Here is a 72,089-nt window from a genome sequence, read left to right on the forward strand (position 1 = left end):
GAGATCCGTGGACCAAAAATCAACTCGAGATGAGAGGTTAGTCCCTGGCTTCGAATCCAGAGGAATACCACCTTACCACAAGCACCTCAAGAGGAGGCTTCTCTCAGCTCTAGGTATGTGAGAGGGACCCTGAGTTTGCGGCCTCAAGTGGAATGGACACCGCGATGCCCTGACTCGAAATAAGGCCGGATATCCCTGCAGTGACTTGAATGCAGGCTCGTCTTGCATCTCCCAAGATGAAAGGATGTCTGAATCCCCTTTGGAGACCACAGAGAAAGACCTAGTTCACCACCTCATCGCGACCGGAGGCCTGACATCCTTTGAAAACTCCAGAGGTACGCGGAGATCAGTGCCTCCAAAGGAGACGATGCCTGACTCCTCGTGAAACTTCTTAGGAGTCCCAGGATTCCTGTGGCACGTGGAAAAGGACACTTGGTCTCCCGCCTCAGCTTGAGAGGCGTCGCAATTGCCCTGCCAAGCCTCAAGGAGAATCCCGAGTTGTCCCTCGCAACTAGGCAGGAGTCCTGACGTCGGTGAACAAACACGTGGGTGAAAGGGCGATCCCTTCGGAACTCGAGAATATACCCCAGGTTCCCGCCGCAACTCGAGAAAAACCATGAGACTTCTCCCTCGCCGCAAGATGAGGCCCGATTCCCCTGCACTGCATTCAAAGCAATTCCGTGTTGCACATTAAACATGAAAGGAGCCTTTACTTCCTTGATGGAACTCCAGAGAAACCACAAGAACACTGTTTCAAGGCTAGAGGGATCCTGAGGTCACTGTAGCAACACGAAAGAGCTCTGCGGACCACAAATCAACTGGAGATTAGAGGTTAGTCCCTGGCTTCCACTCCAGAGGAATACCACCTTACCACAAGCACCTCAAGAGGAGGCTTCTCTCAGCTCTAGGTATGTGAGAGGGACCCTGAGTTTGCACCCTCAAGTGGAATGGACACTGCGATGCCCTGACGCGAAATAAGGCCGGATATCCCTGCAGTGACTTGAATGAAAGCTCGTCTTGCATCTCCCAAGACGAAAGGATGTCTGAATCCTCTGTGGAGACGGCAGAGAAAGACCTAGTTCCCCACCTCATCGCGACCGGAGGCCTCACATCCTTTGAAAACTCCAGACGTACGCGGAGATCAGTGCCTCCAAGGGAGACGATGCCTGACTCCTCGTGAAACTTGATAGGAGTCCCAGGATTCCTGTGGCACGTGGAAAGCGACCCTTGGTCTCCCGCCTCAGCTGAAGAGGCGTCCCAATTGCCCTGCGAAGCCTCGAGGAGAATCCCGAGTTGTCCCTGGCAACTAGGCAGAAGTCCTGACTTCGCTGAAGAAACACGAGGATGGAAGGGCCATCCCCGTCATAACTCGAGAATATACCCCAGGTTCCCGCCGCAACTCGAGAAATACCATGAGACTTCCCACTCGCCATGAGATGAGGCCCGATTCCCCTGTGCTGCATGCAGAGCAATTCCGTGTTGCACATCAAACATGAAAGGATCCTTGATTTCCTTGATGGCACTCCAGAGAAACCCCAAGAACACTGTTTCAAGGCTAGAGGGATCCTGAGGTCACTGTAGCAACACGAAAGAGCTCCGTGGACCACAATTCAACTCGAGATGAGAGGTTAGTCCCTGGCTTCGACTCCAGAGGAATACCACCTTACCACAAGCACCTCAAGAGGAGGCTTCTCTCAGCTCTAGGTATGTGAGAGGGACCCTGAGTTTGCGGCCACAAGTGGAATGGACACCACGAGGCCCTGACTCGAAATAAGGCCGGATATCCCTGCAGTGACTTGAATGCAGGCTCGTCTTGCATCTCCAAAGACAAAGGATGTCTGAATCCCCTGTGGAGACCACAGAGAAAGACCTAGTTCCCCACCTCATCGCGACCGGAGGCCTCACATCATTTGAAAACTCCAGAGGTACGCGGATGGGTGCCTCCAAAGGAGACGATGCCTGACTCCTCGTGAAACTTGATAGGAGTACCAGGATTCCTGTGGCAAGTGGAAAGGGACCCTTGGTCTCCCGCCTCAGCTGGAGAGGCGTCCCAATTGCCCTGCCAAGCCTCGAGAAGAATCCCGAGTTGTCCCTCGTAACTACGCACGAGTCCTGCCGTCACTGAACAAACATGTGGGTGGAAGGGCCATCTCCGTCGTAACTCGAGAATATACCCCACGTTCCCGCCGCAACTCGAGAAAAACCATGAGACTTCCCCCTCGTCGTGAGATGAGGCCCGATTCCCCTGCACTGCATGCAGAGCAATTCCGTGTTGCACATCAAACATGAAAGGAGCCTAGATTTCCTTGATGGCACTCCATAGAAACCCCAAGAACACTGTTTCAAGGCTAGAGGGATCCTGAGGTCACTGTAGCAACACGAAAGAGCTCCATGGACCAAAAATCAACTCGAGATGAGAGGTTAGTCCCTGGCTTCAACTCCAGAGGAATACCACCTTACCACAAGCACGTCAAGAAGAGGCTTCTCTCTGCTCTAGCTATGTGAGAGGGACCCTGAGTTTGCGGCCTCAAGTCGAATGGACACCGCGATGCCCTGACTCGAAATAAGGCCGGATATCCCTGCAGTGACTTGAATGCAGGCTCGTCTTGCATCTCCCAAGATGAAAGGATGTCTGAATCCCCTGTGGAGACCACAGAGAAAGACCTAGTTCCGCACATCATCGTGACCGGAGGCCTCACATCCTTTGAAAACTCCAGAGGTACCCGGAGATCAGTGCCTCCAAAGGAAACGATGCCTGACTCCTCGTGAAACTTGATAGGAGTCCCAGGATTCCTGTGCACGTGGAAAGGGACCCTTGGTCTCCCGCTTCAGCTGGAGAGGCATCCCAATTGCCCTGCCAAGCCTCGAGGAGAATCCCGAGTTGTCCCTCGCAACTCGGCAGGAGTACTGCCGTCACTGAACAAACACGTGGGTGGAAGGGCCATTCCCGTCGTAACTCCAGAATATTCCCCAGGTTCCCGCCGCAACTCGAGAAAAACCATGAGACTTCCCCCTCGCCGCGAGATGAGGCCCGATTCCTCTGCACTGCGTGCAGAGCAATTCCGTGTTGCACATCACACATGAAAGGAGCCTTGATTTCCTTGATGGCACTGCAGAGAAACCCCAGGAACACTGTTTCAAGGCTGGAGGGAATCTGAGGTCACTGTAGCAACAGGAAAGTGCTCCGTTGACCAAAAATCAACTCGAGATGAGAGGTTAGTCCCTGGCTTCGACTCCATAGGAATACCACCTTACCACAAGCACCTCAAGAGGAGGCTTCTCTCAGCTCTAGGTATGTGAGAGGGACCCTGAGTTTGCGGCCTCAAGTGGAATGGACACCGCGATGCCCTGACTCGAAATAAGGCTGGTCATCCCTGCAGTGAGTTGAATACAGGCTCGTCTTGCATCTCCCAAGACCAAAGGATGTCTGAATCCAATGTGGAGACCACAGAGAAAGACCTAGTTCCCCACCTCATCGCGACCGGATGCCTCACATGCTTTGAAAACTCCAGAGGTACACGGAGATCAGTGCCTCCAAAAGGGACGATGCCTGACTCCTCGGGAAACTTCATAGGAGTCCCAGGATTTCTGTGGCACGTGGAAAGGGACCCTTGGTCTCCCGCCTCAGCTGGAGAGGCGTCCCAATTGCCCTGCCAAACCTCGAGGAGAATTCCGAGTTGTCCCTCGCAACTAAGCAGGAGTCCTGCCGTCGCTGAACAAACTCGTGTGTGCAAGGGCCATCCCCATCGTAACTCGAGAATATACCCCAGGTTCCCGCCGAAACTGGAGAAAAACCATGAGACTTCCCCCTCGCCGCGAGATGAGGCCCGATTCCCCTGCACTGCGTGCAGAGCAATTCCGTGTTGCACATTACACATGAAAGGAGCCTTGATTTCCTTGATGGCACTCCAGAGAAACCCCAAGAACACTATTTCAAGGCTAGAGGGATCCTGAGGTCACTGTAGCAACACGAAAGAGCTCCGTGGACCAAAAATCAACTCGAGATGAGAGGTTAGTCCCTGGCTTCGACTCCAGAGGAATACCACCTTACCACAAGTACCTCAAGAGGAGGCTTCTCTCAGCTCTAAGTATGTGAGAGGGACCCTGAGTTTGCGGCCTCAAGTGGAATGGACACCGCGATGCCCTGACTCGAAATAAGGCCGGATATCCCTGCAGTGACTTGAATGCAGGCTCGTCTTGCATTTGCCAAGATGAAAGGATGTCTGAATCCCCTGTGGAGACCACAGTGAGAGACCTAGTTCACCACTTCATCGCGACCGGAGGCCTCACATCCTTTGAAAACTCCAGAGGTATGCGGAGATCAGTGCCTCCAAAGGAGACGATGCCTGACTTCTCGTGAAACTTGATAGGAGTCCCAGGATTACTGTGGCACGTGGAAAGGGACCCTTGGTCTCCCGCCTCAGCTGGAGAGGCGTCCCAATTGCCCTGCCAAGCCTCCAGGAGAATCCCGAGTTGTCCCTCGCAACTAGGCAGGAGTCCTGACGTCGCTGAACAAACACGTGGGTGGAAGGGCCATCCCCGTGGTAACTCGAGAATATACCCCAGGTTCCCGCCGCAACTCGAGAAAAACCATGAGATTTCACGCTCGTCGTGAGATGAGGCCCGATTCCCCTGCACTGCATGCAGAGCAATTCCGTGTTGCACATCACACATGAAAGGAGCCTTGATTTCCTTGATGGCACTCCATAGAAACCCCAAGAACACTGTTTCAAGGCTAGAGGGATCCTGAGGTCACTGTAGCAACACGAAAGAGCTCCATGGACCAAAAATCAACTCGAGATGAGAGGTTAGTCCCTGGCTTCGACTGCAGAGGAATACCACCTTACCACAAGCACCTCAAGAGGAGGCTTCTCTCAGCTCTAGCTATGTGAGAGGGACCCTGAGTTTGCGGCCTCAAGTGGAATGGACACCGCGATGCCCTGACTCGAAATAAGGCCGGATATCCCTGCAGTGACTTGAATGCAGGCTCGTCTTGCATCTGCCAAGATGAAAGGATGTCTGAATCCCCTGTGGAGACCACAGTGAAAGACCTAGTTCACCACTTCATCGCGACCGGAGGCCTCACATCCTTTGAAAACTCCAGAGGTATGCGGAGATCAGTGCCTCCAAAGGAGACGATGCCTGACTCTTCGTGAAACTTGATAGGAGTCCCAGGATTCCTGTGGCACGTGGAAAGGGACCCTTAGTCTCCTGCCTTAGCTGAAGAGGAGTCCCAATTGCCCTGCCAAGCCTCGAGGAGAATCCCGAGTTGTCCCTCGCAACTAGGCAGGAGTCCTGACGTCGCTGAACAAACACGTGGGTGGAAGGGCCATCCCCGTCTTAACTCGAGAATATACCCCAGGTTCCCGACGCAACTCGAGAAAAACCATGAGACTTCCCCCTCGCCGCGAGATGAGGCCCGATTCCCGTGCACTGCGTGCAGAGCAATTCCGTGTTGAACATCACACATGAAAGGAGCCTTGATTTCCTTGATGGCACTCCAGAGAAACCCCAAGAACACTGTTTCAAGGCTAGAGGGATCCTGAGGTCACTGTAGCAAAACGAAAGAGCTCCGTGGACTAAAAATCAAATCGAGATGAGAGGTTAGTCCCTGGCTTCGACTCCAGAGGAATACCACCTTACCACAAGCACCTCAAGAGGAGGCTTCTCTCAGATCTAGGTATGTGAGAGGGACCCTGATTATGCGGTCTCAAGTGGAATGGACACTGCGATGCCCTGACACGAAATAAGGCCGGATATCCCTGCAGTGACTTGAATGCAGGCTCGTCTTGCCTCTCCCAAGATGAAAGGATGTCTGAATCCCCTGTGCAGACCACAGAGAAAGACCTAGTTCCCCACCTCATCGCGACCGGAGGCCTCATATCCTTTGAAAACTCCAGAGGTACGCGGAGATCAGTGCCTCCAAAGGAGACGATGCCTGACTCCTCGTGAAACTTGATAGGAGTCCCAGGATTCCTGTGGCACGTGGAAAGGGACACTTGGTCTCTCGCCTCAGCTGGAGAGGCGTCCCAATTGCCCTGCCAAGCCTCGAGGAGAATCCCGAGTTGTCCCTAGCAATTAGGCAGGATTCCTGACTTTGCTGAAGAAACACGTGTGTGGAAGGGCCATCCCAGTCGTAACTCGAGAATATACCCCAGGTTACCGCCGCAACTCGAGAAAAACCATGAGACTTCCCCCTCGCCGCGAGATGAGGCCCGATTCCCCTGCACTGCGTGCAGAGCAATTCCGTGTTGCACATCACACATGAAAGGAGCCTTGATTTCCTTGATGGCACTCCAGAGAAACCCCAAGAACACTGTTTCAAGGCTAGAGGGATCCTGAGGTCACTGTAGCAACACGAAAGAGCTCCATGGACCAAAAATCAACTCGAGATGAGAGGTTAGTCCCTGGCTTCGACTGCAGAGGAATACCACCTTACCACAAGCACCTCAAGAGGAGGCTTCTCTCAGCTCTAGCTATGTGAGAGGGACCCTGAGTTTGCGGCCTCAAGTGGAATGGACACCGCGATGCCCTGACTCGAAATAAGGCCGGATATCCCTGCAGTGACTTGAATGCAGGCTCGTCTTGCATCTGCCAAGATGAAAGGATGTCTGAATCCCCTGTGGAGACCACAGTGAAAGACCTAGTTCACCACTTCATCGCGACCGGAGGCCTCACATCCTTTGAAAACTCCAGAGGTATGCGGAGATCAGTGCCTCCAAAGGAGACGATGCCTGACTCTTCGTGAAACTTGATAGGAGTCCCAGGATTCCTGTGGCACGTGGAAAGGGACCCTTAGTCTCCTGCCTTAGCTGAAGAGGAGTCCCAATTGCCCTGCCAAGCCTCGAGGAGAATCCCGAGTTGTCCCTCGCAACTAGGCAGGAGTCCTGACGTCGCTGAACAAACACGTGGGTGGAAGGGCCATCCCCGTCTTAACTCGAGAATATACCCCAGGTTCCCGACGCAACTCGAGAAAAACCATGAGACTTCCCCCTCGCCGCGAGATGAGGCCCGATTCCCGTGCACTGCGTGCAGAGCAATTCCGTGTTGAACATCACACATGAAAGGAGCCTTGATTTCCTTGATGGCACTCCAGAGAAACCCCAAGAACACTGTTTCAAGGCTAGAGGGATCCTGAGGTCACTGTAGCAAAACGAAAGAGCTCCGTGGACTAAAAATCAAATCGAGATGAGAGGTTAGTCCCTGGCTTCGACTCCAGAGGAATACCACCTTACCACAAGCACCTCAAGAGGAGGCTTCTCTCAGATCTAGGTATGTGAGAGGGACCCTGATTATGCGGTCTCAAGTGGAATGGACACTGCGATGCCCTGACACGAAATAAGGCCGGATATCCCTGCAGTGACTTGAATGCAGGCTCGTCTTGCCTCTCCCAAGATGAAAGGATGTCTGAATCCCCTGTGCAGACCACAGAGAAAGACCTAGTTCCCCACCTCATCGCGACCGGAGGCCTCATATCCTTTGAAAACTCCAGAGGTACGCGGAGATCAGTGCCTCCAAAGGAGACGATGCCTGACTCCTCGTGAAACTTGATAGGAGTCCCAGGATTCCTGTGGCACGTGGAAAGGGACACTTGGTCTCTCGCCTCAGCTGGAGAGGCGTCCCAATTGCCCTGCCAAGCCTCGAGGAGAATCCCGAGTTGTCCCTCGCAATTAGGCAGGATTCCTGACTTTGCTGAAGAAACACGTGTGTGGAAGGGCCATCCCAGTCGTAACTCGAGAATATACCCCAGGTTACCGCCGCAACTCGAGAAAAACCATGAGACTTCCCCCTCGCCGCGAGATGAGGCCCGATTCCCCTGCACTGCGTGCAGAGCAATTCCGTGATGCACATCACACATGAAAGGAGCCTTGATTTCCTTGATGGCACTCCAGAGAAACCCCAAAAACACTGTTTCAAGGCTAGAGGGATCCTGACGTCACTGTAGCAACACGAAAGAGCTCCGTGGACCAAATATCAACTCGAGATGAGAGGTTAGTCCCTGGCTTCGACTCCAGAGGAATACCACCTTACCACAAGCACCTCAAGAGGAGGCTTCTCTCAGCTCTAAGTATGTGAGAGGGACCCTGAGTTTGCGGCCTCAAGTGGAATGGACACCGCGATGCCCTGACTCGAAATAAGGCCGGATATCCCTGCAGTGATTTGAATGCAGGCTCGTCTTGCATCTCCCAAGCCGAAAGGATGTCTGAATCCCCTGTGGAGACCACAGAGAACGACCTAGTTCCCCACCTCATTGCGACCGGAGGCCTCACATCCTTTGAAAATTCCAGAGGTACGCGGAGATCAGTGCCTCCAAAGGAGACGATGCCTGGCTCCTCGTGAAACTTGATAGGAGTCCCAGGATTCCTGTGGCACGTGGAAAGGGACCCTTGGTCTCCCGCCTCAGCTGGAGAGGCGTCCCAATTGCCCTGCCAAGCCTCGAGGAGAATCCCGAGTTGTCCCTCGCAACTAGGCAGGAGTCCTGACGTCGCTGAACAAACTCGTGTGTGCAAGGGCCATCCCCATCGTAACTCGAGAATACACCCCAGGTTCCCGCCGCAACTCGAGAAAAACCATGAGACTTCCCCCTCGCCGCGAGAAGAGGCCCGATTCCCCTGCACTGCGTGCAGAGCAATTCCGTGTTGCACATTACACCTGAAAGGAGCCATGATTTCCTTGATGGCACTCCAGAGAAAGCCCAAGAACACTGTTTCAAGGCTAGAGGGACCTTGAGGTCACTGTAGCAACACGAAAGAGCTCCGTGGACCAAAAATCAACTCGAGATGAGAGGTTAGTCCCTGGCTTCTCTCCAGAGGAATACCACCTTACCACAAGCACCTCAAGAGGAGGCTTCTCTCAGCTCTAGGTATGTGGGAGGGACCCTGAGTTTGCGGCCTCAAGTGGAATGGACACCGCGATGCCCTGATTAGAAATAAGGCCGGATATCCCTGCAGTGACTTGAATGCAGGCTCGTCTTGCATCTCCCAAGATGAAAGGATGTCCGATTCCCCTGTGGAGACCACAGAGAAAGACCTAGTTCCCCACCTCATGGCGACCGGAGGCCTCACATCCTTTGAAAACTCCAGAGGTACGCGGAGATCAGTGCCTCCAAAAGAGACGATGCCTGACTCCTCGTGAAACTTTATAGGAGTCCCAGGATTCCTGTGGCACGTGGAAAGGGACCCTTGGTTTCCCTCTTCAGCTGCAGAGGCGTCCCAATTGCCCTGCCAAGCCTCGAGGAGAATCCCGAGTTGTCCCTCGCAACTAGGCAGGAGTCCTGACGTTGTTGAACAAACACGTGGGTGGAAGGGCCATCCCCGTCGTAACTCGAGAATATACCCCAGGTTCCCGCCGCAACTCGAGAAAAACCATGAGAGTTCCCCCTCGCCGCGAGATGAGGCCCGATTCCAATGCACTGCGTGCAGAGCAATTCCGTGTTGCACATCACACATGAAAGGAGCCTTGATTTCCTTGATGGCACTCCAGAGAAACCCCAAGAACACTGTTTCAAGGCTAGAGGGATCCTGAGGTCACTGTATCAACAAGAAAGAGATCCGTGGGCCAAAAATCAACTCGAGATGATATGTTAGTCCCTGGCTTCGACTCCAAAGGAATACCACCTTACCACAAGCACCTCAAGAGGAGGCTTCTCTCAGCTCTAGGTATGTGAGAGGGACCCTGAGTTTGCAGCCTCAAGTGGAATGGACACCGCGATGCCCTGACTCGAAATAAGGCCGAATATCCCTGCAGTGACTTGAATGCAGGCTCGTCTTGCATCTCCCAAGACGAAAGGATGTCTGAATCCCCTGTGCAGACCACAGAGAAAGACCTAGTTCCCCACCTCATCGCGACCAGAGGCCTCACATCCTTTGAAAACTCCAGACGTACGCGGAGATCAGTGCCTCCAAAGGAGACGATGCCTGACTCCTCGTGAAACTTGATAGGAGTCCCAGGATTCCTGTGGCACGTGGAAAGGGACCCTTGGTCTCCCGCCTCAGCTGGAGAGGCGTCCCAATTGCCCTGCCGAGCCTCGAGGAGAATCCCGAGTTGTCCCTTGCAACTAGGCAGGAGTCCTGACGTCGCTGAACAAACACGTGTGTGGAAGGGCCATCCCCGTCGTAACTCGAGAATATACCCCAGGTTCCCGACGCAACTCGAGAAAAACCATGAGACTTCCCCCTCGCCGCGAGATGAGGCCTGATTCCCCTGCACTGCGTGCAGAGCAATTCCGTGTTGCACATCAAACATGAAAGGAGCCTTGATTTCCTTGATGGCACTCCAGAGAAATCCCAAGAACACTGTTTCAAGGTTAGAGGGATCCTGAGGTCACTGTAGCAACACGAAAGTGCTCCGGGGACCAAAAATCAACTCGAGATGAGAGGTTAGTCCCTGGCTTCGACTCCAGAGGAATACCTCCTTACCACAAGCACCTCAAGAGGAGGCTTCTCTCAGCTCTAGGTATGTGAGAGGGACCCTGAGTTTGCAGCCTCAAGTGGAATGGACACCGCGATGCCCTGACTCGAAATAAGGCCGAATATCCCTGCAGTGACTTGAATGCAGGCTCGTCTTGCATCTCCCAAGACGAAAGGATGTCTGAATCCCCTGTGCAGACCACAGAGAAAGACCTAGTTCCCCACCTCATCGCGACCAGAGGCCTCACATCCTTTGAAAACTCCAGACGTACGCGGAGATCAGTGCCTCCAAAGGAGACGATGCCTGACTCCTCGTGAAACTTGATAGGAGTCCCAGGATTCCTGTGGCACGTGGAAAGGGACCCTTGGTCTCCCGCCTCAGCTGGAGAGGCGTCCCAATTGCCCTGCCGAGCCTCGAGGAGAATCCCGAGTTGTCCCTTGCAACTAGGCAGGAGTCCTGACGTCGCTGAACAAACACGTGTGTGGAAGGGCCATCCCCGTCGTAACTCGAGAATATACCCCAGGTTCCCGCCGCAACTCGAGAAAAACCATGAGACTTCCCCCTCGCCGCGAGATGAGGCCTGATTCCCCTGCACTGCGTGCAGAGCAATTCCGTGTTGCACATCAAACATGAAAGGAGCCTTGATTTCCTTGATGGCACTCCAGAGAAATCCCAAGAACACTGTTTCAAGGTTAGAGGGATCCTGAGGTCACTGTAGCAACACGAAAGTGCTCCGGGGACCAAAAATCAACTCGAGATGAGAGGTTAGTCCCTGGCTTCGACTCCAGAGGAATACCTCCTTACCACAAGCACGTCAAGAAGAGGCTTCTCTCTGCTCTAGCTATGTGAGAGGGACCCTGAGTTTGCGGCCTCAAATGGAATGGACACCGCGATGCCCTGACTCGAAATAAGGCTGGATATCCCTGCAGTGACTTGAATGCAGGCTGGTCTTGCATCTCCCAAGACGAAAGGATGTCTGAATCCCCTGTGGAGACCACAGAGAAAGACCTAGTCCCCCACCTCATTGCGACCGGAGGCCTCACATCCTTTGAAAACTCCAGAGGTACGCGGAGATCAGTGCGCCAAAGCAGACGATGCCTGAATCCTCGTGAAACTTGATAGGAGTCCCAGAATTTTTGTGGCACGTGGAAAGGGATCCTTGGCCTCCCGCCTCAGCTGGAGAGGCGTCCCAATTGCCCTGCCAAGCCTCGAGGAGAATCCCGAGTTGTCCCTCACAACTAGGCAGGAGTCCTGCCGTCGCTGAACAAACACGTGGGTGGAAGGGCCATCTCCGTCGTAACTCGAGAATATACCCCAGGTTCCCGCCGCAACTCGAGAAAAACCATGAGACTTTCCCCTCGCCGCGAGATGAGGCCCGATTCCCCTTCACTGCGTGCAGAGCAATTCCGTGTTGCACATCACACATGAAAGGAGCCTTGATTTCCTTGATGGCACTTCAGAGAAACCCCAAGAACACTGTTTCAAGGCTAGAGGGACCCTGAGGTCACTGCAGCAACACGAAAGAGCTCCATGGACCAAAAATCAACTCGAGATGAGAGGTTAGTCCCTGGCTTCGACTCCAAAGGAATACCACCTTACCACAAGCACCTCAAGAGGAGGCTTCTCTCAGCTCCAAGTATGTGAGAGGGACCCTGAGTTTGCGGCCTCAAGTGGAATGGACACAGCGATGCCCTGATTCGAAATAAAGCCGGATATCGCTGCAGTGACTTGAATGCAGGGTCGTCTTGCATCTCCCAAGAAGAAAGGATGCCTGAATCCCCTGTGGATTCCACAGAGAAAGACCTAGATCCCCACCTCATGGCGACCGGAGGCCTCACATCCTTTGAACACTCTAGAGGTACGCGGAGATCAGTGCCTCCAAAGGAGACGATGCCTGACTCCTGGTGAAACTTGATAGGAGTCCTAGAATTCCTGTGGCACGTGGAAAGGGACCCTTGGTCTCCCGCCTCAGCTGGAGAGGCGTCCCAATTGCCCTGCCAAGCCTCGAGGAGAATCCCGAGTTGTCCCTCGCAACTAGGCAGGAGTCCTGCCGTCGCTGAACAAACACTTGTGTGTAAGGCCCATCCCCGTCGTAACTCGAGAATATACCCCAGGTTCCCGCCGCAACTCGAGAAAAACCATGAGACTTCCCCCTCGCCGCGAGATGAGGCCCGATTCCCCTGCACTGCGTGCAGAGCAATTCCGTGTTGCACATCACACATGAAAGGAGCCTTGATTTCCTTGATGGCACGCCAGAGAAACCCCAAGAACACTGTTTCAAGGCTAGAGGGATCCTGAGGTCACTGTAGCAACACAAAAGACCTCCGTGGACCACAAATCAACTCGAGATGAGAGGTTAGTCCCTGGCTTCGACTCCAGAGGACTACCACCTTACCACAAGCACCTCAACAGGAGGCTTCTCTCATCTCTAAGTATGTGAGAGGGACCCTGAATTTGCGGCCTCAAGTGGAATGGACACCGCGATGCCCTGACTCGAAATAAGGCCAGATATCCCTGCAGTGACTTGAATGCAGGCTCGTCTTGCATCTCCCAAGATGAAAGGATGTCTGAATCCCCTGTGGAGACCACAGAGAAAGACCTAGTTCCCCACCTCATCGCGACCGGAGGCCTCACATCTTTTGAAAACTCCAGAGGTACGCGGAGATCAGTGCCTCCAAAGGAGAGGATGCCTGACTCCTCGGGAAACTTGATAGGAGTCCCAGGATTCCTGTGGCCCGTGGAAAGGGACCCTTGGTCTCCCGCCTCAGCAGGAGAGGCGTCCCAATTGCCCTGCTAAGCCTCGAGGAGAATCCCGAGTTGTCCCTCGCAACTAGGCAGGAGTCCTGACGTCGCTGAACAAACACGTGGGTGGAAGGGGCATCCCCGTCGTAACTCGAGAATATACCCCAGGTTCCCGCCGCAATTCGAGAAAAACCATGAGACTTCCCCCTCGCCGCGAGATGAGGCCCCATTCCCCTACACTGCGTGCAGAGCAATTCCGTGTTGCACATCACACATGAAAGGAGCCTTGATTTTCTTGATGGCACTCCAGAGAAACCCCAAGAACACTGTTTCAAGGCTAGAGGGATCCTGAGGTCACTGTAGCAACACGAAAGAGCTCCGTCGACCAGAAATCAACTCGAGATGAGAGGGTAGTTCCTGGCTACGACTCAAGAGGAATACCACCTTACCACAAGCACCTCAAGAGGAGGCTTCTCTCAGCTCTAGGTATGTGAGAGGGACCCTGAGTTTGCGGCTTCAAGTGGAATGGACACCACGATGCCCTGACTCGAAATAAGGCCGGATATCCCTGCAGTGACTTGAATGCAGGCACGTCTTGCATCTCCCAAGACGAAAGGATGTCTGAATCCCCTGTGGAGACAACAGAGAAAGACCTAGTTCCCCACCTCATCGCGACCGGAGGACTCACATCATTTGAAAACTCCAGATATACACGGAGATCAGTGCCTCCAAAGGAGACGATGCCTGACTCCTCGTGAAACTTGATAGGAGTCCCAGGATTCCTGTGGCAGGTGGAAAGGGACCCTAGGTCTCCCGCCTCAGCTGTAGAGGCGTCCCAATTACCCTGCCAAGCCTCGAGGAGAATCCCGAGTTGTCCCTCACAACTACGCTGGAGTCCTGACGTCGCTGAACAAACACGTGTGTGGAAGGGCCATCCCCGTCGTCACTCGAGAATATACCCCAGGTTCCCGTCGCAACTCGAGAAAAACCATGAGACTTCCCCCTCGCCGCAAAATGAGGCCCGATTCCCCTACACTGCATGCAGAGCAATTCCGTGTTGCACATCACACATGAAAGGAGCCTTGATTTCCTTGATGGCACTCCAGAGAAACCCCTAGATCACTGTTTCAAGGCTAGAGGGATCCTGAGGTCACTGTAGCAACACGAAAGAGCTCCGTGGACCAAAAATCAACTGGAGATTAGAGGTTAGTCCCTGGCTTCCACTCCAGAGGAATACCACCTTACCACAAGCACCTCAAGAGGAGGCTTCTCTCAGCTCTAGGTATGTGAGAGGGACCCTGAGTTTGCGCCCTCAAGTGGAATGGACACTGCGATGCCCTGACGCGAAATAAGGCCGGATATCCCTGCAGTGACTTGAATGCAAGCTCGTCTTGCATCTCCCAAGACGAAAGGATGTCTGAATCCTCTGTGGAGACGGCAGAGAAAGACCTAGTTCCCCACCTCATCGCGACCGGAGGCCTCACATCCTTTGAAAACTCCAGACGTACGCGGAGATCAGTGCCTCCAAGGGAGACGATGCCTGACTCCTCGTGAAACTTGATAGGAGTCCCAGGATTCCTGTGGCACGTGGAAAGCGACCCTTGGTCTCCCGCCTCAGCTGAAGAGGCGTCCCAATTGCCCTGCGAAGCCTCGAGGAGAATCCCGAGTTGTCCCTGGCAACTAGGCAGAAGTCCTGACTTCGCTGAAGAAACACGAGGATGGAAGGGCCATCCCCGTCATAACTCGAGAATATACCCCAGGTTCCCACCGCAACTCGAGAAATACCATGAGACTTCCCACTCGCCATGAGATGAGGCCCGATTCCCCTGTGCTGCATGCAGAGCAATTCCGTGTTGCACATCAAACATGAAAGGATCCTTGATTTCCTTGATGGCACTCCAGAGAAACCCCAAGAACACTGTTTCAAGGCTAGAGGGATCCTGAGGTCACTGTAGCAACACGAAAGAGCTCCGTGGACCACAAATCAACTCGAGATGAGAGGTTAGTCCCTGGCTTCGACTCCAGAGGAATACCACCTTACCACAAGCACCTCAAGAGGAGGCTTCTCTCAGCTCTAGGTATGTGAGAGGGACCCTGAGTTTGCGGCCTCAAGTGGAATGGACACCGCGATGCCCTGACTCGAAATAAGGCCGGATATCCCTGCAGTGACTTGAATGCAGGCTCGTCTTGCATCTCCAAAGAGAAAGGATGTCTGAATCCCCTGTGGAGACCACAGAGAAAAACCTAGTTCCCCACCTCATCGCGACCGGAGGCCTCACATCATTTTAAAACTCCAGAGGTACGCGGATGGGTGCCTCCAAAGGAGACGATGCCTGACTCCTCGTGAAACTTGATAGGAACCCCAGGATTCCTGTGGCACGTGGAAAGGGACCCTTGGTCTCCCGCCTCAGCTGGAGAGGCGTCCCAATTGCCCTGCCAAGCCTCGAGGAGAATCCCGAGTTGTCCCTCGCAACTAGGCAGGAGTCCTGACGTCGTTGAACAAACACGTGTGTGGAAGGGCCATCCCCGTCGTAACTCGAGAATATACCCAGGTTCACGCCGCAACTCGAGAAAAACCATGAGACTTCCCCCTCGCCGCGAGATGAGGCCCGATTCCCCTGCACTGCGTGCAGAGCAATTCCGTGTTGCATTTCCCACATGAAAGGAGCCTTGATTTCCTTGACGGCACTCCAGAGAAACCCCAAGAACACTGTTTCAAGGCTAGAGGGATCCTGAGCTCACTGTAGCCACACGAAAGAACTCCGTGGACCTTAAATCAACTCGAGATTAGAGGTTAGTCCCTGGCTTCGACTCCAGAGGAAACCACTTTACCAGAAGCACCTCAAGAGGAGGCTTCTCTCAGCTCTAGGTATGTGAGAGGGACCCTGAGTTTGCGGCCTCAAGTGGAATGGACACCGCGATGCCCTGACTCGAAATAAGGCCGGATATCCCTCCAGTGACTTGAATGCAGGCTCGTCTTGCATCTCCCAAGACGAAAGGATGTCTGAATCCCCTGTGGAGACCACAGAGAAAGACCTAGTTCCCCACCTCATCGCGACCGGAGGCATCACATCCTTTGAAAACTCCAGAGGTACGCGGAGATCAGTGCCTCCAAAGGAGACGATGCCTGACTCCTCGTGAAACTTGATAGGAGTACCAGGATTCCTGTGGCAAGTGGAAAGGGACCCTTGGTCTCCCGCCTCAGCTGGAGAGGCGTCCCAATTGCCCTGCCAAGCCTCGAGAAGAATCCCGAGTTGTCCCTCGTAACTACGCACGAGTCCTGCCGTCACTGAACAAACATGTGGGTGGAAGGGCCATCTCCGTCGTAACTCGAGAATATACCCCACGTTCCCGCCGCAACTCGAGAAAAACCATGAGACTTCCCCCTCGTCGTGAGATGAGGCCCGATTCCCCTGCACTGCATGCAGAGCAATTCCGTGTTTCACATCAAACATGAAAGGAGCCTAGATTTCCTTGATGGCACTCCATAGAAACCCCAAGAACACTGTTTCAAGGCTAGAGGGATCCTGAGGTCACTGTAGCAACACGAAAGAGCTCCATGGACCAAAAATCAACTCGAGATGAGAGGTTAGTCCCTGGCTTCAACTCCAGAGGAATACCACCTTACCACAAGCACGTCAAGAAGAGGCTTCTCTCTGCTCTATCTATGTGAGAGGGACCCTGAGTTTGCGGCCTCAAGTCGAATGGACACCGCGATGCCCTGACTCGAAATAAGGCCGGATATCCCTGCAGTCACTTGAATGCAGGCTCGTCTTGCATCTCCCAAGATGAAAGGATGTCTGAATCCCCTGTGGAGACCACAGAGAAAGACCTAGTTCCGCACCTCATCGTGACCGGAGGCCTCACATCCTTTGAAAACTCCAGAGGTACCCGGAGATCAGTGCCTCCAAAGGAAACGATGCCTGACTCCTCGTGAAACTTGATAGGAGTCCCAGGATTCCTGTGCACGTGGAAAGGGACCCTTGGTCTCCCGCTTCAGCTGGAGAGGCATCCCAATTGCCCTGCCAAGCCTCGAGGAGAATCCCGAGTTGTCCCTCGCAACTCGGCAGGAGTACTGCCGTCACTGAACAAACACGTGGGTGGAAGGGCCATTCCCGTCGTAACTCCAGAATATTCCCCAGGTTCCCGCCGCAACTCGAGAAAAACCATGAGACTTCCCCCTCGCCGCGAGATGAGGCCCGATTCCTCTGCACTGCGTGCAGAGCAATTCCGTGTTGCACATCACACATGAAAGGAGCCTTGATTTCCTTGATGGCACTGCAGAGAAACCCCAGGAACACTGTTTCAAGGCTGGAGGGAATCTGAGGTCACTGTAGCAACAGGAAAGTGCTCCGTTGACCAAAAATCAACTCGAGATGAGAGGTTAGTCCCTGGCTTCGACTCCATAGGAATACCACCTTACCACAAGCACCTCAAGAGGAGGCTTCTCTCAGCTCTAGGTATGTGAGAGGGACCCTGAGTTTGCGGCCTCAAGTGGAATGGACACCGCGATGCCCTGACTCGAAATAAGGCTGGTCATCCCTGCAGTGAGTTGAATACAGGCTCGTCTTGCATCTCCCAAGACCAAAGGATGTCTGAATCCAATGTGGAGACCACAGAGAAAGACCTAGTTCCCCACCTCATCGCGACCGGATGCCTCACATGCTTTGAAAACTCCAGAGGTACACGGAGATCAGTGCCTCCAAAGGAGACGATGCCTGACTCCTCGGGAAACTTCATAGGAGTCCCAGGATTTCTGTGGCACGTGGAAAGGGACCCTTGGTCTCCCGCCTCAGCTGGAGAGGCGTCCCAATTGCCCTGCCAAGCCTCGAGGAGAATTCCGAGTTGTCCCTCGCAACTAAGCAGGAGTCCTGCCGTCGCTGAACAAACTCGTGTGTGCAAGGGCCATCCCCATCGTAACTCGAGAATATACCCCAGGTTCCCGCCGAAACTGGAGAAAAACCATGAGACTTCCCCCTCGCCGCGAGATGAGGCCCGATTCCCCTGCACTGCGTGCAGAGCAATTCCGTGTTGCACATCACACATGAAAGGAGCCTTGATTTCCTTGATGGCACTCCAGAGAAACCCCAAGAACACTATTTCAAGGCTAGAGGGATCCTGAGGTCACTGTAGCAACAAGAAAGAGCTCCGTGGACCAAAAATCAACTCGAGATGAGAGGTTAGTCCCTGGCTTCGACTCCAGAGGAATACCACCTTACCACAAGTACCTCAAGAGGAGGCTTCTCTCAGCTCTAAGTATGTGAGAGGGACCCTGAGTTTGCGGCCTCAAGTGGAATGGACACCGCGATGCCCTGACTCGAAATAAGGCCGGATATCCCTGCAGTGACTTGAATGCAGGCTCGTCTTGCATTTGCCAAGATGAAAGGATGTCTGAATCCCCTGTGGAGACCACAGTGAGAGACCTAGTTCACCACTTCATCGCGACCGGAGGCCTCACATCCTTTGAAAACTCCAGAGGTATGCGGAGATCAGTGCCTCCAAAGGAGACGATGCCTGACTTCTCGTGAAACTTGATAGGAGTCCCAGGATTACTGTGGCACGTGGAAAGGGACCCTTGGTCTCCCGCCTCAGCTGGAGAGTCGTCCCAATTGCCCTGCTAAGCCTCCAGGAGAATCCCGAGTTGTCCCTCGCAACTAGGCAGGAGTCCTGACGTCGCTGAAGAAACACGTGGGTGGAAGGGCCATCCCCGTGGTAACTCGAGAATATACCCCAGGTTCCCGCCGCAACTCGAGAAAAACCATGAGATTTCACGCTCGTCGTGAGATGAGGCCCGATTCCCCTGCACTGCATGCAGAGCAATTCCGTGTTGCACATCACACATGAAAGGAGCCTTGATTTCCTTGATGGCACTCCATAGAAACCCCAAGAACACTGTTTCAAGGCTAGAGGGATCCTGAGGTCACTGTAGCAACACGAAAGAGCTCCATGGACCAAAAATCAACTCGAGATGAGAGGTTAGTCCCTGGCTTCGACTGCAGAGGAATACCACCTTACCACAAGCACCTCAAGAGGAGGCTTCTCTCAGCTCTAGCTATGTGAGAGGGACCCTGAGTTTGCGGCCTCAAGTGGAATGGACACCGCGATGCCCTGACTCGAAATAAGGCCGGATATCCCTGCAGTGACTTGAATGCAGGCTCGTCTTGCATCTCCCAAGATGAAAGGATGTCTGAATCCCCTGTGGAGACCACAGTGAAAGACCTAGTTCACCACCTCATCGCGACCGGAGGCCTCACATCCTTTGAAAACTCCAGAGGTATGCGGAGATCAGTGCCTCCAAAGGAGACGATGCCTGACTCTTCGTGAAACTTGATAGGAGTCCCAGGATTCCTGTGGCACGTGGAAAGGGACCCTTAGTCTCCTGCCTTAGCTGAAGAGGAGTCCCAATTGCCCTGCCAAGCCTCGAGGAGAATCCCGAGTTGTCCCTCGCAACTAGGCAGGAGTCCTGACGTCGCTGAACAAACACGTGGGTGGAAGGGCCATCCCCGTCGTAACTCGAGAATATACCCCAGGTTCCCGACGCAACTCGAGAAAAACCATGAGACTTCCCCCTCGCCGCGAGATGAGGCCCGATTCCCGTGCACTGCGTGCAGAGCAATTCCGTGTTGAACATCACACATGAAAGGAGCCTTGATTTCCTTGATGGCACTCCAGAGAAACCCCAAGAACACTGTTTCAAGGCTAGAGGGATCCTGAGGTCACTGTAGCAACACGAAAGAGCTCCGTGGACTAAAAATCAAATCGAGATGAGAGGTTAGTCCCTGGCTTCGACTCCAGAGGAATACCACCTTACCACAAGCACCTCAAGAGGAGGCTTCTCTCAGATCTAGGTATGTGAGAGGGACCCTGATTATGCGGTCTCAAGTGGAATGGACACTGCGATGCCCTGACACGAAATAAGGCCGGATATCCCTGCAGTGACTTGAATGCAGGCTCGTCTTGCCTCTCCCAAGATGAAAGGATGTCTGAATCCCCTGTGCAGACCACAGAGAAAGACCTAGTTCCCCACCTCATCGCGACCGGAGGCCTCACATCCTTTGAAAACTCCAGAGGTACGCGGAGATCAGTGCCTCCAAAGGAGACGATGCCTGACTCCTCGTGAAACTTGATAGGAGTCCCAGGATTCCTGTGGCACGTGGAAAGGGACACTTGGTCTCTCGCCTCAGCTGGAGAGGCGTCCCAATTGCCCTGCCAAGCCTCGAGGAGAATCCCGAGTTGTCCCTCGCAACTAGGCAGGATTCCTGACTTTGCTGAAGAAACACGTGTGTGGAAGGGCCATCCCAGTCGTAACTCGAGAATATACCCCAGGTTCCCGCCGCAACTCGAGAAAAACCATGAGACTTCCCCCTCGCCGCGAGATGAGGCCCGATTCCCCTGCACTGCGTGCAGAGCAATTCCGTGTTGCACATCACACATGAAAGGAGCCTTGATTTCCTTGATGGCACTCCAGAGAAACCCCAAAAACACTGTTTCAAGGCTAGAGGGATCCTGACGTCACAGTAGCAACACGAAAGAGCTCCGTGGACCAAATATCAACTCGAGATGAGAGGTTAGTCCCTGGCTTCGACTCCAGAGGAATACCACCTTACCACAAGCACCTCAAGAGGAGGCTTCTCTCAGCTCTAAGTATGTGAGAGGGACCCTGAGTTTGCGGCCTCAAGTGGAATGGACACCGCGATGCCCTGACTCGAAATAAGGCCGGATATCCCTGCAGTGATTTGAATGCAGGCTCGTCTTGCATCTCCCAAGCCGAAAGGATGTCTGAATCCCCTGTGGAGACCACATAGAACGACCTAGTTCCCCACCTCATTGCGACCGGAGGCCTCACATCCTTTGAAAACTCCAGAGGTACGCGGAGATCAGTGCCTCCAAAGGAGACGATGCCTGGCTCCTCGTGAAACTTGATAGGAGTCCCAGGATTCCTGTGGCACGTGGAAAGGGACCCTTGGTCTCCCGCCTCAGCTGGAGAGGCGTCCCAATTGCCCTGCCAAGCCTCGAGGAGAATCCCGAGTTGTCCCTCGCAACTAGGCAGGAGTCCTGACGTCGCTGAACAAACTCGTGTGTGCAAGGGCCATCCCCATCGTAACTCGAGAATACACCCCAGGTTCCCGCCGCAACTCGAGAAAAACCATGAGACTTTCCCCTCGCCGAGAGATGAGGCCCGATTCCCCTGCACTGCGTGCAGAGCAATTCCGTGTTGCACATTACACCTGAAAGGAGCCATGATTTCCTTGATGGCACTCCAGAGAAAGCCCAAGAACACTGTTTCAAGGCTAGAGGGACCTTGAGGTCACTGTAGCAACACGAAAGAGCTCCGTGGACCAAAAATCAACTCGAGATGAGAGGTTAGTCCCTGGCTTCTCTCCAGAGAAATACCACCTTACCACAAGCACCTCAAGAGGAGGCTTCTCTCAGCTCTAGGTATGTGGGAGGGACCCTGAGTTTGCGGCCTCAAGTGGAATGGACACCGCGATGCCCTGATTCGAAATAAGGCCGGATATCCCTGCAGTGACTTGAATGCAGGCTCGTCTTGCATCTCCCAAGCCGAAAGGATGTCTGAATCCCCTGTGGAGACCACATAGAACGACCTAGTTCCCCACCTCATTGCGACCGGAGGCCTCACATCCTTTGAAAACTCCAGAGGTACGCGGAGATCAGTGCCTCCAAAGGAGACGATGCCTGGCTCCTCGTGAAACTTGATAGGAGTCCCAGGATTCCTGTGGCACGTGGAAAGGGACCCTTGGTCTCCCGCCTCAGCTGGAGAGGCGTCCCAATTGCCCTGCCAAGCCTCGAGGAGAATCCCGAGTTGTCCCTCGCAACTAGGCAGGAGTCCTGACGTCGCTGAACAAACTCGTGTGTGCAAGGGCCATCCCCATCGTAACTCGAGAATACACCCCAGGTTCCCGCCGCAACTCGAGAAAAACCATGAGACTTCCCCCTCGCCGAGAGATGAGGCCCGATTCCCCTGCACTGCGTGCAGAGCAATTCCGTGTTGCACATTACACCTGAAAGGAGCCATGATTTCCTTGATGGCACTCCAGAGAAAGCCCAAGAACACTGTTTCAAGGCTAGAGGGACCTTGAGGTCACTGTAGCAACACGAAAGAGCTCCGTGGACCAAAAATCAACTCGAGATGAGAGGTTAGTCCCTGGCTTCTCTCCAGAGAAATTCCACCTTACCACAAGCACCTCAAGAGGAGGCTTCTCTCAGCTCTAGGTATGTGGGAGGGACCCTGAGTTTGCGGCCTCAAGTGGAATGGACACCGCGATGCCCTGATTCGAAATAAGGCCGGATATCCCTGCAGTGACTTGAATGCAGGCTCGTCTTGCATCTCCCAAGATGAAAGGATGTCCGAATCCCCTGTGGAGACCACAGAGAAAGACCAAGTTCCCCACCTCATGGCGACCGGAGGCCTCACATCCTTTGAAAACTCCAGAGGTACGCGGAGATCAGTGCCTCCAAAGGAGACGATGCCTGACTCCTCGTGAAACTTTATAGGAGTCCCAGGATTCCTGTGGCACGTGGAAAGGGACCCTTGGTCTCCCTCTTCAGCTGCAGAGGCGTCCCAATTGCCCTGCCAAGCCTCGAGGAGAATCCCGAGTTGTCCCTCGCAACTAGGCAGGAGTCCTGACGTTGTTGAACAAACACGTGGGTGGAAGGGCCATCCCCGTCTTAACTCGAGAATATACCCCAGGTTCCCGCCGCAACTCGAGAAAAACCATGAGAGTTCCCCCTCGCCGCGAGATGAGGCCCGATTCCCCTGCACTGCGTGCAGAGCAATTCCGTGTTGCACATCACACATGAAAGGAGCCTTGATTTCCTTGATGGCACTCCAGAGAAACCCCAAGAACACTGTTTCAAGGCTAGAGGGATCCTGAGGTCACTGTAGCAACAAGAAAGAGATCCGTGGGCCAAAAATCAACTCGAGATGATATGTTAGTCCCTGGCTTCGACTCCAGAGGAATACCACCTTACCACAAGCACCTCAAGAGGAGGCTTCTCTCAGCTCTAGGTATGTGAGAGGGACCCTGAGTTTGCAGCCTCAAGTGGAATGGACACCGCGATGCCCTGACTCGAAATAAGGCCGAATATCCCTGCAGTGACTTGAATGCAGGCTCGTCTTGCATCTCCCAAGACGAAAGGATGTCTGAATCCCCTGTGCAGACCACAGAGAAAGACCTAGTTCCCCACCTCATCGCGACCAGAGGCCTCACATCCTTTGAAAACTCCAGACGTACGCGGAGATCAGTGCCTCCAAAGGAGACGATGCCTGACTCCTCGTGAAACTTGATAGGAGTCCCAGGATTCCTGTGGCACGTGGAAAGGGACCCTTGGTCTCCCGCCTCAGCTGGAGAGGCGTCCCAATTGCCCTGCCGAGCCTCGAGGAGAATCCCGAGTTGTCCCTTGCAACTAGGCAGGAGTCCTGACGTCGCTGAACAAACACGTGTGTGGAAGGGCCATCCCCGTCGTAACTCGAGAATATACCCCAGGTTCCCGCCGCAACTCGAGAAAAACCATGAGACTTCCCCCTCGCCGCGAGATGAGGCCTGATTCCCCTGCACTGCGTGCAGAGCAATTCCGTGTTGCACATCAAACATGAAAGGAGCCTTGATTTCCTTGATGGCACTCCAGAGAAATCCCAAGAACACTGTTTCAAGGTTAGAGGGATCCTGAGGTCACTGTAGCAACACGAAAGTGCTCCGGGGACCAAAAATCAACTCGAGATGAGAGGTTAGTCCCTGGCTTCGACTCCAGAGGAATACCTCCTTACCACAAGCACGTCAAGAAGAGGCTTCTCTCTGCTCTAGCTATGTGAGAGGGATCCTCAGTTTGCGGCCTCAAGTTGAATGGACACCGCGATGCCCTGACTCGAAATAAGGCCGGATATCCCTGCAGTGACTTGAATGCAGGCTCGTCTTGCATCTCCAAAGACGAAAGGATGTCTGAATCCCCTGTGGAGACCACAGAGAAAGACCTAGTTCCCCACCTCATCGCGACCGGAGGCCTCACATCCTTTGAATACTCCAGAGGTACTTGGAGATCAGTGCCTCCAAAGGAGACAATGCCTGACTCCTCGTGAAACTTCTGAGGAGTCCCAGGATTCCTGTGGCACGTGGAAAGGGAGACATGGTCTCCCGCCTCAGCTGGAGAGGCGTCCCAATTGCCCTGCCAAGCCTCGAGGAGAATCCCGAGTTGTCCCTCGCAACTAGTCAGGTGTCCTGACGTCGCTAAACACACACGTGTGTGGAAGGGTCATCCCAGTCGTAACTCGAGAATATACCCCAGGTTCCCGCCGCAACTCGAGAAAAACCATGAGACTTCCCCCTCAGGGCGAGATGAGGCCCGATTCCCCTGCACTGTGTGCAGAGCAGTTCCGTGTGGCACATCACACATGAAAGGAGCCTTGATTTCCTTGATGGCACTCCAGAGAAACCCCAAGAACACTGTTTCAAGGCTAGAGGGATCCTGAGGTCACTGCAGCAACACGAAAGAGCTCCGTGGGCCAAAAATCAACTCGAGATGAGAGGTTAGTCCCTGGCTTCCACTCCAGAGGAATACCACCTTACCACAAGCACCTCAAGAGGAGGCTTCTCTCAGCTCTAGCTATGTGAGAGGGACCCTGAGTTTGCGGCTTCAAGTGGAATGGACACCGCGATGCCCTGACTCGAAATAAGGCCGGTTATCCCTGCAGTGACTTGAATGCAGGCTCGTCTTGCATCTCCCAAGACGAAAGGATGTCTGAATCCCCTGTGGAGACCACAGAGAAAGACCTAGTTCCCCACTTCATCGCGACCGGAGGCCTCACATCCTTTGAAAACTCCAGAGGTACACGGAAATCACTTCCTCCAGAGGAGACGATATCTGACTTCTCGTGAAACTTCTTAGGAGTCCCAGGCTTCCTGTGGCACGTGGAAAGGGACACTTGGTCTCCCGCCTCAGCTGGAGAGGCGTCCCAATTGCCCTGCCAAGCCTCGAGGAGAATCCCGAGTTGTCCCTCGCAACTAGGCAGGAGTCCTGACGTCGCTGTACAAACACCTGGGTGGATGGGACATCCCCGTCGTAACTCGAGAATATACCCCAGGTTCCCGCCGCAACTCGAGAAAAACCATGAGACTTCCCCCTCGCCGCGAGATGAGGCCCGATTCCCCTGCACTGCGTGCAGAGCAATTCCGTGTTGCACATCACACATGAAAGGAGCCTTGATTTCCTTGATGGCACTCCAGAGAAACCCCAAGAACACTGTTTCAAGGCTACAGGGATCCTGAGGTCACTGTAGCAACACGAAAGAGCTCCGTGGGCCAAAAATCAACTCGAGATGAGAGGTTAGTCCCTGGCTTCGACTCCAGAGGAATACCACCTTACCACAAGCACCTCAAGAGGAGGCTTCTCTCAGCTCTAGGTATGTGAGAGGGACCCTGAGTTTGCGGCTTCAAGTGGAATGGACACCGCGATGCCCTGACTCGAAATAAGGCCGGTTATCCCTGCAGTGACTTGAATGCAGGCTCGTCTTGCATCTCCCAAGACGAAAGGATGTCTGAATCCCCTGTGTTGACCACAGAGATAGACCTAGTTCCCCACTTCATCGCGACCGGAGGCCTCATATCCTTTGAAAACTCCAGAGGTACACGGAGATAAGTTCCTCCAGAGGAGACGATGTCTGACTTCTCGTGAAACTTCTTAGGAGTCCCAGGCTTCCTGTGGCACGTGGAAAGGGACCCTTGGTCTCCCGGCTCAGCTGGAGAGGCGTCTCAATTGCCCTGCCAAGCCTCGAGGAGAATCCCGAGTTGTCCCTCGCAACTAGGCAGGAGTCCTGACGTCGCTGTACAAACACCTGGGTGGATGGGACATACCCGTCGTAACTCGAGAATATACCCCAGGATCCCGCCGCAACTCGAGAAAAACCATGAGACTTCCCCCTCGCCGCGAGATGAGGCCCGATTCCCCTGCACTGCGTGCAGAGCAATTCCGTGTTGCACATCACACATGAAAGGAGCCTTGATTTCCTTGATGGCACTCCAGAGAAACCCCAAGAACTCTGTTTCAAGGCTAGAGGGATCCTGAGGTCACTGTAGCAACACGAAAGAGCTCCGTGGACCAGAAATCAACTCGAGATGAGAGGGTAGTTCCTGGCTTCGACTCAAGAGGAATACCACCTTACCACAAGCACCTCAAGAGGAGGCTTCTCTCAGCTCTAGGTATGTGAGAGGGACCCTGAGTTTGCGGCCTCAAGTGGAATGGACACCGCGATGCCCTGACTCGAAATAAGGCCGGATATCCCTGCAGTGACTTGAATGCAGGCTCGTCTTGCATCTCCCAAGACGAAAGGATGTCTGAATCCCCTGTGGAGACAACAGAGAAAGACCTAGTTCCCCACCTCATCGCGACCGGAGGCCTCACATCATTTGAAAACTCCAGATATACACGGAGATCAGTGCCTCCAAAGGAGACGATGCCTGACTCCTCGTGAAACTTGATAGGAGTCCCAGGATTCCTGTGGCACGTGGAAAGGGACCCTAGGTCTCCCGCCTCAGCTGGAGAGGCGTCCCAATTGCCCTGCCAAGCCTCGAGGAGAATCCCGAGTTGTCCCTCACAACTACGCTGGAGTCCTGACTTCGCTGAACAAACACGTGGGTGGAAGGGCCATCCCCGTCGTAACTCGAGAATATACCCCAGGTTCCCGTCGCAACTCGAGAAAAACCATGAGACTTCCCCCTCGCCGCAAAATGAGGCCCGATTCCCCTACACTGCGTGCAGAGCAATTCCGTGTTGCACATCACACATGAAAGGAGCCTTGATTTCCTTGATGGCACTCCAGAGAAACCCCAAGAACACTGTTTCAAGGCTAGAGGGATCCTGAGGTCACTGTAGCAACACGAAAGAGCTCCGTGGACCAAAAATCAACTCGAGATGAGAGGTTAGTCCCTGGCTTCGACTCCAGAGGAATACCACCTAACCACAAGCACCTCAAGAGGAGGCTTCTCTCAGCTCTAGGTATGTGAGAGGGACCCTGAGTTTGCGGCCTCAAGTGGAATGGACACCGCGATGCCCTGACTCGAAATAAGGCCGGATATCCCTGCAGTGACTTGAATGCAGGCTCGTCTTGCATCTGCCAAGATGAAAGGATGTCTGAATCCCCTGTGGAGACCACAGAGAAAGACCTAGTTCCCCACCTCATGGTGACCGGAGGCCTCACATCCTTTGAAAACTCAAGAGGTACGCGGAGATCAGTGCCTCCAAAGGAGACGATGCCTGACTCCTCGTGAAACTTTATAGGAGTCCCAGGATTCCTGTGGCACATGGAAAGGGACCCTTGGTCTCCCGCCTCAACTGGAGAGGCATCCCAATTGCCCTGCCAAGCCTCGAGGAGAATCCCGAGTTGTCCCTCGCAACTAGGCAGGAGTCCTGACGTCGCTGAAGAAACACTTGTGTGGAAGGGCCATCCCATTCGTAACTCGAGAATATAACCCAGGTTCCGACCGCACCTCGAGAAAAACCATGAGACTTCCCCCTCGCCGCGAGATGAGGCCCGATTCCCCTGCACTGCATGCATAGCAATTCCGTGTTGCACATCACACATGAAAGGAGCCTTGATTTCCTTGGTGGAACTTCAGGGAAACCCCAAGAACACTGTTTCAAGGCTAGAGGGATCATGAGGTCACTGTAGCAACACGAAAGAGCTCCGTGGACCAAAAATCAACTTGAGATGAGAGGTTAGTCCCTGGCTTCGACTCCAGAGGAATACCACCTTACCACAAGCACCTCAAGAGGAGGCTTCTCTCAGCTCTAGGTATGTGAGAGGGACCCTGAGTTTGCGCCCTCAAGTGGAATGGACACTGCGATGCCCTGACGCGAAATAAGGCCGGATATCCCTCCAGTGACTTGAATGCAGGCTCGTCTTGCATCTCCCAAGACGAAAGGATGTCTGAATCCCCTGTTGAGGTCACAGAGAAAGACCTAGTTCCCCACCTCATCGCGACCGGAGGCCTCACATCCTTTGAAAACTCCAGAGGTACGCGGAGATCAGTGCCTCCAAAGGAGACGATGCCTGACTCCTCGTGAAACTTGATAGGAGTCCCAGGATTTCTGTGGCATGTGGAAAGGGACCCTTGGTCTCCCGCCTCAGCTGGAGAGGCGTCCCAATTGCCCTGCCAAGCCTCGAGGAGAATCCCGAGATGTCCCTCGCAACTAGGCAGGAATCCTGACGTCGCTGAACAAACACGTGTGTGGAAGAGCCATCCCCGTCGTAACACGAGAATATACCCCAGGTTCCCGCCGCAACTCGAGAAAAACCATGAGACTTCCCCCCTTGCCGCGAGATGAGGCCCGATTCCCCTGCACTGCGTGCAGAGCAATTCCGTCTTGCACATCACACATGAAAGGAGCCTTGATTTCCTTGATGGCACTCCAGAGAAACCCCAAGAACACTGTTTCAAGGCTAGAGGGATCCTGAGGTCACTGTAGCAACACGAAAGAGCTCCGTGGACCAAAAATCAACTCGAGATGAGAGGTTAGTCCCTGGCTTCGACTCCAGAGGAATACCACCTTACCACAAGCACCTCAAGAGGAGGCTTCTCTCAGCTCTAGGTATGTGAGAGGGACCCTGAGTTTGCGGCCTCAAATGGAATGGACACCGCGATGCCCTGACTCGAAATAAGGCCGGATATCCCTGCAGTGACTTGAATGCAGGCTGGTCTTGCATCTCCCAAGACGAAAGGATGTCTGAATCCCCTGTGGAGACCACAGAGAAAGACCTAGTTCCCCACCTCATCACGACCGGAGGCCTCACATCCTTTGAAAACTCCAGAGGTACGCGGAGATCAGTGCCTCCAAAGCAGACGATGCCTGAATCCTCGTGAAACTTGATAGGAGTCCCAGAATTTTTGTGGCACGTGGAAAGGGATCCTTGGCCTCCCGCCTCAGCTGGAGAGGCGTCCCAATTGCCCTGCCAAGCCTCGAGGAGAATCCCGAGTTGTTCCTTGCAACTAGGCAGGAGTCCTGCCGTCGCTGAACAAACACGTGGGTGGAAGGGCCATCTCCGTCGTAACTCGAGAATATACCCCAGGTTCCCGCCGCAACTCGAGAAAAACCATGAGACTTTCCCCTCGCCGCGAGATGAGGCCCGATTCCCCTTCACTGCGTGCAGAGCAATTCCGTGTTGCACATCACACATGAAAGGAGCCTTGATTTCCTTGATGGCACTTCAGAGAAACCCCAAGAACACTGTTTCAAGGCTAGAGGGACCCTGAGGTCACTGCAGCAACACGAAAGAGCTCCATGGACCAAAAATCAACTCGAGATGAGAGGTTAGTCCCTGGCTTCGACTCCAAAGGAATACCACCTTACCACAAGCACCTCAAGAGGAGGCTTCTCTCAGCTCCAGGTATGTGAGAGGGACCCTGAGTTTGCGGCCTCAAGTGGAATGGACACAGCGATGCCCTGATTCGAAATAAAGCCGGATATCGCTGCAGTGACTTGAATGCAGGGTCGTCTTGCATCTCCCAAGAAGAAAGGATGTCTGAATCCCCTGTGGATTCCACAGAGAAAGACCTAGTTCCCCACCTCATGGCGACCGGAGGCCTCACATCCTTTGAACACTCCAGAGGTACGCGGAGATCAGTGCCTCCAAAGGAGACGATGCCTGACTCCTCGTGAAACTTGATAGGAGTCCTAGAATTCCTGTGGCACGTGGAAAGGGACCCTTTGTCTCCCGCCTCAGCTGGAGAGGCGTCCCAATTGCCCTGCCAAGCCTCGAGGAGAATCCCGAGTTGTCCCTCGCAACTAGGCAGGAGTCCTGACGTCGCTGAAGAAACACTTGTGTGTAAGTCCCATCCCCGTCGTAACTCGAGAATATAACCCAGGTTCCCGCCGCAACTCGAGAAAAACCATGAGACTTCCCCCTCGCCGCGAGATGAGGCCCCATTCCCCTACACTGCGTGCAGAGCAATTCCGTGTTGCACATCACACATGAAAGGAGCCTTGATTTTCTTGATGGCACTCCAGAGAAACCCCAAGAACACTGTTTCAAGGCTAGAGGGATCCTGAGGTCACTGTAGCAACACGAAAGAGCTCCGTGGACCAGAAATCAACTCGAGATGAGAGGGTAGTTCCTGGCTTCGACTCAAGAGGAATACCACCTTACCACAAGCACCTCAAGAGGAGGTTTCTCTCAGCTCTAGGTATGTGAGAGGGACCCTGAGTTTGCGGCCTCAAGTGGAATGGACACCACGATGCCCTGACTCGAAATAAGGCCGGATATCCCTGCAGTGACTTGAGTGCAGGCTCGTCTTGCATCTCCCAAGACGAAAGGATGTCTGAATCCCCTGTGGAGACCACAGAGAAAGACCTAGTTCCCCACTTCATCGCGACCGGAGGCCTCACATCCTTTGAAAACTCCAGAGGTACACGGAGATCAGTTCCTCCAGAGGAGACGATGTCTGACTTCTCGTGAAACTTCTTAGGAGTCCCAGGCTTCCTGTGGCACGTGGAAAGGGACCCTTGGTCTCCCGCCTCAGGTGGAGAGGCGTCCCAATTGCCCTGCCAAGCCTCGAGGAGAATCCCGAGTTGTCCCTCGCAACTAGGCAGGAGTCCTGACGTCACTGTACAAACACCTGGGTGGAAGGGCCATCCCCGTCGTAACTCGAGCATATACCCCAGGTTCCCGCCGCAACTCGAGAAAAACCATGAGACTTCCCCCTCGCCGCGAGATGAGGCCCGATTCCCCTGCACTGCGTGCAGAGCAATTCCGTGTTGCACATCACACATGAAAGGAGCCTTGATTTCCTTGATGGCACGCCAGAGAAACCCCAAGAACACTGTTTCAAGGCTAGAGGGATCCTGAGGTCACTGTAGCAACACAAAAGACCTCCGTGGACCACAAATCAACTCGAGATGAGAGGTTTGTCCCTGGCTTCGACTCCAGAGGACTACCACCTTACCACAAGCACCTCAACAGGCGGCTTCTCTCATCTCTAAGTATGTGAGAGGGACCCTGAGTTTGCGGCCTCAAGTGGAATGGACACCGCGATGCCCTGACTCGAAATAAGGCCAGATATCCCTGCAGTGACTTGAATGCATGCTCGTCTTGCATCTCCCAAGATGAAAGGATGTCTGAATCCCCTGTGGAGACCACAGAGAAAGACCTAGTTCCCCACCTCATCGCGACCGGAGGCCTCACATCTTTTGAAAACTCCAGAGGTACGCGGAGATCAGTGCCTCCAAAGGAGAGGATGCCTGACTCCTCGGGAAACTTGATAGGAGTCCCAGGATTCCTGTGGCCCGTGGAAAGGGACCCTTGGTCTCCCGCCTCAGCAGGAGAGGCGTGCCAATTGCCCTGCTAAGCCTCGAGGAGAATCCCGAGTTGTCCCTCGCAACTAGGCAGGAGTCCTGACGTCGCTGAACAAACACGTGGGTGGAAGGGGCATCCCCGTCGTAACTCGAGAATATACCCCAGGTTCCTGCCGCAATTCGAGAAAAACCATGAGACTTCCCCCTCGCCGCGAGATGAGGCCCCATTCCCCTACACTGCGTGCAGAGCAATTCCGTGTTGCACATCACACATGAAAGGAGCCTTGATTTTCTTGATGGCACTCCAGAGAAACCCCAAGAACACTGTTTCAAGGCTAGAGGGATCCTGAGGTCACTGAAGCAACACGAAAGAGCTCTGTGGACCAGAAATCAACTCGAGATGAGAGGGTAGTTCCTGGCTTCGACTCAAGAGGAATACCACCTTACCACAAGCACCTCAAGAGGAGGCTTCTCTCAGCTCTAGGTATGTGAGAGGGACCCTGAGTTTGCGGCTTCAAGTGGAATGGACACCACGATGCCCTGACTCGAAATAAGGCGGGATATCCCTGCAGTGACTTGAATGCAGGCACGTCTTGCATCTCCCAAGACGAAAGGATGTCTGAATCCCCTGTGGAGACAACAGAGAAAGACCTAGTTCCCCACCTCATCGCGACCGGAGGACTCACATCATTTGAAAACTCCAGATATACACGGAGATCAGTGCCTCCAAAGGAGACGATGCCTGACTCCTCGTGAAACTTGATAGGAGTCCCAGGATTCCTGTGGCACATGCAAAGGGACCCTAGGTCTCCCGCCTCAGCTGTAGAGGCGTCCCAATTGCCCTGCCAAGCCTCGAGGAGAATCCCGAGTTGTCCCTCACAACTACGCTGGAGTCCTGACGTCGCTGAACAAACACGTGTGTGGAAGGGCCATCCCCGTCGTCACTCGAGAATATACCCCAGGTTCCCGCCGCAACTCGAGAAAAACCATGAGACTTCCCCCTCGCCGCAAAATGAGGCCCGATTCCCCTACACTGCATGCAGAGCAATTCCGTGTTGCACATCACACATGAAAGGAGCCTTGATTTCCTTGATGGCACTCCAGAGAAACCCCTAGATCACTGTTTCAAGGCTAGAGGGATCCTGAGGTCACTGTAGCAACACGAAAGAGCTCCGTGGACCACAAATCAACTCGAGATGAGAGGTTAGTCCCTGGCTTCGACTCCAGAGGAATACCACCTAACCACAAGCACCTCAAGAGGAGGCTTCTCTCAGCTCTAGCTATGTGAGAGGGACCCTGAGTTTCCGGCCTCAAGTGGAATGGACACCGCGATGCCCTGACTCGAAATAAGGCCGGATATCCCTGCAGTGACTTGAATGCAGGCTCGTCTTGCATCTGCCAAGATGAAAGGATGTCTGAATCCCCTGTGGAGACCACAGAGAAAGACCTAGTTCCCCACCTCATGGTGACCGGAGGCCTCACATCCTTTGAAAACTCCAGAGGTACGTGGAGATCAGTGCCTCCAAAGGAGACGATGCCTGACTCCTCGTGAAACTTGATAGGAGTCCCAGGATTCCTGTGGCACATGGAAAGGGACCCTTGGTCTCCCGCCTCAACTGGAGAGGCATCCCAATTGCCCTGCCAAGCCTCGAGGAGAATCCCGAGTTGTCCCTCGCAACTAGGCAGGAGTCCTGACGTCGCTGAAGAAACACTTGTGTGGAAGGGCCATCCCATTCGTAACTCGAGAATATAACCCAGGTTCCGACCGCACCTCGAGAAAAACCATGAGACTTCCCCCTCGCCGCGAGATGAGGCCCGATTCCCCTGCACTGCATGCATAGCAATTCCGTGTTGCACATCACACATGAAAGGAGCCTTGATTTCCTTGGTGGAACTTCAGGGAAACCCCAAGAACACTGTTTCAAGGCTAGAGGGATCATGAGGTCACTGTAGCTACACGAAAGAGCTCCGTGGACCAAAAATCAACTTGAGATGAGAGGTTAGTCCCTGGCTTCGACTCCAGAGGAATACCACCTTACCACAAGCACCTCAAGAGGAGGCTTCTCTCAGCTCTAGGTATGTGAGAGGGACCCTGAGTTTGCGCCCTCAAGTGGAATGGACACTGCGATGCCCTGACTCGAAATAAGGCCGGATATCCCTGCAGTGACTTGAATGCAGGCTCGTCTTGCATCTCCCAAGACGAAAGGATGTCTGAATCCCCTGTGGAGACCACAGAGAAAGACCTACTTCCCCACCTCATCGCGACCGGAGGCCTCACATCCTTTGAAAACTCCAGAGGTACGCGGAGATCAGTGCCTCCAAAGCAGACGATGCCTGCATCCTCGTGAAACTTGATAGGAGTCCCAGAATTTTTGTGGCACGTGGAAAGGGATCCTTGGCCTCCCGCCTCAGCTGGAGAGGCGTCCCAATTGCCCTGCCAAGCCTTGAGGAGAATCCCGAGTTGTCCCTCGCAACTAGGCAGGAGTCCTGCCGTCGCTGAACAAACACTTGTGTGTAAGGCCCATCCCCGTCGTAACTCGAGAATATACCCCAGATTCCCGCCGCAACTCGAGAAAAACCATGAGACTTCCCCCTCGCCGCGAGATGAGGCCTGATTCCCCTGCACTGCGTGCAGAGCAATTCCGTGTTGCACATCACACATGAAAGGAGCCTTGATTTCCTTGATGGCACTCCAGAGAAACCCCAAGAACACTGTTTCAAGGCTAGCGGGATCCTGAGGTCACTGTAGCAACACGAAAGAGCTCCATGGACCAAAAATCAACTCGAGATGAGAGGTTAGTCCCTGGCTTCGACTCCAGAGAAATACCACCTTACCACAAGCACCTCAAGAGGAGGCTTCTCTCAGCTCTAGGTATGTGAGAGGGACCCTGAGTTTGTGGCCTAAAGTGGAATGGACACTGCGATGCACTGACTCGAAATAAGGCCGGATATCCCTGCAGTGACTTGAATGCAGGCTCGTCTTGCATCTGCCAAGATGAAAGGATGTCTGAATCCCCTGTGGAGACCACAGAGAAAGACCTAGTTCCCCACCTCATCGCGACCGGAGGCCTCACATCCTTTGAAAACTCCAGAGGTATGCGGAGATCAGTGCCTGCAAAGGAGTCGATGCCTGACTCCTCGTGAAACTTGATAGGAGTCCCAGGATTCCTGTGGCACGTGGAAAGGGACCCTTGGTCTCCCGCCTCAGCTGGAGAGCCGTCCCAATTGCCCTGCCAAGCCTCGAGGAGAATCCCGAATTGTCCCTCGCAACTAGGCAGGAGTCCTGACGTCGCTGAACAAACACGTGGGTGGAAGGGCCATCCCCGTCATAACTCGAAAATATACCCCAGGTTCCCCCCGCAACTCGAGAAAAACCAGGAGACTTCCCCCTCGCCGTGAGATGAGGCCCGATTCCCTTGCACTGCGTGCAGAGCAATTCCGTGTGCACATCACACATGAAAGGAGCCTTGATTTCCTTGATGGCTCTCCAGAGAAACCCCAAGAACACTGTTTCAAGGCTAGAGGGATCCTGAGGTCACTGTAGCAATATGAAAGAGCTCCGTGGACCAAGAATCAACTCGAGATGATAGGGTAGTCCCTGGCTTCGACACCAGAGGAATACCACCTTACCACAAGCACCTCAAGAGGAGGCTTCTCTCAGCTCTAGGTATGTGAGAGGGACCCTGAGATTGCGGCCTCAAGTGGAATGGACACTGTGATGCCCTGACGCGAAATAAGGCCGAATATCCCTGCAGTGACTTGAATGCAGGCTCGTCTTGCATCTCCCAAGACGAAAGGATGTCTGAATCCCCTGTGGAGACCACAGAGAAAGACCTAGTTCCCCACCTCATTGCGACCGATAGCCTCACATCCTTTGAAAACTCCAGAGGTACGCGAAAATCAGTGTCTCCAAAGGAGACGATGCCTGACTCCTCGTGAAACTTGATAGGAGTCCCAGGATTCCTGTGATACTTGGAAAGGGTCCCTTGGTCTCCCGCCTCAGCTGGAGAGGCGTCCCAATTGCCCTGCCAAGCCTCGAGGAGAATCCCGAGTTGTCCCTCACAACTAGTCAGGTGTCCTGACGTCGCTAAACACACACGTGTGTGGAAGGGCCATCCCAGTCGTAACTCGAGAATATACCCCAGGTTCCCGCCGCAACTCGAGAAAAACCATGAGACTTCCCCCTCACCGCGAGATGAGGCCCGATTCCCCTGCACTGTGTGCAGAGCAGTTCCGTGTGGCACATCACACATGAAAGGAGCCTTGATTTCCTTGATGGCACTACAGAGAAACCCCAAGAACACTGTTTCAAGGCTAGAGGGATCCTGAGGTCACTGTAGCAACACGAAAGAGCTCCGTGGGCCAAAAATCAACTCGAGATGAGAGGTTAGTCCCTGGCTTCGACTCCAGAGGAATACCACCTTACCACAAGCACCTCAAGAGGAGGCTTCTCTCAGCTCTAGGTATGTGAGAGGGACCCTGAGTTTGCGGCTTCAAGTGGAATGGACACCGCGATGCCCTGACTCGAAATAAGGCCGGTTATCCCTGCAGTGACTTGAATGCAGGCTCGTCTTGCATCTCCCAAGACGAAAGGATGTCTGAATCCCCTGTGGAGACCACAGAGAAAGACCTAGTTCCCCACCTCATCGCGACCGGAGGCCTCACATCCTTTGAAAACTCCAGAGGTATGCGGAGATCAGTGCCTGCAAAGGAGTCGATGCCTGACTCCTCGTGAAACTTGATAGGAGTCCCAGGATTCCTGTGGCACGTGGAAAGGGACCCTTGGTCTCCCGCCTCAGCTGGAGAGGCGTCCCAATTGCCCTGCCAAGCCTCGAGGAGAATCCCGAATTGTCCCTCGCAACTAGGCAGGAGTCCTGACGTCGCTGAACAAACACGTGGGTGGAAGGGCCATCCCCGTCATAACTCGAAAATATACCCCAGGTTCCCCCCGCAACTCGAGAAAAACCAGGAGACTTCCCCCTCGCCGTGAGATGAGGCCCGATTCCCTTGCACTGCGTGCAGAGCAATTCCGTGTGCACATCACACATGAAAGGAGCCTTGATTTCCTTGATGGCTCTCCAGAGAAACCCCAAGAACACTGTTTCAAGGCTAGAGGGATCCTGAGGTCACTGTAGCAATATGAAAGTGCTCCGTGGACCAAGAATCAACTCGAGATGATAGGGTAGTCCCTGGCTTCGACACCAGAGGAATACCACCTTACCACAAGCACCTCAAGAGGAGGCTTCTCTCAGCTCTAGGTATGTGAGAGGGACCCTGAGATTGCGGCCTCAAATGGAATGGACACTGTGATGCCCTGACGCGAAATAAGGCCGAATATCCCTGCAGTGACTTGAATGCAGGCTCGTCTTGCATCTCCCAAGACGAAAGGATGTCTGAATCCCCTGTGGAGACCACAGAGAAAGACCTAGTTCCCCACCTCATTGCGACCTATAGCCTCACATCCTTTGAAAACTCCAGAGGTTCACGAAAATCTGTGTCTCCAAAGGAGACGATGCCTGACTCCTCGTGAAACTTGATAGGAGTCCCAGGATTCCTGTGATACTTGGAAAGGGTCCCTTGGTCTCCCGCCTCAGCTGGAGAGGCGTCCCAATTGCCCTGCCAAGCCTCGAGGAGAATCCCGAGTTGTCCCTCACAACTAGTCAGGTGTCCTGACGTCGCTAAACACACACGTGTGTGGAAGGGCCATCCCAGTCGTAACTCGAGAATATACCCCAGGTTCCCGCCGCAACTCGAGAAAAACCATGAGACTTCCCCCTCACCGCGAGATGAGGCCCGATTCCCCTGCACTGTGTGCAGAGCAGTTCCGTGTGGCACATCACACATGAAAGGAGCCTTGATTTCCTTGATGGCACGCCAGAGAAACCCCAAGAACACTGTTTCAAGGCTAGAGGGATCCTGAGGTCACTGTAGCAACACAAAAGACCTCCGTGGACCACAAATCAACTCGAGATGAGAGGTTAGTCCCTGGCTTCGACTCCAGAGGACTACCACCTTACCACAAGCACCTCAACAGGAGGCTTCTCTCATCTCTAAGTATGTGAGAGGGACCCTGAGTTTGCGGCCTCAAGTGGAATGGACACCGCGATGCCCTGACTCGAAATAAGGCCAGATATCCCTGCAGTGACTTGAATGCAGGCTCGTCTTGCATCTCCCAAGATGAAAGGATGTCTGAATCCCCTGTGGAGACCACAGAGAAAGACCTAGTTCCCCACCTCATCGCGACCGGAGGCCTCACATCTTTTGAAAACTCCAGAGGTACGCGGAGATCAGTGCCTCCAAAGGAGAGGATGCCTGACTCCTCGGGAAACTTGATAGGAGTCCCAGGATTCCTGTGGCCCGTGGAAAGGGACCCTTGGTCTCCCGCCTCAGCAGGAGAGGCGTCCCAATTGCCCTGCTAAGCCTCGAGGAGAATCTCGAGTTGTCCCTCGCAACTAGGCAGGAGTCCTGATGTCGCTGAACAAACACGTGGGTGGAAGGGGCATCCCCGTCGTAACTCGAGAATATACCCCAGGTTCCCGCCGCAATTCGAGAAAAACCATGAGACTTCCCCCTCGCCGCGAGATGAGGCCCCATTCCCCTACACTGCGTGCAGAGCAATTCCGTGTTGCACATCACACATGAAAGGAGCCTTGATTTTCTTGATGGCACTCCAGAGAAACCCCAAGAACACTGTTTCAAGGCTAGAGGGATCCTGAGGTCACTGTAGCAACACGAAAGAGCTCCGTGGACCAGAAATCAACTCGAGATGAGAGGGTAGTTCCTGGCTTCGACTCAAGAGGAATACCACCTTACCACAAGCACCTCAAGAGGAGGCTTCTCTCAGCTCTAGCTATGTGCTGAGTTTGCGGCCTCAAGTGGAATGGACACCGCGATGCCCTGACTCGAAATAAGGCCGGATATCCCTGCAGTGACTTGAATGCAGGCTCGTCTTGCCTCTCCCAAGATGAAAGGATGTCTGAATCCCCTGTGGAGACCACAGAGAAAGACCTAGTTCCCCACCTCATCGCGACCGGAGGCCTCACATCCTTTGAAAACTCCAGAGGTACCCGGAGATCAGTGCCTCCAAAGGAGACGATGCCTGACTCCTCGTGAAACTTGATAGGAGTCCCAGGATTCCTGTGGCACGTGGAAAGGGACCCTTGGTCTCCCGCCTCAGCTGGAGAGGCGTCCCAATTGCCATGCCAAGCCTCGAGGAGAATCCTGAGTTGTCCCTCGCAACTAGGCAGGAGTCCTGCCGTCGCTGAACAAACACGTGGGTGGAAGGGCCATCCCCGTCGTAACTCGAGAATATACCCCAGGTTCCCGCCGCAACTCGAGAAAAACCATGAGACTTCTCCCTCGAAGCAAAATGAGGCCCGATTCCCCTGCACTGCGAGCAGAGCAATTCCGTGTTGCACATCACACATGAAAGGAGCCTTGATTTCCTTGATGGCACTCCAGAGAAACCCCAAGAACACTGTTTCAAGGCTAGAGGGATCGTGACGTCACTGAAGCCACACGAAAGAGCTCCGTGTCCCAAAAATCAACTTGAGATGAGAGGTTAGTCCCTGGCTTCGACTCCAGAGGAATACCACCTTACAACAAGCACCTCAAGAGGAGGCTTCTCTCAGCTCTAGGTATGTGAGATTGACCCTGAGTTTGCGGCCTCAAGTGGAAAGGACACCGGGATGCCCTGACTCGAAATAAGGCCGGATATCCCTGCAGTGACTTGAATGCAGGCTCGTCTTGCGTCTCCCAAGACGAAAGGATGTCTGAATCCCCTGTGGAGACCTCAGAGAAAGATCTAGTTCCCCACCTCATCGCGACCGGAGGCCTCACATCCTTTGAAAAATCCAGAGGTACGCGGAGATCAGTGCCTCCAAAGGAGACGATGCCTGACTCCTCGTGAAAATTGATAGGAGTACCAGGATTCCTGTGGCACATGGAAAGGAACCCTTGGTCTCCCGCCTCAGCTGGAGAGGCGTCCCAATTGCCCTGCCAAGCCTCGAGGAGAATCCCGAGTTGTCCCTCGCAACTAGGCAGGAGTCCTGCCATCGCTGAACGAACACGTGGGTGGAAGGGCCATCCCCGTCGTAACTCGAGAATATACCCCAGGCTCCCGCCGCAACTCGAGAAAAACCATGAGAATTCCCCCTCGCCGTGAGATGAGGCCCGATTCCCCTGCACTGCGTGCAGAGCAATTCCGTGTTGCACATCACACATGAAAGGAGCCTTGATTTCCTTGATGGCACTCCAGAGAAACCCCAAGAACACTGTTTCAAGGCTAGAGGGATCCTGAGGTCAGTGTAGCAACACAAAACAGCTCCGTGGACCAAAAATCAACACGAGATGAGAGGTTAGTCCTTGGCTTCCACTCCAGAGGAACACCACCTTACCACAAGCACCTCAAGAGGAGGCTTCTCTCAGCTCTAGGTATGTGAGAGGGACCCTGAGTTTGCGGCCTCAAGTGGAATGGACACCGCGATGCCCTGACGCGAAATAAGGCCGGATACCCTTGCAGTGACTTGAATGCAGGCTCGTCTTGCATCTCCCAAGATGAAAGGATGTCTGAATCACCTGTGGAGACCACAGAGAAAGACCTAGTTCCCCACCTCATCGCAACCGGAGGCCTCACATTCTTTGATAACTCCAGAGGTACGCAGAAATCCGCGCCTCCAAAGGAGACGATGCCTGACTCCTCATGAAACTTGATAGGAGTCGTAGGATTCCTGTGGCACGTGGAAAGGGACGCTTGGTCTCATGCCTCAGCTGGAGAGGCATCCCAATTGTCCTGCCAAGCCTCGAGGAGAATCCCGAGTTGTCCCGCGCAACTAGGCACGAGTCCTGACGTTGCTGAACAAACAAGTGTGTGGAAGGGCCATCCCCGTAGTAACTCGAGAATATACCCCAGGTTCCCATCGCAACTCGAGAAAAATCATGAGACTTCCCCCTCGCCGCGAGATGAGGCCCGATTCCCCTACACTGCGTGCAGAGCAATTCCGTGTTGCACATCACACATGAAAGGAGCCTTGATTTCCATGATGGCACTCCAGAGTAACCATAAGAACACTGTTTCAACGCTAGAGGGATCCTGAGGTCACTGTAGCAACACGAAAGAGCTCCGTGGACCAAAAATCAACTCGAGATGAGAGGTTAGTCCCTAACTTCGACTTCAGAGGAATACCACCTTACCACAAGCACCTCAAGAGGAGGCTTCTCGCAGCTTTAGTTATGTGAGAGGGACCCTGAGTTTGCGGCCTCAAGTGGAATGGAGACCGTGATGCCCTGACTCGAAATAAGGCCGAATATCCCTGCAGTGACTTGAATGCAGGCTCGTCTTGCATCTTCCAAGACGAAAGGATGTCTGAATCCCCTGTGGAGACCACAGAGAAAGACCTAGTTCCCCACTTCACAGCGACCAGAGGCCTCACATCCTTTCATAAATCCAGAGGTACGCAGAGATCAGTGCCTCCAAAGGAGACGATGCCTGACTCCTCGGGAAACTTGATAGGAGTCCCAGGATTCCTGTGGCACGTGGAAAGGGACCCTTGGTCTCCCGTCTCAGCCGGAGGGGCGTCCCAGTTGCCCTGCTAAGCCTCGAGGAGAATCCCGAGTTGTCCCTCGCAACTAGGCAGGAGTCCTGACATCGCTGAACAAACACGTGTGTGGAAGGGCCATCCCCGTCGAAACTCGAGAATATACCTCTGGTTCCCGCCGCAACTCGAGGAAAACCATGAGACTTCCCCCTCGCCGCGAGATGAGGCCCGATTCCCCTTCACTGCGTGCAGAGCAATTCTGTGTTGCACATCACACATGAAAGGAGCATTGATTTCCTTCATGGCACTCCAGAGAAACCCCAAGAACACTGTTTCCAGGCTAGAGGGATCCTGAGGTCACTGTAGCAACACGAAAGAGCTCCGTGGACCAAAAATCAACTCGAGATGAGGGGTTAGTCCCTGGCTTCGACTCCAGAGGAATACCACCTTACCACAAGCACCTCAAGAGGAGGCTTCTCTCAGCTCTAAGTATGTGAGAGGGACCCTGAGTTTGCAGCCTCTAGTCGAATGGACACCGGGATGCCCTAACGCAAAATAAGGCCGGATATCCCTGCAGTGACTTGAATGCAGGCTCGTCTTGCATCTCCCAAGACGAAAGGATGTCTGAATCCCCTGTGGAGACCACAGAGAAAGACCTAGTTCCCCACCTCATCGCGACCGGAGGCCTCACATCCTTTGAAAACTACAGAGGTACGCGGAGATCAGTGCCTCGAAAGGGGACGATGCCTGACTCCTCGTGAAACTTGATAGGAGTCCCAGGATTCCTGTGGCACGTGGAAACGGACACTTGGTCACCCGCCTCAGCTGGAGAGGTGTCCCAATTGCCCTGCCAAGCCTCGAGGAGAATCCCGAGTTGTCCCTCGCAACTAGACAGGAGTCCTGACGTCGCTGAACAAACACGTGTGTGGAAGGGCCATCCCCATCATAACTCGAGAATATAGCCCAGGTTCCCGCCGCAACTCGAGAAAAACCATGAGACTTCCCCCTCGCCGCGAGATGAGGCCCGATTCCCCTTCACTGCGTGCAGAGCAATTCCGTGTTGCACATCACACATGAAAGGAGCCTTGATTTCCTTCATGGCACTCCAGAGAAACCCCAAGAACACTGTTTCAAGGCTAGAGGGATCCTGAGGTCGCTGTAGCAACACAAAAGAGCTCCGTGGACCACAAATCAACTCGAGATGAGAGGTTAGTCCCTGGCTTCGACTCCAGAGGAATACCACCTTACCACAAGCACCTCAAGAGGAGGCTTCTCTCAGCTCTAGGTATGTGAGAGGGACCCTGAGTTTGCGGCCTCAAGTGGAATGGACACCGCGATGCCCTGACTCGAAATAAGGCCGGATATCCCTGCAGTGACTTGAATGCAGGCTCGTCTTTCATCTCCCAAGACGAAAGGATGTCTGAATCCCCTGTGGAGACCACAGAGAAAGACCTAGTTCCCCACCTCATCGCGACCGGAGGCCTCACATCCTTTGAAAACTCCAGAGGTACGCAGAGATCTATGCCTCCAAAGGAGACGATGCCTGACTCCTCGTGAAACTTGATAGGAGTCCCAGAATTCCTGTGGCACGTGGAAAGGGACCCTTGGTCTCCCGTCTCAGCCGGAGGGGCGTCCCAGTTGCCCTGCCAAGCCTCGAGGAGAATCCCGAGTTGTCCCTCGCAACTAGGCAGGAGTCCTGACGTCGCTGAACAAACACGTGGGTAGAAGGGCCATCCCCGTTGAAACTCGAGAATATACCTCAGGTTCCCGCCGCAACTCGAGGAAAACCATGAGACTTCCCCCTCGCCGTGAGATGAGGCCCGATTCCCCTTCACTGCGTGCAGAGCAATTCTGTGTTGCACATCACACATGAAAGGAGCATTGATTTCCTTCATGGCACTCCAGAGAAACCCCAAGAACACTGTTTCCAGGCTAGAGGGATCCTGAGGTCACTGTAGCAACACGAAAGAGCTCCGTGGACCAAAAATCAACTCGAGATGAGGGGTTAGTCCCTAACTTCGACTCCAGAGGAATACCACCTTACCACAAGCACCTCAAGAGGAGGCTTCTGGCAGTTTTAGGTATGTGAGAGGGACCTTGAGTTTGCGGCCTCAAGTGGAATGGACACCGCGATGCCCTGACTCGAAATAAGGCCAGATATACCTGCAGTGACTTGAATGCAGGCTCGTCTTGCATCTCCCAAGACGAAAGGATGTCTGAATTCCATGTGGAGACCACAGAGAAAGACCTAGTTCCCCACCTCATCGCGACCGGACGCCTCACATCCTTTGATAACTCCAGAGGTACGCAGAGATCCGTGCCACCAAAGGAGACGATGCCTGACTCCTCCTGAAACTTGATAGGAGCACCAGGATTCCTGTGGCACGTGGAAAGGGACCCTTGGTCTCCCGCCTCAGCTGGAGAGGCATCCCAATTTCCCTGCCAAACCTCGAGGAGAATCCCGAGTTGTCCCTCGCAACTAGGCAGAAGTCCTGACGTCGCTTAACAAACACGTGTGTGGAAGGGCCATCCCCGTCGTAACTCGAGAATACACCCCAGGATCCCGCCGCAACTCGAGAAAAACCATGAGATTTCCCCCTCGCCGCGAGATCAGGCCCGATTCCGCTGCACTGCGTGCAGAGCAATTCCGTGTTGCATATCGCACATGAAAGGAGCCTTGATTTCCATGATGGCACTCCACAGTAACCCCAAGAACACTGTTTCAGGGCTAGAGGGATCCTGAGGTCACTGTAGCAACACGAAAGAGCTCCGTGGACCAAAAATCAACTCGAGATGAGAGGTTAGTCCCTAACTTCGACTCCAGAGGAATACCACCTTACCACAAGCACCTCAAGAGGAGGCTTCTCGCAGCTTTAGGTATGTGAGAGGGACCCTGAGTTTGCGGCCTCAAGTGGAATGGACACCATGATGCCCTGACTCGAAATAAGGCCGGATATCCCTGCAGTGACTTGAATGCAGGCTCGTCTTGCATCTTCCAAGATGAAAGGATGTCTGAATCCCCTGTGGAGACCACAGAGAAAGACCTAGTTCCCCACCTCATCGCGACCGGAGGCCTCATATCCTTTGAAAACTTCAGAGGTACGCAGAGATCAGTGCCTCCAAAGGAGACGATGCCTGCCTCCTCGTGAAACTTGATAGGAGTCCCAGGATTCCTGTGGCACGTGGAAAGGGACACTTGGTCTCCCGCCTCAGCCGGAGAGGCGTCCCAGTTGCCCTGCCAAGCCTCGAGGAGAATCCCGAGTTGTTCCTTGCAACTAGGCAGGAGTCCTGACATCGCTGAACAAACACGTGTGTGGAAGGGCCATCCCCATCGTAACTCGAGAATATAACCCAGGTTCCCGCCGCAACTCGAGAAAAACCATGAGACTTCCCCCTCGCCGCGAGATCAGGACCGATTCCCCTTCAATGCGTGCAGAGCAATTCCGTGTTGCACATCACACATGAAAGGAGCCGTGATTTCCTTGATGGCACTCCAGAGAAACCCCAAGAACACTGTTTCAAGGCTAGAGGGATCCTGAGGTCACTGTAGCTACACGAAAGAGCTCCGTGGACCAAAAATCAACTCGAGATGAGGGGTTAGTCCCTGGCTTCGACTCCAGGGGAATATCACCTTACCACAAGCACCTCAAGAGGAGGCTTCTCTCAGCTCTAAGTATGTGAGAGGGACCCTGAGTTTGCAGCCTCTAGTCGAATGGACACCGGGATGCCCTAACGCAAAATAAGGCCGGATATCCCTGCAGTGACTTGAATGCAGGCTCGTCTTGCATCTCCCAAGACGAAAGGATGTCTGAATCCCCTGTGGAGACCACAGAGAAAGACCTAGTTCCCCACCTCATCGCGACCGGAGGCCTCACATCCTTTGAAAACTACAGAGGTACGCGGAGATCAGTGCCTCGAAAGGGGACGATGCCTGACTCCTCGTGAAACTTGATAGGAGTCCCAGGATTCCTGTGGCACGTGGAAACGGACACTTGGTCACCCGCCTCAGCTGGAGAGGTGTCCCAATTGCCCTGCCAAGCCTCGAGGAGAATCCCGAGTTGTCCCTCGCAACTAGACAGGAGTCCTGACGTCGCTGAACAAACACGTGTGTGGAAGGGCCATCCCCATCATAACTCGAGAATATAGCCCAGGTTCCCGCCGCAACTCGAGAAAAACCATGAGACTTCCCCCTCGCCGCGAGATGAGGCCCGATTCCCCTTCACTGCGTGCAGAGCAATTCCGTGTTGCACATCACACATGAAAGGAGCCTTGATTTCCTTCATGGCACTCCAGAGAAACCCCAAGAACACTGTTTCAAGGCTAGAGGGATCCTGAGGTCGCTGTAGCAACACAAAAGAGCTCCGTGGACCACAAATCAACTCGAGATGAGAGGTTAGTCCCTGGCTTCGACTCCAGAGGAATACCACCTTACCACAAGCACCTCAAGAGGAGGCTTCTCTCAGCTCTAGGTATGTGAGAGGGACCCTGAGTTTGCGGCCTCAAGTGGAATGGACACCGCGATGCCCTGACTCGAAATAAGGCCGGATATCCCTGCAGTGACTTGAATGCAGGCTCGTCTTTCATCTCCCAAGACGAAAGGATGTCTGAATCCCCTGTGGAGACCACAGAGAAAGACCTAGTTCCCCACCTCATCGCGACCGGAGGCCTCACATCCTTTGAAAACTCCAGAGGTACGCAGAGATCTATGCCTCCAAAGGAGACGATGCCTGACTCCTCGTGAAACTTGATACGAGTCCCAGGATTCCTGTGGCACGTGGAAGGGGAACCTTGGTCTCCCGCCTCAGCTGGAGAGGCGTCCGAAATGCCCTGCCAAGCCTCGAGGAGAATCCCGAGTTGTCCCTCGCAACTAGGCAGGAGTCCTGACGTCGCTGAACAAACACGTGGGTAGAAGGGCCATCCCCGTCGAAACTCGAGAATATACCTCAGGTTCCCGCCGCAACTCGAGGAAAACCATGAGACTTCCCCCTCGCCGCGAGATGAGGCCCGATTCCCCTTCACTGCGTGCAGAGCAATTCTGTGTTGCACATCACACATGAAAGGAGCCTTGATTTCCTTGATGGCACTCCAGAGAAACCCCAAGAACACTGTTTCCAGGCTAGAGGGATCCTGAGGTCACTGTAGCAACACGAAAGAGCTCCGTGGACCAAAAAACAACTCGAGATGAGGGGTTAGTCCCTAACTTCGACTCCAGAGGAATACCACCTTACCACAAGCACCTCAAGAGGAGGCTTCTCTCAGCTCTAGCTATGTGAGAGGGACCCTGAGATTGCGGTCTCAAGTGGAATGGACACCGCGATGCCCTGACTCGAAATAAGGCCGGATATCCCTGCAGTGACTTGAATGCAGGCTCGTCTTGCATCTCCCAAGACGAAAGGATGTCTGAATCCCATGTGGAGACCACAGAGAAAGACCTAGTTCCCCACCTCATCGCGACCGGACGCCTCACATCCTTTGATAACTCCAGAGGTGCGCAGAGATCCGTGCCACCAAAGGAGACGATGCCTGACTCCTCCTGAAACTTGATAGGAGCACCAGGATTCCTGTGGCACGTGGAAAGGGACCCTTGGTCTCCCGCCTCAGCTGGAGAGGCATCCCAATTGCCCTGCCAAACCTCGAGGAGAATCCCGAGTTGTCCCTCGCAACTAGGCAGAAGTCCTGACGTCGCTGAACAAACACGTGTGTGGAAGGGCCATCCCCGTCGTAACTCGAGAATATACCCCAGGTTCCCGCCGCAACTCGAGAAAAACCATGAGACTTCCCCATCGCCGCGAGATGAGGCCCGATTCCCCTACACTGCGTGCAGAGCAATTCCGTGTTGCACATCACACATGAAAGGAGCCTTGATTTCCATGATGGCACTCCAGAGTAACCATAAGAACACTGTTTCAAGGCTAGAGGGATCCTGAGGTCACTGTAGCAATACGAAAGAGCTCCTTGGACCAAAAATCAACTCGAGATGAGAGGTTAGTCCCTAACTTCGACTCCAGAGGAATACCACCTTACCACAAGCACCTCAAGAGGAGGCTTCTCGCAGCTTTAGGTATGTGAGAGGGACCCTGAGTTTGCGGCCTCAAGTGGAATGGAGACCGTGATGCCCTGACTCGAAATAAGGCCGGATATCCCTGCAGTGACTTGAATGCAGGCTCGTCTTGCATCTTCCAAGACGAAAGGATGTCTGAATCCCCTGTGGAGACCACAGAGAAAGACCTAGTTCCCCACTTCATCGCGACCGGAGGCCTCACATCCTTTCATAAATCCAGAGGTACGCAGAGATCAGTGCTTCCAAAGGAGACGATGCCTGACTCCTCGGGAAACTTGATAGGAGTCCCAGAATTCCTGTGGCACGTGGAAAGGGACCCTTGGTCTCCCGTCTCAGCCGGAGGGGCGTCCCAGTTGCCCTGCCAAGCCTCGAGGAGAATCCCGAGTTGTCCCTCGCAACTAGGCAGGAGTCCTGACGTCGCTGAACAAACACGAGGGTAGAAGGGCCATCCCCGTTGAAACTCGAGAATATACCTCAGGTTCCCGCCGCAACTCGAGGAAAACCATGAGACTTCCCCCTCGCCGTGAGATGAGGCCCGATTCCCCTTCACTGCGTGCAGAGCAATTCTGTGTTGCACATCACACATGAAAGGAGCATTGATTTCCTTCATGGCACTCCAGAGAAACCCCAAGAACACTGTTTCCAGGCTAGAGGGATCCTGAGGTCACTGTAGCAACACGAAAGAGCTCCGTGGACCAAAAATCAACTCGAGATGAGGGGTTAGTCCCTAACTTCGACTCCAGAGGAATACCACCTTACCACAAGCACCTCAAGAGGAGGCTTCTGGCAGTTTTAGGTATGTGAGAGGGACCTTGAGTTTGCGGCCTCAAGTGGAATGGACACCGCGATGCCCTGACTCGAAATAAGGCCAGATATACCTGCAGTGACTTGAATGCAGGCTCGTCTTGCATCTTACAAGACGAAAGGATGTCTGAATCCCATGTGGAGACCACAGAGAAAGACCTAGTTCCCCACCTCATCGCGAACGGACGCCTCACATCCTTTGATAACTCCAGAGGTACGCAGAGATCTGTGCCACCAAAGGAGACGATGCCTGACTCCTCCTGAAACTTGATAGGAGCACCAGGATTCCTGTGGCACGTGGAAAGGGACCCTTGGTCTCCCGCCTCAGCTGGAGAGGCATCCCAATTTCCCTGCCAAACCTCGAGGAGAATCCCGAGTTGTCCCTCGCAACTAGGCAGAAGTCCTGACGTCGCTTAACAAACACGTGTGTGGAAGGGCCATCCCCGTCGTAACTCGAGAATACACCCCAGGTTCCCGCCGCAACTCGATAAAAACCCTGAGACTTCCCCCTCGCCGCGAGATCAGGCCCGATTCCCCTGCACTGCGTGCAGAGCAATTCCGTGTTGCACATCACACATGAAAGGAGCCGTGATTTCCGTGATGGCACTCCAGAGAAACCCCAAGAACACTGTTTCAAGGCTAGAGGGATCCTGAGGTCACTGTAGCAACACGAAAGAGCTCCGTGGACCAAAAATCAACTCGAGATGAGGGGTTAGTCCCTGGCTTCGACTCCAGGGGAATATCACCTTACCACAAGCACCTCAAGAGGAGGCTTCTCTCAGCTCTAGGTATGTGAGAGGGACCCTGAGTTTGCGGCCACAAGTGGAATGGACACCGCGATGCCCTGACTCGAAATAAGGCCGGATATCCCTGCAGTGACTTGAATGCAGGCTCATCTTGCATCTCCCAAGACGAAAGGATGTCTGAATCCCCTGTGGAGACCACAGAGAAAGACCTAGTTCCTCACCTCATCGCGACCGGAGGCCTCACATCCTTTGATAACTCCAGAGGTACGCAGAGATCCGCGCCTCGAAAGGAGACGATGCCTGACTCTTCGTGAAACTTGATAGGAGTCCCAGGATTCCTGTGGCACGAGGAAAGGGACACTTGGTCTCACGCCTCAGCTGGAGAGGCATCCCAATTGCCCTGCCAAGCCTCGATGAGAATCCCGAGTTGTCCCTCGAAACTAGGCAGAAGTTCTGACGTCGCTGGACAAACACGTGGGTGGAAGGGCCATCCCCGTCGTAACTCGAGAATATACCCCAGGTTCCCGCCGCAACTCGAGTAAAACCATGAGACTTCCACCTCGCCGCGAGATCAGGCCCGATTCCCCTGCACTGCATGCAGAGCAAATCCGTGTTGCACATCACACATGAAAGGAGCCTTGATTTATTTGATGGCACTCCAGAGAAACCACAGGAACACTGTTTCAAGGCTAGAGGCATCCTGAGGTCACTGTAGCAACACAAAAGGGCTCCGTGGACCAAAAATCAACTCGAGATGAGAGATTAGTCCCTGACTTCGACTCCAGAGGAATACCACCTTACCACAAGCACCTCAAGAGGAGGCTTCTCTCAGCTCTATGTATGTGAGAAGGACCCTGAGTTTGCAGCCCCTAGTCGAATGGACACTGGGATGCCCTGACTCTAAATAAGGCCGGATATCCCTGCAGTGACTTGAATGCAGGCTCATCTTGCATCTCCCAAGATGAAAGGATGTCTGAATCCCCTGTGGAGACCACAGAGAAAGACCTAGTTCCCCACCTCTTCGCGACCGTAGGCCTCACATCCTTTGATAACTCCAGAGGTACGCAGTGATCCGCGCCTCCAAAAGAGACGAAGCCTGACTCCTCGTGAAACTTGATAGGAGTCCCAGGATTCCTGTGGCACGTGGAAAGGGACCCTTGGTCTCACGCCTCAGCTGGAGAGGCATCCCAATTGCCCTGCCAAGCCTCGAGGAGAATCCCGAGTTGTCCCTCGCAACTAGGCAAAAGTTCTGACGTCGCTGAACAAACACGTGTGTGGAAGCCCCATCCCCGTCTTAACTCGAGAATATACCCCAGGATCCCGTCGCAACTCGAGAAAAACCATGAGACTTCCCCCTCGCCGCGAGATCAGTACCGATTCCGCTGCACTGCGTGCAGAGCAATTCCGTGTTGCACATCACACATGAAAGGAGCCTTGATTTCTTTGATGGCACTCCAGAGAAACCCCAAAAACACTGTTTCAAGGCTAGAGGGATCCTGAGGTCACTGTAGCAACACGAAAGAGCTCCGTGGACCAAAAATCAACTCGAGATGAGGGGTTAGTCCCTGGCTTCGAATCCAGGGGAATATCACCTTACCACAAGCACCTCAAGAGGAGGCTTCTCTCAGCTCTAGGTATGTGAGAGGGACCCTGAGTTTGCGGCCACATGTGGAATGGACACCGCGATGCCCTGACTCGAAATAAGGCCGGATATCCCTGCAGTGACTTGAATGCAGGCTCATCTTGCATCTCCCAAGACGAAAGGATGTCTGAATCCCCTGTGGAGACCACAGAGAAAGACCTAGTTCCTCACCTCATCGCGACCGGAGGCCTCACATCCTTTGATAACTCCAGAGGTACGCAGAGATCCGCGCCTCGAAAGGAGACGATGCCTGACTCCTCGTGAAACTTGATAGGAGTCCCAGGATTCCTGTGGCACGAGGAAAGGGACACTTGGTCTCACGCCTCAGCTGGAGAGGCATCCCAATTGCCCTGCCAAGCCTCGAGGAGAATCCCGAGTTGTCCCTCTCAACTAGGCAGAAGTTCTGACGTCGCTGAACAAACACGTGGGTGGAAGGGCCATCCCCGTCGTAACTCGAGAATATACCCCAGGTTCCCGCCGCAACTCGAGTAAAACCATGAGACTTCCACCTCGCCGCGAGATCAGGCCCGATTCTGCTGCACTGCGTGCAGAGCAATTCCGTGTTGCACATCACACATGAAAGGAGCCTTGATTTCCTTGATGGCACTCCAAAAAACCCCAAGAACACTGTTTCAAGGCTAGAGGGATCCTGAGGTCACTGTAGCAAAACGAAAGAGCTCCGTGGACCAAAAATCAACTCGAGATGAGAGGTTAGTCCCTAACTTCGACTCCAGAGGAATACCACCTTACCACAAGCACCTCAAGAGGAGGCTTCTCTCAGCTCTAGGTATGTGAGAAGGACCCTGAGTTTGCAGCCCCTAGTCGAATGGACACTGGGATGCCCTGACTCTAAATAAGGCCGGATATCCCTGCAGTGACTTGAATGCAGGCTCGTCTTGCATCTCCCAAGACGAAAGGATGTCTGAATCCCCTGTGGAGACCACAGAGAAAGACCTAGTTCCCCACCTCATCGCGACGGGAGGCCTCACATCCTTTGAAAACTCCAGAGGTACGCGGAGATCAGTGCCTCCAAAGGAGACGATGCCTGACTCCTCGTGAAACTTGATAGGAGTCCCAGGATTCCTGTGGCACGTGGAAAGGGACCCTTGGTCTCCCGCCTCAGCTGGAGATGCGTCCCAATTGCCCTGCCAAGCCTCGAGGAGAATCCCGAGTTTTCCCTCGAAACTAGGCAGGTGTCCAGACGTCGCTGAACAAACACGTGGGTGGAAGGGCCATCCCCATCGTAACTCGAGAATATAGTCCAGGTTCCCGCCGCAACTCGAGAAAAACCATGAGACTTCCCCCTCGCCGCGAGATGAGGCCTGATTCCCCTACACTGCGTGCAGAGCAATTCCGTGTTGCACATCACACATGAAAGGAGCCTTGATTCCATGATGGCACTCCAGAGTAACCCCAAGAACACTGTTTCAAGGCTAGAGGGATCCTGAGGTCACTGTAGCAACACGAAAGAAATCCGTGGACCAAAAATCAACTCGAGATGAGAGGTTAGTCCCTGGCTTCGACTCCAGAGGAATACCACCTTACCACAAGCACCTCAAGAGGAGGCTTCTCTCAGCTCTAGGTATGTGAGAGGGACCCTGAGTTTGCGGCCTCAAGTGGAATGGACACCGCGATGCCCTGACTCGAAATAAGGCCGGATATCCCTGCAGTGACTTGAATGCAGGCTCGTCTTGCATCTCCCAAGACGAAAGGATGTCTGAATCCCCTGTGGAGACCACAGAGAAAGACCTAGTTCCCCACCTCATCGCGACCGGAGGCCTCACATCCTTTGATAGCTCCAGAGGTACGCAGAGATCCGTGCCACCAAAGGAGACGATGCCTGACTCCTCCTGAAACTTGATAGGAGTCCCAGGATTCCTGTGGCACGTGGAAAGGGACCCTAGGTCTCCCGCCTCAGCTGGAGAGGCATCCCAATTGCCCTGCCAAGCCTCGAGGAGAATCCCGAGTTGTCCCTCGCAACTAGGCAGAAGTCCTGACGTCGCTGAACAAACACGTGTGTGGAAGGGCCATCCCCGTCGTAACTCGAGAATATACCTCAGGTTCCCGCCGCAACTCGAGAAAATCCATGAGATTTCCCCTCGCCGCGAGGTGAGGCCCGATTCCCCTGCACTGCATGCAGAGCAATTCCGTGTTGCACATCGCACATGAAAGGAGCATTGATTTTCTTGATGACACTCTAGAGAAACCCCAGGAACACTGTTTCCAGGCTACAGGGATCCTGAGGTCACTGTAGCAACACGAAAGAACTCCGTGGACCAAAAATCAACTCGAGATGAGGCGTTAGTCCCTGGCTTCGACTCCAGAGGAGTACCACCTTACCACAAGCACCTCAAGAGGAGGCTTCTCTCAGCTCTAGGTATGCGAGAGGGACCCTGAGTTTGCAGCCTCTAGTCGAATGGACACCGTAATGCCCTGACTCGAAATAAGGCCAGATATCCCTGCAGTGACTTGAATGCAGGCTCGTCTTGCATCTCCCAAGACGAAAGGATGTCTGAATCCCCTGTGGAGACCACAGAGAAAGACATAATTCCCCACCTCATCGCGACCGGAGGCCTCACATCCTTTGAAAACTCCAGAGGTACGCGGAGATCAGTGCCTCCAAAGGAGACGATGCCTGACTCCTCGTGAAACTTGATAGGAGTCCCAGGATTCCTGTGGCACGTGGAAAGGGACCCTTGGTCTCCCGCCTCAGCTGGAGAGGCGTCCCAATTGCCCAGCCAAGCCTCGAGGAGAATCCCGAGTTGTCCCTCGCAACTAGTCAGGAGTCCTAACGTCGCTGAACAAACACGTGTGTTGAAGGGCCATCCACGTAATAACTCGAGAATATAGCCCAGGTTCCGGCCGCAACTCGAGAAAAACCATGAGATTTCCCCCTCGCCGCGAGCTGAGTCCCAATTCCGCTGCACTGCGTGCAGAGGAATTCCGTGTTGCACATCACACATGAAAGGAGCCTTGATTTCCTTGATGGCACTCCAGAGAAACCCCAAGATCACTTTTTCAAGGCTAGAGGGATCCTGAGGTCACAGTAGCAACACAAAAGAGCTCCGTGGACCAAAAATCAACTCGAGATGAGAGGTTAGTCCCTGGCTTCCACTCCAGAGGAATACCACCTTACCAGAAGCACCTCAAGAGGAGGCTTCTCTGAGCTCTAGGTATGTGAGAGGGACCCTGAGTTTGCGGCCTCAAGTGGAATGGACACCGCGATGCCGTGACTCGAAATAAGGCCGGATATCCCTGCAGTGACTTGAATGCAGGCTCGTCTTGCATCTCCCAAGATGAAAGGATGTCTGAATCCCCTGTGGAGACCACAGAGAAAGACCTAGATCCCCACCTCATCACGACCGGAGGCCTCACATCCGTTGAAAACTCCAGAGGTACGCGGAGAACAGTGCCTCCAAAGGAGACGATGCCTGACTCCTCGTGAAACTTGATAGGAGTCCCAGGATTCCTGTGGCACGTGGAAAGGGACCCTTGGTCTCCCGCCTCATCTGGAGAGGTGTCCCAATTGCCCTGCCAAGCCTCGAGGAGAATCCCGTGTTCTCCCTCGCAACTAGGCAGGGGTCCTGACGTGGCTGAACAAACATGTGGGTGGAAGGGCCATCCCCGTCGTAACTCGAGAATATACACCAGGTTCCCGCCGCAACTCGAGAAAAACCATGAAACTTCACCCTCGCCGCGAGATGAGGCCCGATTCCCCTGCACTGCATGCAGAGCAAATCCGTGTTGCACATCACACATGAAAGGAGCCTTGATTTCCTTGATGGCAATCCAGAGAAACCCCAGGAACACTGTTTCAAGGCTAGAGGCATTCTGAGGTCACTGTAGCAACACGAAAGGGCTCCATGGACCAAAAATCAACTCGAGATGAGAGGTTAGTCCCTGGCTTCGACTCCAGAGGAATACCACCTTACCACAAGCACCTCAAGAGGAGGCTTCTCTCAGCTCTAGGTATGTGAGAGGGACCCTGAGTTTGCAGCCTCTAGTCGAATGGACACCGTAATGCCCTGACTCGAAATAAGGCCAGATATCCCTGCAGTGACTTGAATGCAGGCTCGTCTTGCATCTCCCAAGACGAAAGGATGTCTGAATCCCCTGTGGAGACCACAGAGAAAGACATAATTCCCCACCTCATCGCGACCGGAGGCCTCACATCCTTTTGAAAACTCCAGAGGTACGCGGAGATCAGTGCCTCCAAAGGAGACGATGCCTGACTCCTCGTGAAACTTGATAGAAGTCCCAGGATTCCTGTGGCACGTGGAAAGGGACCCTTGGTCTCCCGCCTCAGCTGGAGAGGCGTCCCAATTGCCCAGCCAAGCCTCGAGGAGAATCCCGAGTTGTCCCTTGCAACTAGTCAGGAGTCCTAACGTCGCTGAACAAACACGTGTGTTGAAGGGCCATCCACGTCATAACTCGAGAATATAGCCCAGGTTCCGGCCGCAACTCGAGAAAAACCATGAGATTTCCCCCTCGCCGCGAGCTGAGTCCCGATTCCGCTGCACTGCGTGCAGAGCAATTCCATGTTGCACATCACACATGAAAGGAGCCTTGATTTCCTTGATGGCACTCCAGAGAAACCCCAAGAGCACTGTTTCAAGGCTAGAGGGATCCTGAGGTCACTGTAGCAACACAAAAGAGCTCCGTGGACCAAAAATCAACTCGAGATGAGAGGTTAGTCCCTGGCTTCCACTCCAGAGGAATACCACCTTACCAGAAGCACCTCAAGAGGAGGCTTCTCTGAGCTCTAGGTATGTGAGAGGGACCCTGAGTTTGCGGCCTCAAGTGGAATGGACACCGCGATGCCGTGACTCGAAATAAGGCCGGATATCCCTGCAGTGACTTGAATGCAGGCTCGTCTTGCATCTCCCAAGATGAAAGGATGTCTGAATCCCCTGTGGAGACCACAGAGAAAGACCTAGATCCCCACCTCATCACGACCGGAGGCCTCACATCCGTTGAAAACTCCAGAGGTACGCGGAGAACAGTGCCTCCAAAGGAGACGATGCCTGACTCCTCGTGAAACTTGATAGGAGTCCAAGGATTCCTGTGGCACGTGGAAAGGGACCCTTGGTCTCCCGCCTCAGCTGGAGAGGTGTCCCAATTGCCCTGCCAAGCCTCGAGGAGAATCCCGAGTTCTCCCTCGCAACTAGGCAGGGGTCCTGACGTGGCTGAACAAACATGTGGGTGGAAGGGCCATCCCCGTCGTAACTCGAGAATATACACCAGGTTCCCGCCGCAACTCGAGAAAAGCCATGAAACTTCACCCTCGCCGCGAGATGAGGCCCGATTCCCCTGCACTGCATGCAGAGCAAATCCGTGTTGCACATCACACATGAAAGGAGCCTTGATTTCCTTGATGGCACTCCAGAGAAACCCCAGGAACACTGTTTCAAGGCTAGAGGCATTCTGAGGTCACTGTAGCAACACGAAAGGGCTCCGTGGACCAAAAATCAACTCGAGATGAGAGATTATTCCCTGGTTTCGACTCCAGAGGAATACCACCTTACCACAAGCACCTGAAGAGGAGGCTTCTCTCAGCTCTAGGTATGTGAGAGGGACCCTGAGTTTGCAGCCTCAAGTGGAATGGACACCGCGATGCCCTGACTCGAAAAAAGGCCGGATATCCCTGCAGTGACTTGAATGCAGGCTCGTCTTCCATCTCCCAAGATGAAAGGATGTCTGAATCCCCTGTGGAAACCACAGAGAAAGACCTAGTTACCCACCTCATCGCGACCGGAGGCCTCACATCCTTTGAAAAGTCCAGAGGTACGCGGAAGTCAGTGCCTCCAAAGGAAACGATGGCTGACTCCTCATCAAACTTGATAGGAGTCCCAGGATTCCTGTGGCACGTGGAAAGGGACCCTTGGTCTCCCGCTTCAGCTGGAGAGGCATACCAATTGCCCTGCCAAGCCTCGAGGAGAATCCCGAGTTGTCCCTTGCAACTAGGCAGGAGTCCTGACGTCGCTGAACAAACACGTGTGTGGAAGGGCCATCCCCGTAGTAACTCGAGAATATACCCCAGGTTCCCGCCGCAACTTGAGAAAAACCATGAGACTTCCCCCTCGCCGCGAGATGAGGGCCAATTCCCCTGCACTGCGTGCAGAGCAATTCCGTGTTGCACATCACACATGAAAGGAGCATTGATTTCCTTCATGGCACTCCAGAGAAACCCCAAGAACACTGTTTCAAGGCTAGAGGGATCCTGAGGTCACTGTAGCAACACGAAAGAGCTCCGTCGCCCAAAAATCAACTCGAGATGATAGGTTAGTCCCTGCCTTCGACTTCAGAGGAATACCACCTTACCACAAGCACCTCAAGAGGAGGCTTCTCTCAGCTCTAGGTATGTGAGAGGGACCCTGAGTTTGCGGCCACAAGTGGAATGGACACCGCGATGCCCTGACTCGAAATGAGGCCGGATATCCCTGCAGTGACTTGAATGCAGGCTCGTCTTGCATCTCCCAAGATGAAAGGATGTCTGAATCCCCTGTGGAGACCACAGAGAAAGACCTAGTTCCCCACCTCATCGCGACCGGACGCCTCACATCCTTTGATAACTCCAGAGGTACGCAGAGATCAGTGCCTCCAAAGGAGACGATGCCTGACTCCTCGTGAAACTTGATAGGAGTCCCAGGATTCCTGTGGCACGTGGAAAGGGACCCTTGGTCTCCCGCCTCAGCTGGATAGGCGTCCCAATTGCCCTGCCAAGCCTCGAGGAGAATCCGGAGTTGTCCCTCACAACTAGGCTGGAATCCTGACGAGGCTGAACAAACATGTGTGTGGAAGGGCCATCCCCGTCGTAACTCGAGAATGTACCCCAGGTTCCCACCGCAACTCGAGAAAAACCATGAGACTTCCCCCTCGCCGTGAGATGAGGCTCGATTCCCCTGCAGTGCGTGCAGAGCAATTCCGTGTTGCACATCACACATGAAAGGAGCCTTGATTTCCTTGATGGCACTCCAGAGAAACCCCAAGAACACTGTTTCACGGCTAGAGGGATCCTGAGGTCACTGTAGCAACACGAAAGAGCTCCGTGGACCAAAAAACAACTCGAGATGAGAGGTTAGTCCCTGGCTTCGACTCCAGAGGAATACCACCTTACCACAAGCACCTCAAGAGGAGGCTTCTCTCAGCTCTAGGTATGTGAGAGGGACCCTGAGTTTGCGGCCTCAAGTGGAATGGACACCGCGATGCCCTGACTGGAAATAAGGCCGGATATCCCTGCAGTGACTTGAATGCAGGCTCGTCTTGCATCTCCCAAGACAAAAGGGTGTCTGAATCCCCTTGGAGACCACAGAGAAGACCTAGTTCCCCACCTCATCGCAACCGGAGGCCTCACATTCTTTGAAAACTTCAGAGGTACGCGGAGATCAGTGCCTCCAAAGGAGACGATGCCTGACTCCTCGTGAAACTTGATTGGAGTCCCAGGATTCCTGTGGCACGTGGAAAGGGACCCTTGGTCTCCCGCCTCAGCTGGAGAGGCGTCCCAATTGCCCTGCCAAGCCTCGAGCAAAATCCCGAGTTGTCCCTCGCAACTAGGCAGGAGTCCTGACGTCGCTGAACAAACACGTGGGTGGAAGGGCCATCCCCGTCGTAACTCGAGAATATACCCCAGGTTCCCGCCGCAACTCGAGAAAAACCATGAGACTTCCCCCTCGCCACGAGATGAGGCCCGATTCCCCTGCACTGCGTGCAGAGCAATTCCGTGTTGCACAACACATGAAAGGAGCCTTGATTTCCTTGATGGCACTCCAGAGAAACCCCAAGAACACTGTTTCAAGGCTAGAGGGATCCTGAGGTCACTGTAGCAAAACGAAAGAGCTCTGTGGACCAAGAATCAACTCGAGATGAGAGGTTAGTCCCTGGTTTCGACTCCAGAGGAATACCACCTTACCACAAGCACCTCAAGAGGAGGCTTCTCTCAGCTCTAGGTATGTGAGAGGGACCCTGAGTTTGCGGCCACAAGTGGAATGGACACCGCGATGCCCTGACTCGAAATAAGGCCGGATATCCCTGCAGTGACTTGAATGCAGGCTCGTCTTGCATCTCCCAAGATGAAAGGATGTCTGAATCCCCTGTGGAGACCACAGAGAAAGACCTAGTTCCCCACCTCATCACGACCGGAGGCCTCACATCCTTTGAAAACTCCAGAGGTACGCGGAGAACAGTGCCTCCAAAGGAGACGATGCCTGACTCCTCGTGAAACTTGATAGGAGTCCCAGGATTCCTGTGGCACGTGGAACGGGACCCTTGGGCTCCCGCCTCATCTGGAGAGGTGTCCCAATTGCCCTGCCAAGCCTCGAGGAGAATCCCGAGTTGTCCCTCGCAACTAGGCAGGAGTCCTGACGTGGCTGAACAAACATGTGGGTGGAAGGGCCATCCCCGTCGTAACTCGAGAATATACCCCAGGTTCCCGCCGCAACTCGAGAAAAACCATGAAACCTCCCCCTCGCCGCGAGATGAGGCCCGATTCCCCTGCACTGCATGCAGAGCAAATCCGTGTTGCACATCACACATGAAAGGAGCCTTGATTTCCTTGATGGCACTCCAGAGAAACCCCAGGAACACTGTTTCAAAGCTAGAGGCATCCTGAGGTCACTGTAGCAACACGAAAGGGCTCCGTGGACCAAAAATCAACTCGAGATGAGAGATTATTCCCTGGCTTCGACTCCAGAGGAATACCGCCTTACCACAAGCACCTCAAGAGGAGGCTTCTCTCAGCTCTAGGTATGTGAGAGGGACCCTGAGTTTGCAGCCTCAAGTGGAATGGACACCGCGATGCCCTGACTCGAAATAAGGCCGGATATCCCTGCAGTGACTTGAATGCAGGCTCGTCTTCCATCTCCCAAGATGAAAGGATGTCTGAATACCCTGTGGAAACCAGAGAGAAAGACCTAGTTACTCACCTCATCGCGATCGGAGGCCTCACATCCTTTGAAAAGTCCAGAGGTACGCGGAGGTCAGTGCCTCCAAAGGAAACGATGGCTGACTCCTCATCAAACTTGATAGGAGTCCCAGGATTCCTGTGGCACGTGGAAAGGGACCCTTGGTCTCCCGTCTCAGCTGGAGAGGCGTCCCAATTGCCCTGCCAAGCCTCGAGGAGAATCCCGAGTTGTCCCTTGCAACTAGGCAGGAGTCCTGACGTCGCTGAACAAACACGTGGGTGTAAGGGCCATCCCCGTCGTAACTCGAAAATATACCCCAGGTTCCCGCCGCAACTCGAGAAAAACCATGAGACTTCCCCCTCGCCGCGAGATCAGGCCTGATTCCCCTGCACTGCGTGTAGAGCAATTCCGTGTTGCACATCACACATGAAAGGAGCCTTGATTTCCTTGATGGCACTCCAGAGAAACCCCAAGAACACTGTTTCAAGGCTAGAGGGATCCTGAGGTCACTGTAGCCACAATAAAGAGCTCCGTGGACCAAAAATCAACTCGAGATGAGAGGTTAGTCCCTGGCTTCGACTCCATAGGAATACCACCTTACCACAAGTACCTCAAGAGGAGGCTTCTCTCAGCTCTAGGTATGTGAGAGGGACCCTGAGTTTGCGGCCACAATTGGAATGGACACCACGATGGCCTGACTCGAAATAAGTCCGGATATCCCTGCAGTGACTTGAATGCAGGCTCGTCTTCCATCTCCCAAGATGAAAGGATGTCTGAATCCCCTGTGGAGACCACAGAGAAAGACCTAGTTCCCCACCTCATCGCGACCGGAGGCCTCACATCCTTTGAAAACTCCAGAGGTACGCGGAGATCAGTGCCTCGAAAGGAGACGATGCCTGACTCCTCGTGAAACTTGATAGGAGTCCCAGGATTCCTGTGGCACGTGGAAAGGGACCCTTGGTCTCCCGCCTCACCTGGATAGGCGTCCCAATTGCCCTGCCAAGCCTCGAGTAGAATCCGGAGTTGTCCCTCGCAACTAGGCTGGAATCCTGACGAGGCTGAACAAACATGTGTGTGGAAGGGCCATCCCCGTCGTAACTCGAGAATGTACCCCAGGTTCGCACCGCAACTCGAGAAAAACCATGAGACTTCCCCCTCGCCGTGAGATGAGGCTCGATTCCCCTGCACTGCGTGCAGAGCAATTCCGTGTTGCACATCACACATGAAAGGAGCCTTGATTTCCTTGATGGCACTCCAGAGAAACCCCAAGAACACTGTTTCACGGCTAGAGGGATCCTGAGGTCACTGTAGCAACACGAAAGAGCTCCGTGGACCAAAAAACAACTCGAGATGAGAGGTTAGTCCCTGGCTTCGACTCCAGAGGAATACCACCTTACCACAAGCACCTCAAGAGGAGGCTTCTCTCAGCTCTAGGTATGTGAGAGGGACCCTGAGTTTGCGGCCTCAAGTGGAATGGACACCACGATGGCCTGACTCGAAATAAGGCCGGATATCCCTGCAGTGACTTGAATGCAGGCTCGTCTTCCATCTCCCAAGACGAAAGGATGTCTGAATCCCCTGTGGAGACCACAGAGAAAGACCTAGTTCCCCACCTCATCGCGACCGGAGGCCTCACATCCTTTGAAAACTCCAGAGGTACGCGGAGATCAGTGCCTCCAAAGGAGACGATGCCTGACTCCTCGTGAAACTTGATAGGAGTCCCAGGATTCCTTTGGCACGTGGAAAGGGACCCTTGGTCTCCCGCCTCAGCTGGAGAGGCGTCCCAATTGCCCTGCCAAGCCTCGAGGAGAATCCGGAGTTGTCCCTCGCAACTAGGCTGGAATCCTGACGAGGCTGAACAAACATGTGTGTGGAAGGGCCATCCCCGTCGTAACTCGAGAATGTACCCCAGGTTCCCACCGCAACTCGAGAAAAACCATGAGACTTCCCCCTCGCCGTGAGATGAGGCTCGATTCCCCTGCACTGCGTGCAGAGCAATTCCGTGTTGCACATCACACATGAAAGGAGCCTTGATTTCCTTGATGGCACTCCAGAGAAACCCCAAGAACACTGTTTCACGGCTAGAGGGATCCTGAGGTCACTGTAGCAACACGAAAGAGCTCCGTGGACCAAAAAACAACTCGAGATGAGAGGTTAGTCCCTGGCTTCGACTCCAGAGGAATACCACCTTACCACAAGCACCTCAAGAGGAGGCTTCTCTCAGCTCTAGGTATGTGAGAGGGACCCTGAGTTTGCGGCCTCAAGTGGAATGGACACCACGATGGCCTGACTCGAAATAAGGCCGGATATCCCTGCAGTGACTTGAATGCAGGCTCGTCTTCCATCTCCCAAGACGAAAGGATGTCTGAATCCCCTGTGGAGACCACAGAGAAAGACCTAGTTCCCCACCTCATCGCGACCGGAGGCCTCACATCCTTTGAAAACTCCAGAGGTACGCGGAGATCAGTGCCTCCAAAGGAGACGATGCCTGACTCCTCGTGAAACTTGATAGGAGTCCCAGGATTCCTGTGGCACGTGGAACGGGAACCTTGGTCTCCCGCCTCATCTGGAGAGGTGTCCCAATTGCCCTGCCAAGCCTCGAGGAGAATCCCGAGTTGTCCCTCGCAACTAGGCAGGAGTCCTGACGTGGCTGAACAAACATGTGGGTGGAAGGGCCATCCCCGTCGTAACTTGAGAATATACCCCAGGTTCCCGCCGCAACTCGAGAAAAACCATGAAACCTCCCCCTCGCCGCGAGATGAGGCCCGATTCCCCTGCACTGCATGCAGAGCAAATCCGTGTTGCACATCACACATGAAAGGAGCCTTGATTTCCTTGATGGCACTCCAGAGAAACCCCAGGAACACTGTTTCAAGGCTAGAGGCATCCTGAGGTCACTGTAGCAACACGAAAGGGCTCCTTGGACCAAAAATCAACTCGAGATGAGAGATTATTCCCTGGCTTCGACTCCAGAGGAATACCACCTTACCACAAGCACCTCAAGAGGAGGCTTCTCTCAGCTCTAGGTATGTGAGAGGGACCCTGAGTTTGCAGCCTCAAGTGGAATGGACACCGCGATGCCCTGACTCGAAATAAGGCCGGATATCCCTGCAGTGACTTGAATGCAGGCTCGTCTTCCATCTCCCAAGATGAAAGGATGTCTGAATCCCCTGTGGAAACCACAGAGAAAGACCTAGTTACCCACCTCATCGCGACCGGAGGCCTCACATCCTTTGAAAAGTCCAGAGGTACGCGGAGGTCAGTGCCTCCAAAGGAAACGATGGCTGACTCCTCATCAAACTTGATAGGAGTCCCAGGATTCCTGTGGCACGTGGAAAGGGACCCTTGGTCTCCCGCTTCAGCTGGAGAGGCATCCCAATTGCCCTGCCAAGCCTTGAGGAGAATCCCGAGTTGTCCCTTGCAACTAGGCAGGAGTCCCGACGTCACTGAACAAACACGTGTGTGGAAGGGCCATCCCCGTCGTAACTCGAGAATATACCCCAGGTTCCCGCCGCAACTCGAGAAAAACCATGAGACTTCCCCCTCGCCGCGAGATGAGGCCCGATTCCCCTGCACTGCATGCAGAGCAATTCCGTGTTGCACATCACACATGAAAGGAGCATTGATTTCCTTCATGGCACTCCAGAGAAACCCCAAGAACACTGTTTCAAGGCTAGAGGGATCCTGAGGTCACTGTAGCAACACGAAAGAGCTCCGTCGCCCAAAAATCAACTCGAGATGAGAGGTTAGTCCCTGGCTTCGACTCCATAGGAATACCACCTTACCACAAGCACCTCAAGAGGAGGCTTCTCTCAGCTCTAGGTATGTGAGAGGGACCCTGAGTTTGCGGCCACAATTGGAATGGACACCGCGATGCCCTGACTCGAAATAAGGCCGGATATCCCTGCAGTGACTTGAATGCAGGCTCGTCTTGCATCTCCCAAGACGAAAGGATGTCTGAATCCCCTGTGGAGACCAAAGAGAAAGACCTAGTTCCCCACCTCATCGCGACCGGACGCCTCACATCCTTTGATAACTCCAGAGGTACGCAGAGATCAGTGCCTCCAAAGGAGACGATGCCTGACTCCTCGTGAAACTTGATAGGAGTCCCAGGATTCCTGTGGCACGTGGAAAGGGACCCTTGGTCTCCCGCCTCAGCTGGATAGGCGTCCCAATTGCCCTGCCAAGCCTCGAGGAGAATCCCGAGTTGTCCCTCGCAACTAGGCTGGAATCCTGACGAGGCTGAACAAACATGTGTGTGGAAGGGCCATCCCCGTCGTAACTCGAGAATGTACCCCAGGTTCCCGCCGCAACTCGAGAAAAACCATGAGACTTCCCCCTCGCCGTGAGATGAGGCTCGATTCCCCTGCACTGCGTGCAGAGCAATTCCGTGTTGCACATCACACATGAAAGGAGCCTTGATTTCCTTGATGGCACTCCAGAGAAACCCCAAGAACACTGTTTCAAGGCTAGAGGGATCCTGAGGTCACTGTAGCAACACGAAAGAGCTCCGTGGACCAAAAAACAACTCGAGATGAGAGGTTAGTCCCTGGCTTCGGCTCCAGAGGAATACCACCTTACCACAAGCACCTCAAGAGGAGGCTTCTCTCAGCTCTAGGTATGTGAGAGGGACCCTGAGTTTGCGGCCTCAAGTGGAATGGACACCGCGATGCCCTGACTGGAAATAAGGCCGGATATCCCTGCAGTGAGTTGAATGCAGGCTCGTCTTGCATCTCCCAAGACAAAAGGGTGTCTGAATCCCCTTGGAGACCACAGAGAAGACCTAGTTCCCCACCTCATCGCAACCGGAGGCCTCACATTCTTTGAAAACTTCAGGGGTACGCGGAGATCAGTGCCTCCAAAGGAGACGATGCCTGACTCCTCGTGAAACTTGATAGGAGTCCCAGGATTCCTGTGGCACGTGGAAAGGGACCCTTGGTCTCCCGCCTCAGCTGGAGAGGCGTCCCAATTGCCCTGCCAAGCCTCGAGCAGAATCCCGAGTTGTCCCTCGCAACTAGGCAGGAGTCCTGACGTCGCTGAACAAACACGTGTGTGGAAGGGCCATCCCCGTCGTAACTCGAGAATATACCCCAGGTTCCCGCCGCAACTCGAGAAAAACCATGAGACTTCCCCCTCGCCACGAGATGAGGCCCGATTCCCCTGCACTGCGTGCAGAGCAATTCCGTGTTGCACATCACACATGAAAGGAGCCTTGATTTCCTTGATGGCACTCCAGAGAAACCCCAAGAACACTGTTTCAAGGCTAGAGGGATCCTGAGGTCACTGTAGCAAAACGAAAGAGCTCTGTGGACCAAGAATCAACTCGAGATGAGAGGTTAGTCCCTGGCTTCGACTCCAGAGGAATACCACCTTACCACAAGCACCTCAAGAGGAGGCTTCTCTTAGCTCTAGGTATGTGAGAGGGACCCTGAGTTTGCGGCCTCAAGTGGAATGGTCACCGCGATGCCCTGACTCGAAATAAGGCCGGATATCCCTGCAGTGACTTGAATGCAGGCTCGTCTTCCATCTCCCAAGATGAAAGGATGTCTGAATACCCTGTGGAAACCACAGAGAAAGACCTAGTGACCCACCTCATCGCGACCGGAGGCCTCACATCCTTTGAAAAGTCCAGAGGTACGCGGAGGTCAGTGCCTCCAAAGGAAACGATGGCTGACTCCTCATCAAACTTGATAGGAGTCCCAGGATTCCTGTGGCACGTGGAAAGGGACCCTTGGTCTCCCGCTTCAGCTGGAGAGGCATCCCAATTGCCCTGCCAAGCCGCGAGGAGAATCCCGAGTTGTCCCTTGCAACTAGGCAGGAGTCCTGACGTCGCTGAACAAACACGTGGGTGGAAGGGCCATCCCCGTCTTAACTCGAGATTATACCCCAGGTTCCCGCCGCAACTCGAGAAAAACCATGAGACTTCCCCCTCGCCGCGAGATGAGGCCCGATTCCCCTGCACTGCGTGCAGAGCAATTCCGTGTTGCACATCACACATGAAAGGAGCCTTGATTTCCTTGATGGCACTCCAGAGAAACCCCAAGAACACTGTTTCAAGGCTAGAGGGATCCTGAGGTCACTGTAGCAAAACGAAAGAGCTCTGTGGACCAAGAATCAACTCGAGATGAGAGGTTAGTCCCTGGCTTCGACTCCAGAGGAATACCACCTTACCACAAGCACCTCAAGAGGAGGCTTCTCTCAGCTCTAGGTATGTGAGAGGGACCCTGAGTTTGCGGCCTCAAGTGGAATGGACACCGCGATGCCCTGACTGGAAATAAGGCCGGATATCCCTGCAGTGACTTGAATGCAGGCTCGTCTTGCATCTCCCAAGACAAAAGGGTGTCTGAATCCCCTTGGAGACCACAGAGAAGACCTAGTTCCCCACCTCATCGCAACCGGAGGCCTCACATTCTTTGAAAACTTCAGAGGTACGCGGAGATCAGTGCCTCCAAAGGAGACGATGCCTGACTCCTCGTGAAACTTGATAGGAGTCCCAGGATTCCTGTGGCACGTGGAAAGGGTCCCTTGGTCTCCCGCCTCAGCTGGTGAGGCGTCCCAATTGCCCTGCCAAGCCTCGAGCAGAATCCCGAGTTGTCCCTCGCAACTAGGCAGGAGTCCTGACGTCGCTGAACAAACACGTGGGTGGAAGGGCCATCCCCGTCGTAACTCGAGAATATACCCCAGGTTCCCGCCGCAACTCGAGAAAAACCATGAAACCTCCCCCTCGCCGCGAGATGAGGCCCGATTCCCCTGCACTGCATGCAGAGCAAATCCGTGTTGCACATCACACAGGAAAGGAGCCTTGATTTCCTTGATGGCACTCCAGAGAAACCCCAGGAACACTGTTTCAAGGCTAGAGGCATCCTGAGTTCACTGTAGCAACACGAAAGGGCTCCGTGGACCAAAAATCAACTCGAGATGAGAGATTATTCCCTGGCTTCGACTCCAGAGGAATACCACCTTACCACAAGCACCTCAAGAGGAGGCTTCTCTCAGCTCTAGGTATGTGAGAGGGATCCTGAGTTTGCAGCCTCAAGTGCAATGGACACCGGGATGCCCTGACTCGAAATAAGGCCGGATATCCCTGCAGTGACTTGAATGCAGGCTCGTCTTGCATTTCCCAAGAAGAAAGGATGTCTGAATCCCCTGTGGAGACCACAGAGAAAGACCTAGTTCCCCACCTCATCGCGAACGGAGGCCTCAAATCCTTTGAAAACTCCAGAGGTACGCAGAGATCAGTGCCTCCAAAAGGGACGATGCCTGACTCCTCGTGAAACTTGATAGGAGTCACAGGATTCCTGTGGCACGTGGAAAGGGACCCTTGGTCTCCTGCCTCAGCTGGAGAGGCGTCCCAATTGCCCTGCCAAGCCTCGAGGAGAATCCCGAGTTGTCCCTCGCAACTAGGCAGGAGTCCTGACGTCGCTGAACAAACACGTGAGTGGAAGGGCCATCCCCGTCGTAACTCGAGAATATACCCCAGGTTCCCGCCGCAACTCGAGAAAAACCATGAGACTTCCCCCTCGCCGCGAGATGAGGCCCTCTTCCCCTGCACTGCATGCAGAGCAATTCCGTGTTGCACATCACACATGAAAGGAGCCTTGATTTCCTTGATGGCACTCCAGAGAAACCCCAAGAACACTGTTTCAAGGCTAGAGGGTTCCTGAGGTCACTGTAGCAACATGAAAGAGCTCCGTGGACCAAAAATCAACTCGAGATGAGAGGTTAGTCCCTGGCTTCGACTCCAGAGGAATACCACCTTACCACAAGCACCTCAAGAGGAGGCTTCTCTCAGCTCTAAGTATGTGAGAGGGTCCCTGAGTTTGCGGCCTCAAGTGGAATGGACACCGCGTTGCCCTGACTCGAAATAAGGAAAGATATCTCTGAAGTGACCTGAATTCCGCCTCGTCTTGCATCTCCCAAGATGAAAGGATGTCTGAATCCCCTGTTGAGAGCACAGAGAAAGACCTAGTTCCCCACCTCATCGCGACCGGAGGCCTCACATCCTTTGAAAACTCCAGAAGTACGCGGAGATCAGTGTCTCCAAAGGAGACGATGCCTGACTCCTCGGGAAACTTGATAGGAGTCCCAGGATTCCGGTGGCACGTGGAAAGGGACTCTTGGTCTCCCGCCTCAGCTGGAGAGGCGTCCCAATTGCCCTGCCAAGCCTCGAGGAGAATCCCGACTTGTCCCTCGCAACTAGGCAGGATTCCTGACGTGGCTGAACAAACACGTGTGTGGGAGGGCCATCCCCGTCGTAACTCGAAAATATACCCCAGGTTCCAACCGCAACTCGAGAAAAACCATGAGACTTCCCTCTCGCTGCGAGATGAGGCCCGATTCCCCTGCACTGCATGCAGAGCAATTCCGTGTTGCACATCACACATCAAAGGAGCCTTGATTTCCTTGATGGCACTCCAGAGAAACCCCAAGAACACTGTTTCAAGGCTAGTGGGAACCTGAGGTCACTGTAGCAACAAGAAAGAGCTCCGTGGACCAAAAATCAACTCGAGATGAGAGGTTAGTCCCTGGCTTCAACTCCAGAAGACTACCACCTTTCCACAAGCACCTCAAGAGGAGGCTTCTCTCAGCTCTAGGTATGTGAGAGGGACCCTGAGTTTGCGGCCTCAAGTGGAATGGACACCGCGATGCCCTGACTCGAAATAAGGCCGGATATCCCTGCAGTGACTTGAATGCAGGCTCGTCTTGCATCTCCCAAGACGAAAGGATGTCTGAATCCCCTGTGGAGACCACAGAGAAAGACCTCGTTCCCTACCTCATCGCGACCGGAGGACGCACATCCTTTGAAAACTCCAGAGGTACGCGGAGATCAGTGCCTCCAAAGGAGACGATGCCTGACTCCTCGTGAAACTTGATAGGAGTCCCAGGATTCCTGTGGCACGTGGAAAGGGACCCTTGGTCTCCCGCCTCAGCTGGAGAGGTGTCCCAATTGCCCTGCCAAGCCTCGAGGAGAATCCCGAGTTCTCCCTCGCAACTAGGCAGGAGTCCTGACGTCGCTGAACAAACACGTGGGTGGAAGGGCCATCCCCGTCATAACTCGAGAATATACCCCAGGTTCCCGCCGCAGCTCGAGAAAAACCATGAGACTTCCCCCTCGCCGCGAGATGAGGCCCGCTTCCCCTGCACTGCGTGCAGAGCAATTCCGTGTTGCACATCATACATGAAAGGAGCCTTGATTTCCTTGATGGCACTCCAGAGAAACCCCAAGAACACTGTTTCAAGGCTAAAGGGATCCTGAGGTCACTGTAGCAACAAGAAAGAGATCCGTGGGCCAAAAATCAAGTCAAGATGAGAGGTTAGTCCCTGGCTTCGACTCCAGAGGAATACCACCTTACCACAAGCACCTCAAGAGGAGGCTTCTCTCAGCTCTAGGTATGTGAGAGGGACCCTGAGTTTGCGGCCTCAAGTGGAATGGACACCGCGATGCCCTGACTCGAAATAAGGCCGGATATCCCTGCAGTGACTTGAATGCAGGCTCGTCTTGCATCTCCCATGACGAAAGGATGTCTGAATTCCCTGTGCAGACCACAGAGAAAGACCTAGTTCTCCACCTCACAGCGACCGGAGGCCTCACATCCTTTGAAAACTCCATAGGTACGCGGAGATCAGTGCCTCCAAAGGAGACGATGCCTGACTCCTCGAGATATTTGAGAAGACACCCAGGATTTCTGTGGCACGTGGAAAGGGACCCTTGGTCTCCCGCCTCAGCTGGAGAGGCGTCCCAATTGCCCTGCCAAGCCTCGAGAAGAATCCCGAGTTGTCCCTCGCAACTAGGCAGGAGTCCTGACGTCGCTGAACAAACACGTGCGTGGAAGGGCCATCCCCGTCGTAACTCGAGAATATACCCCTGGTTCCCGGCATAACTCGAGAAAAACCATGAGACTTCCCCTCGCCGTGAGATGAGGCCCGATTCCCCTGCAGTGCATGCAGAGCAATTCCATGTTGCACATCACACATGAAAGGAGCCTTGATTTCCTTGATGGCACTCCAGAGAAACCCCAAGAACACTCTTTCAAGCCTAGAGGGATCCTGAGGTCACGGTAGCAACACGAAAGAGCTCCGTGGACCAAAAATCAACTCGAGATGAGAGGTTAGTCCCTGGCTTCGACTCCAGAGGAATACCACCTTACCACAAGTACCTCAAGAGGAGGTTTCTCTCAGCTCTAGGTATGTGAGAGCGACCCTGAGTTTGCGGCCTCAAGTGAAATGGATACCGCGATGCCCTGACTCGAAATAAGGCTGGATATCCCTGCAGTGACTTGAATGCAGGCTCGTCTTGCATCTCCCAAGACGAAAGGATGTCTGAATCCCCTGTGGAGACCACAGAGTAAGACCTAGTTCCCCACCTCATCGCGACCGGACGCCTCACATCCTTTGAAAACTCCAGAGGTACGCGGAGATCAGTGCCTACAAAGAGACGATGCCTGACTCCTCGTGAAACTTGATAGGAGTCCCAGGATTCCTGTGGCACGTGGAAAGGGACCCTTGGTCTCCCGCCTCAGCTGGAGAGGTGTCCCAATTGCCCTGCCAAGCCTCGAGGAGAATCCCGAGTTCTCCCTCGCAACTAGGCAGGAGTCCTGACGTCGCTGAACAAACACGTGGGTGGAAGGGCCATCCTCGTCGTAACTCGAGAATATACCCGAGGTTCCCGCCGCAACTCCAGAAAAACCATGAGACTTCCCCCTTGCCGCGAGATGCAGCCTGATTCCCCTGCACTGTGTGCAGAGCAATTCCGTGTTGCACATCACACATGAAAGGAGCCTTGATTTCTTTGATGGCACTCCAGAGAAACCCCAAGAACACTCTTTCAAGCCTAGAGGGATCCTGAGGTCACTGTAGCAACACGAAAGAGCTCCGTGGACTAAAAATCAACTGGAGATGAGAGGTTAGTCCCTGGCTTCGACTCCAGAGGAATGCCACCTTACCACAAGTACCTCAAAAGGAGGATTCTCTCAGCTCTAGGTATGTGAGAGGGACCCTGAGTTTGCGGTCTCCAGTGGAATGCGCACCGCAATGCCCTGACTCGAAATAAGGCCGGATATCCCTGCAGTGACTTGAATGTCGGCTCGTCTTGCATCTCCCAAGATGAAAGGATGTCTGAATCCCCTGTGGAGACTGCAGAGAAAGAGGTAGTTCCGCACTTCATCGCGACCGGAGGACTCACATCCTTTGAAAACTCCAGAGGTACGTGGAGGTCAGTGCCTCCAAAGGAGACGATGCCTGACTCCTCGTGAAACTTGATAGGAGTCCCAGGATTCCTGTGCCAGGTGGAAAGGGACACTTGGTCTCCCGCCTCAGCTGGATAGGCGTCCCAATTGCAATGCCAAGCCTCGAGGAGAATCCCGAGTTGTCCCTCGTAACTAGGCAAGAGTCCTGACGTGGCTGAACAAACACGTTGGTGGAAGGGCCATCCCCGTTGTAACTCGAGAATATACCACGGGTTCCCCCCACAACTCGAGAAAAACCATGAGACTTCCCCCTCGCCGCGAGATGAGGGCCAATTCCCCTGCACTGCGTGCAGAGCAATTCCGTGTTGCACATCACACATGAAAGGAGCATTGATTTCCTTCATGGCACTCCAGAGAAACCCCAAGAACACTGTTTCAAGGCTAGAGGGATCCTGAGGTCACTGTAGCAACACGAAAGAGCTCCGTCGCCCAAAAATCAACTCGAGATGAGACGTTAGTCCCTGCCTTCGACTTCAGAGGAATACCACCTTACCACAAGCACCTCAAGAGGAGGCTTCTCTCAGCTCTAGGTATGTGAGAGGGACCCTGAGTTTGCGGCCACAAGTGGAATGGACACCGCGATGCCCTGACTCGAAATGAGGCCGGATATCCCTGCAGTGACTTGAATGCAGGCTCGTCTTGCATCTCGCAAGATGAAAGGATGTCTGAATCCCCTGTGGAGACCACAGAGAAAGACCTAGTTCCCCACCTCATCGCGACCGGACGCCTCACATCCTTTGATAACTCCAGAGGTATGCAGAGATCAGTGCCTCCAAAGGAGACGATGCCTGACTCCTCGTGAAACTTGATAGGAGTCCCAGGATTCCTGTGGCACGTGAAAAAGGGACCCTTGGTCTCCCGCGTCAGCTGGATAGGCGTCCCAATTTCCCTGCCAAGCCTCGAGGAGAATCCGGAGTTGTCCCTCGCAACTAGGCTGGAATCCTGACGAGGCTGAACAAACATGTGTGTGGAAGGGCCATCCCCGTCGTAACTCGAGAATGTACCCCAGGTTCCCACCGCAACTCGAGAAAAACCATGAGACTTCCCCCTCGCCGTGAGATGAGGCTCGATTCCCTTGCACTGCGTGCAGAACAATTCCGTGTTGCACATCACACATGAAAGGAGCCTTGATTTCCTTGATGGCACTCCAGAGAAACCCCAAGAACACTGTTTCACGGCTAGAGGGATCCTGAGGTCACTGTAGCAACACGAAAGAGCTCCGTGGACCAAAAAACAACTCGAGATGAGAGGTTAGTCCCTGGCTTCGACTCCAGAGGAATACCACCTTACCACAAGCACCTCAAGAGGAGGCTTCTCTCAGCTCTAGGTATGTGAGAGGGACCCTGAGTTTGCGGCCTCAAGTGGAATGGACACCGCGATGCCCTGACTGGAAATAAGGCCGGATATCCATGCAGTGACTTGAATGCAGGCTCGTCTTGCATCTCCCAAGACAAAAGGGTGTCTGAATCCCCTTGGAGACCATAGAGAAGACCTAGTTCCCCACCTCATCGCAACCGGAGGCCTCACATTCTTTGAAAACTTCAGAGGTACGCGGAGATCAGTGCCTCCAAAGGAGACGATGCCTGACTCCTCGTGAAACTTGATTGGAGTCCCAGGATTCCTGTGGCACGTGGAAAGGGACCCTTGGTCTCCCGCCTCAGCTGGAGAGGCGTCCCAATTGCCCTGCCAAGCCTCGAGC

The sequence above is a fragment of the Cervus elaphus genome, chromosome 19, assembly GCF_910594005.1.
Source record: "Cervus elaphus chromosome 19, mCerEla1.1, whole genome shotgun sequence".
NCBI classification, from domain to species: Eukaryota; Metazoa; Chordata; class Mammalia; order Artiodactyla; family Cervidae; genus Cervus; species Cervus elaphus.